The sequence below is a fragment of the Manihot esculenta genome, chromosome 18 (genome assembly GCF_001659605.2).
Source record: "Manihot esculenta cultivar AM560-2 chromosome 18, M.esculenta_v8, whole genome shotgun sequence".
NCBI classification, from domain to species: Eukaryota; Viridiplantae; Streptophyta; class Magnoliopsida; order Malpighiales; family Euphorbiaceae; genus Manihot; species Manihot esculenta.
Window position 1 is genome coordinate 22229183 of NC_035178.2, and position 72089 is coordinate 22301271.

Sequence of the window (72089 nt, forward strand, 5' to 3'; positions counted from 1 at the left end):
ATTTTCCCATTTCCACTCTGGAATCGGTAGTGGGTTGAGCATCCCAACTGGCTTCTGATGCTCTAGCTTCACCCTTTGGCAGATCTCACTAGCGGACACAAACTGTGCCACTTCCCTCTTCATAGCTGGCCACTAATAAACTCTCTTCAGATCCTGATACATTTTGGTGGCCCCAAGGTGAACACTGTACCTTGCATTATGAGCTTCTCTCATAATGTCTCCCTTCAAACTCACGTCATCTGGCACACATAACCTGTTCCCATAACGGAGGATCCCTTTGCCATCAAAACGAAACTCCTCATTCTTGCCTGACTGAACTGTCCTGGCAATTTTCACCAACTCAGGGTCCTCATGCTGTTTCTGCACCACTTGATCTAGAAACACGGGTGTCACTCTCATCTAAGCCACGAGTGCACCTGTACCAGACAACTCCAGCTGTAAACCTTCATTGATGAGCTTGTAAAATTCCTTCACCACCGGTCTTCTCTCTGCTGTAATATGGGATAAACTGCTAAGTGATTTCTGGTTAAGGCCATCCGCTACAACATTTGCCTTACCCGGATGATACTAGATCTTGCAATCATAGTCACTAAGCAGTTCTACCCATCTTCTCTGCCTCAGGTTCAATTCCTTTTGACTCAAGATGTACTGCAAACTTTTATGATCTGTAAAGATCTCACATTTTACCCCATATAGGTAATGCCTCCACATCTTGAGTGCAAAGATCACAGCTGCCATCTCTAGATCAAGTGTAGGGTAATTCAACTCGTGCTTCTTTAGCTGCCTAGAAGCATAAGCAATTACCCTTTCATTCTGCATCAACACACAACCTAGTCCCACTCAGGATGCATCACAAAACACCGTGAAGTCTTCATTACTCATTGGCAGAGTTAACACCGGTGCTGACATCAACCTTCTCTTTAGCTCTTCAAAGCTTTCTTCACACTGGTCCGACCAAACAAACTTCTAGTTCTTTTTGGTCAGCCTGGTCATAGGAGCAGCAATCCTGGAGAAGTTCTGCACGAACCTCCTGTAGTAACCTGCCAAACCCAAAAAGCTTTTAATCTCTGTCACTGTAGTGGGTCTAGGCCAGTTAGCTACAGTTTCTACTTTCTTGGGATCTACCTCAATTCCCTTTTTTGACACTACATGCCCTAAGAAAGAAATGCTCCTCAACCAAAATTCACACTTGGAAAACTTGGCATACAAGCCGTGTTCTCTCAGGGTCTGCAACACTGTCCTCAGATGATGGGCATGCTCCTCTGCATTCCTGGAATACACTAAGATATCGTCAATGAAGACAATAACAAAGTGATCCAGAAACTAACTAAAAACTCTGTTCATGATGTCCATAAATGCTGTAGGGGCATTGGTCAGCCCGAACGGCATCACTAGGAACTCATAGTGCCCATATCTGGTCCTGAAAGCTGTCTTTGGCACATCTTCTTCTCTGACCCTCAGCTGGTAGTACCGGATCTCAAATCTATTTTTGAGAAACAACTGGCTCCTGATAACTGGTCGAATAGATCATCAATCCTGGGTAACGGATATCTGTTCTTGGTAGTGACCTTGTTCAATTGTTTGTAGTCGATATAAAGTCTAAGGGATCCATCCTTCTTTTTCACAAACAGGACCGGAGCACCCCAAGGTGAGGTACTAGGTCGGATGAAACCCTTATCTACCAACTCTTACAACTGCTCTTTCAATTCCTTTAACTCTGCAGGTGCCATCCTGTAGGGAGGAATAGAGATGGGTCTGGTTCCTGGCATCACTTCAATTTCAAACTCTATCTCCCTAGCAGGTGGTAAACCTGGCAGCTCGTCTGGAAAAATATCTAGGAACTCTCTGACTATGGGAACTGAAGTTGGTTCCCTGACCTGACTATTAAGCTCTCTAACATGAGCAAGAAACCCCTGATAACCCCTCCTAAGCAACCTACGAGCCCGAAGGGCTGATATCAAACCTCTAGGCATCCCTACTCTGTCCCCTCTAAAGACTACCTCTGACCCATCCTGATCTCTGAACCTGACTACCTTGTCTCTGCAGTCCAAGGTAGCACCATGAGTAGAAAGTCAATCCATCCCTAGAATGACGTCAAAATCGGTCAAATCTAGAATCACAAGGTCAGCTGGAAGGCATCTACCCTCAACAAAAACTGGATTGAACCGGCAAACTGACTCTGCCACAGATGGATCACACTTGGGCCCACTGACCCATAGGGGACACTCTAGCCCAAAAGCTATCAAACCCACTCTGTCTACGGCTTTTGGAGCAACAAAAGAATGAGAAGCACTAGGGTCCATAAGAGCATACACATTAGAACATCCAATAGTGAGATTACCTGACACCACCGTGTTCGATGTGTTAGCCTCCTGCTGAGTCATGGTGAAGATCCGTGCTGGAGCTGATGGACCTTCCCCACGGGAACCTGCTGAAGAAGAGGCTAACCCTCTCCCTCTGCCTCGACCACTGCCCTGAGTCATGGCTGGAGCTGCTGGTTGAGCCACACTGCCTGAAGCCGTCTGCTGGGACTGTGCCAACAAGGTCGCAGTGGGACACTCACGTGCCATGTGCCCCTCCTGTCAGCATCTGAAGCAGGCTGTAGTCTCGAACCGACAAACTCCTTTGTGCGGCTTTCCATACCTCATGCATCCCGAACTGTTTGAACCAGAGCTTGAGCTACCACCTAATCCCAGATCAGACTTCAACCGGTTCCAAAAACTTGTTCTTCTTGGGCTTAGATCTGATCCAATTTTTGCTACCTAAGGCTGCTGCACTCAGAGAAGAGAGATCAAACTTTCCTGAACCTGGGGTCTTAGAACCCGAGGGCTGTGCCACCTGCTGTTTCACTGTTCCTTGGATGATGGCACTAGCCTCCATCTTCCTAGCTGCATCCACTATGGTGTGGAAGCTCTCTCTCTCTGCTGCTAGGATTAGGGAGGAATACCTAGAGTGAAGTCTCATGGTATACCTCCTGGCTTTCTTCTGATCAGTATCATATGCTTGCCCCACAAACTGTAGCAACTCCAGGAATTTATCTGTGTATTCATCTACACTCATGTCCTCCGTCTGCCTCAGCTGCTCAAACTCTATCACTTTAAGCTCCCTTGAACTGTCTAGAAAAGCCCATCCAGCAAACTCATTGGCAAACTCCTCCCAAGATAGGCTATCCAGCCTTGGGTCCACATAATTTTTAAACCACTCCTTTGCTTTCTTGCATTTTAATGTGAACCCCGCCATCTGAATGGCTCTACTATCACTTGCTCCCAGCTCATCCATTATCATCTTCACCGTCTTGAGATACTCAAACGGATCATCACCTGTTTTGTACGTGGGAGCATCCAACTTCAGATAATCAGTCATCTTCACTTTGCTCCCCACAGACGAGCTAGGTTTAGGTGTTTGGATTTCAAGAACAACTGGTTTTGTTGGGGGAGGAGGAGGTGCAGCATTCCCTGGGTTAGGGTTTGCTGTACTTTGGTAAAAAGGTGGGGGTGAAAACATAGGGTAGGGTGGATATGGTGGGTAGTAGGGAGGATAGGGCATGAAGGAAGGGTATGGGTTATAACTGGAGAAATCTGATGTACCTCCCATCGGATACCCTGGTCCCTGTGGATAAGATTGGTATTGGGGTGGATAAGCATAACCCGAGGCCTGAGCGCCTCCTTGTGACTCTCCCACACCCTCTTCAGACATACTCATACCTAGACTCCCATCCCTTCTATGGTCATCTTCCTCTGTTTTCCTCACATCCGCCTACATCCTTCCCGGATCGGTTCTCCTCCTGTTTACATCAAAAGACCTTCTAGGGTCCCTCGATGTTTTCCCTCTGCTAGTTCTACTAGACCTTGCTCTTGGAAGAGCAGGGGGTAGAGCATCCATGCCCTTATTCTCAGGTGGAACTCCAGTCAATCTCGCAGATCAATGAGTGCCTCCCATTCTGTTTTCTGAAAAATAACATACATCACATAAACATTAGCATCATATGGTTCATGTGGATACACATGAACCCACATCATACATACCATATCATTAATGCACATGCATAACATCATGGCATTACACATCATCATCAAGACAGGACTCTACATCTTATCCTAGTGGACATGATTTTTCCTACTGTGCTTGCCCTTCTATAACATCTATGAGCCCGACACTCTAGGTCCGACCATATGAACCTAGGTCTCTAATACCACTCTGTAACGATCCGAAAATCAGACCGCTACCGGCACTAAGATTCAGATCGACTTAAGGTCGCCGGAACCCGTAGCCAGCCTACTATACATTATGTGTACCTGATAAAATCCCATACATGAACATACATTTTCATAAAAATTTAAACTTTTCATAAAACAAGCTTGACCTAAGCATACATCTAGGGATGTCAGGCGGGCGGGTTTTTACGGGTACCCGATCCGTCCAAACCTTATTAGAACGGATTTGGGTTTTTACAAAATGGATTTGGGCGGATTCGGGTTTGAAAAATTTTATCCGTCTCGGATTCGGGTAGGGTTCGGAATTAGACTATCAGATACCCGTTACCCGAACCCGATTAGTATATAACAAAACTAACCCTAACCCTAACCCTGATCCATAATTCCTTTTTTTTCATTTTCACTACCCTCTCTTCTTCATCCGCCCGTCCGCCAGTCACCGTAGTAATGCAGGAGCTCACTGTTCTTCCCCGCCAGTCATTTGTTTATACTGCGGTATTAACGATTCTTCTCCTCCTATAAACAACTCAGCTCCTTTCCCTAACTCGGTGAATCGGAATCGAGTTTAATTTTCAGGTATTGGAATTCATTGGATTGGGATATTTTGTTCGTGTTAAGGTTTTGTGATCTTCTTCTCCCTCAGTCATCAATATCTCCTCTCTCCAGTCGGTAACATCTCCCACAGTCCCACTTTCCAGTCAATGCCTCTCTCCCCTATTTCACTGACGAGTGCCGGCAGTCCCACTTTCCAATTGACACCGGCGATGTCTCCTTTCTCTCCCCAGTCGACGATAAATCTTCTCTCTCCCGATATCTCCTTCTCTCTCTCCAGTGGCCACATCTCCCACTTCTCAGTTGGAGACAACTCTTCCCTCTCCCCGCCTCTCCACAATCGGCGTCGGCGACATCTACTTTGGCTGGAATAGGTTTGCAATCAAATTTTTTGATAATCAGATCTTTTATGTGCATATTGTTAAAGAATTTTTAATTGCTATTAAAGAATTTTAGAATTTATGAACTATTAATTTGATTATTTGGATATTTGCTATTTGATTATTGCTTTCCAATATTTCTACTGCTGGGTATGTCTCCAATATTTCTACTGGGTTGTGCATATCTTAGGAATAGTTTTAGTTGAATAGATAATTGAGGTTGATATTCAGGTTGTGCAAATTTTCTAATTCAGGTTGTGCAAATTTTTTAATTTAGGGTTTGATATTTGGGTTATAAGATCTAAATTTTTAAATTTTTTTCATTGAATTCAATTTAAAAAAATCGGGTTCGGTCAGATTTGGGTATTGCACGGGTATTGTAAAACGGATTTAGAACGGGTACAGATAGTAAAATTAAAATACTAAACGAATTTGGGACGAGTTCGGAAATTTTATATATAATCAGATTCGGGTTTGGGTACCCTCAATTTCACGAGTACCCTACCCGTTTACATCCCTACATACATCATAACCTATAAACATAAAACCCACGCTAGAGCCCTCATCAAATGCTCTAGCATGGTCAATATCATATACCTCAAGCTTGGATTAACATAACTCATTATTTAACTTTTACATAAAAACATGTTCACTGGGATTTACAAAACATAAACTAGGGCAAAGCACAAACTAAACCATTACATGATACATGTCCACTACTATTCTATTACATAACATATACCATCAACCTTGGTGACTTCCCCACTCTAACTCTGATTCTGCAAACCTGGGGGTTAGGGGAAAGGGGTAAGCTACAAGAGCCTAGTGAGCAGAACCATAAAAACAGTTTAAATAAACATATGCTCTCATGAAATGCATCACAACACAAACAATTCATATCAAGGATGGACTTGTCACTAGTAACCCTCTACATATCCAAATAATGCTCGGCCCTCGACGGAGCTCCTCAGGACTTCCTTTTAAATATAACATAACATGTCCAACTGTGCCAGGGGCATAGAATGGGCAATCCTGGTCTTTCCCTTACATCGTGCCAGGGGCGTAGAATGGGCAACTCTGCACTTCCATATCATATTATATCGTATCATGTCATATCGAGGGCTAATGGGTCATCCAATATCCATCCACATCAACAGTAAAATATTCAATGCATCATATTCGTGAATTCTAATGCAACAACTTAATATATAATCATGGCGTTTGTGATGCATGAGCATGCTTAAAAGTTTAGTTACTTTAAAACATAGTTCAGTTCTATTCACCTCTGGCTGACGCTTTACTACAACTGAAGCAGCTGACTCACTGCTGATCTCTACGGTCTCTCGGGTCTGATCCTACATAGGTGGACTCAAGTGAGGGACCAAACATAACTCTAGCAAGACTCTAAACATCTCCCCAAAACCCCCTTAAAACATCATAAAACATGCCTAAGAAACAAGCAAAGGAAGGCTGGGCAAGGGACTTTCGGCGGCAGGTTCGGCGACCGAAGGTCCCTACAGATCCGAAAGTCAGGCACTTTCGAGGGTAAGGTTCGGCGGCCGAAAGCCTTCACAGACCCGAAAGTCACTAACCATCGAGGGCAAGTTCGGCAGCTGAAACTCCCCTCCAGAGCCGAAAGTCCATTCTTTCGGGGGCGGGTTAGGCGGCCAAAGACTGCCTCCATAGGCAGGTTCAGCGGCCAAACCTGGGTTCTCCAGAATGGCAGAACCCGATTTGCCTCACACATCCAGCCACCCAAACCTCTCAAAACACACATCCAACTATTCTAAAACACGTATATACACTTAATCATACATAGGGGGCATAAAACTAGCCTAAACCCCAACAAACATCAACATAAACAACACGTAGGGCATACATTTTACATAAAGCTAACATAATCCCTAAAACATAGATCTACCCATTTAATGCATTAAAACTCTTAAAAACTTCATTAAAACATGAAAGAAGACAAGGATCTACACTTACCTCTTGAAGATCGAGAGTAGATGTGACCCAACGATGAGGAGGAAAACGGTCTCTGGAGGTCTCCAAGCTTTAAAACTTTGGATTCAAGCTTAAAACTTCAAAAACAAGCGAAAACTCATGAAAATCTTGAAGGATTTGAAGGAAAAACACAAAATCAACCATGGAAGGGCGAAAACTCACCTTTGCCCGAAAATGGAAAGAGAAAACTCGCCCATTTTCGGACAGGGGGCCTTTTATAGGTGGCTGGCCAGACCACCTTCAGGGGCCAAAAGAGCTTCCGCATCCGCACCATGTTCGGCGGCCGAACATAAGGTTCAGCGGCCGAACCTGGGCTTTTCCCTTCAAGGCATTTTCTTTCAAAACTCAATTCTTTCTTTCTTAAAAGCTCAAGAACATATAAAAATATTTTAGAAAACCTTTATTTTCACCCTTCTAAGGGATTTCGACCTCGAGATTCCGGATTTCAACGGAGATTCCATCGAAAAGTTAGAATTCTGATGTCGGATCTTAGCCGGGTGTTACATAGGGGATAGCCTGAGAGAAATGCTCTTCATGGTAAGTCGTCCGCTTTCCTTAAACGTGTTTCTATTTTTTAGTCTCTTCGTAACTTTGTTTGCTGCCTTTCCTTGACAGGCGTTGGGTGTGTTCATGGAGATCAACGCTCGGACCAATCCCTCTAGAGCTCAATGGACCAGCACATCGCCACAGTGCGCCATAAGGAGATTATTATGGCTACTAGTGAGGCCCGCGGACATATCATCGAGTTTCGAAACCAGATCGAGGACCTCACCAAACGGCTAAGAGATATGAGGGAAGAGGTTGGTAGGGCTTCTCAATGGGCTTCTGTGGCGAAGTCTCAGCGAGACGAAGCCTTGGCACAGTTGTTTGCTTTGAAGGAGTCCTACCGCCAGCGTGATAAGGCCAAGGCTCAACGCGACGAGGCTTTAGCTTATGTTGTTGTCCTTCACCAAGAGCTTAATAAACACGTTGAGAACCTAAAAGGCATGGCCTTGGCAGTAGAGTAGTATTGCCTTCAGCAATAACAACTCCGCCAAGAGGCCATTGCTCTAGAGGAGAGAAGTTCTACCTTATGGATGCCCGAGCCACAGAGGATAGGGTCCAGCGGGCCTCTGAGGAGCACCTACAGGAGTATAAAGACTCTACCGAGCTTAAAGATATAATTCATCGGGCTTGCGAGGCGCGACTGGAGGAGTATAAGGCCTTCGCAAAGATGAAGGAGGCTATATATAAGGAGGCCTTTCGAATGTTCGCCTCAAGCTATAACTAGGGCTTAAAGTCGGCTAGGGATGCCCCCTCCACTCCGTTGGCGCACCTACGAGCTCCAAAAGTGGATTCTGATGGCGAGGAGGTGTGCTACGGGGAGGACGATAACCCTTTACCCAAAAGTGCTCCTCGCTTGCCCCTTGGGCCCGAGGGGGAGGATACTGTGGACAAGCCTTTAAATGACTTAGTTAGTTCTGGTTCCCCTTCCCCTGCTACCTCTATAATCCATTCAAATAATCAATAAAGTTTATATTTTCTTTAATTTATTCGTGTCTATTTTATTCATCACTTTATATTTAAATTGCTTTGTATGCATCACTTGTGAATCTTGTTGGGCTGAGACCTCGTAAATCTTAACTTCAACATGTATTATGCTTACCTACTTAAACAATTATGTAGTTTTCGCATTTTTTCCGGGCTAGTGGCCTCTTTGATCTTGGATTATTTATGTTTATGCCCCTTTGGGATTTAAGCAATCTTCATCCTATGAGCTTAGCCGAGCCTCTTAGCTTGCTTAGTCTCATTTACTTAGGTTGTTTCTGCACGTACGGCTAGCGAGCCCTGCCAACTCGTTGGCTTACTCATTTTAATATACTTAGGATATTTTTATGTTTTTAGATTGTGAGCTTTACTTAGGTTGTGAGCTCATTTGCACTATACTTAGACTTTTTCGTATGTTTAGCCTGTGAGCTCGTTTGGGCTGTGAGCTCAGCTATATTATGTTTAGGCTATTTTTTGCACGTTCAGCCTGTGAGCTTGTTTGGGCTGTGAGCTTGGTTACATTATACTTAGGCTATTTTTCGTGTGTTCAACCTATGAGCTCGGTTACATTATACTTAGGTTGTTTTTCGCATGTTCAGTCTGTGAGCTTGTTCGATCTGGGTTTTTCTATTTTGCCCTGCATTTGCCCAACGCTTTTAAGTGGGCCAAGCTCGTTTCCTGATACTGAACCTCTTTTTCCTGTAGGTCTAGCCTTTTAATTGATTTGGATTTAAGTCTTTCTGATTTTATAGAGATTCGTATCCCTTCATAGGGTTGGATTTGAGCTTACGATGCGTGGTTCTATATTTCTATCCTTTAAGCGAGGTCAAAATCGAGTTTTTACCCGTTATTCCTGGGCGTTCTGAAATCTTTTCTTTGGATTTGGTTTTTTCTTTTTTGTTGTGTCGTACTTGAGTCGAAGTCCTGTTTTAGGTCGACTATTTATTGCTCAATTTTCCTGTGGGATGCTTGTGGCCTTTGTTTAATGTCATTTTTCTCATGCTGGTCTTCTTTTTCCCCAGCTGGTTTTGTGGTGCCGGCGGTCACGTTCCGAGACCGATCATCCACCTCACTGGGGTCTTCTTTCCCTTGGCCGATTTTTTGATGCCGGCGGTCATATTCCAAGACCGATCACCCATGTAATACCCGGCTAGACCCCGGTATCGGAATTCCTACGTTCCGGCGGATTTTCCGTTGGAAGTCGGGATTCGAGGATGTCGGAGCTTGCCCTAAGGGTATAAGAAAGGTTTTTAAGATGTTTTTTCAGTGTTTTTATCATGTTTGCATGTTTTGAGTTAAGAAAATGGAGTTATGAAAAGGCCAAGGGGACAAAAGCCAGGTTCGGCCGCCGAGACTGGTCACCCACCTCACTGGAATCTTCTTCCCCTCAGCCAGTTTTTTGGTGTCAGTGGTCATATTCTGAGACCGGTTACCCACCTCACTAGGGTGTTTTTTTCCTCAGCCAGTTTTTTGATGCCGGTGGTCATATTCGAAGACCGGTCACCCACCTCACTAAGGCCTTCTCTACCTGCTTTTAGGAATACTAAATAGAAAAGGAGAGACAACAACTTTTATTCATATTACAAAGGATAAGGTTTTACACTATGCTCTTTCTTATGCGAAGTACCTCTTTAAATGCTAGATATTCTACGTGTGAGGCTCCAGGTTCCCCTGCAGATCTTTAATTCGGTACACCCGGGCTTGACGACTTTAGTTATCCTTAAGGGGCCTTCCCAGATTGGCACCAATTTTCCCACAGCAGCTATCTTTCCCGTTGCTTCTAACCTCCTCAGGGCCAAGTTTTCGACCTTCAGGTTCCTCTCGTGAACCTTCTAAGATCCAGAAGAGGGTAGGATTTTGGTACGTGTAAGTGAGATTAGCTTAAATGGTTCATGCCTTCTTCCTTTATTCTCTTTTTCCTTTGTCCTCTAGTGATATATAACCGCTATCCTGCTACAGTGCTATCTGTCGCTATCATACAAAGTCGTACGTATGGACGTACTCCCCTCTCTCTCTCTATCGTCAGGCGGCTATTTAATTCCCTCCAGTGCTCGTGCTGACAGGGTCATGGGTGTAGATGGATCCATTCCCCCACTGACCCATCAAGTTAGGTGAGCTGGATCTCTTTTTGGTGAGCCCGGGCCCCAGTTTGCCCAGCTTAATCGAATGTAGTCTAGGTTATGTGCTAGTGGACAGGCTTGCGTAGTGGGTTCTAGTGGGTTTTAGGCCTGGCTTTCCTACAAGAGCTCGACTACGACCTACGTGCCAGAGGCCCAGCGGTCATCATCATGCTTAGTAGAAAATCCTAGTTATACTCTACTAGTGTATTAATCATGCAAGTACACATATCTTATTCAAACTCGATTATCTATACTTCAAGACAATCATCAAAGACTATTGCAAGCAATATGAAAACCAAAATAATCACCCACATAAATACTAACATATAATTTATGATTTAATGTAAATTTTCAAGAATCCAAAAGTGAGTGGAATAATCAAATTACAATACTTAGCCAAAATTTCTACCAAAATGCATAAAAAGAAAGTAAAAGAAAATGTATGAAAATTAAAAAAAAATTGCAAAATAAAACAAGAAAATACAACATATATAGTTTCCTCGCTCACACTTGACCAACACATTACCCTCAATGTGTGCAAAAATAAAAGGTTATACAAAGAGGATTATAACAATACTCACCTAGTCAAGTTGACATAGGCACGGTATAAGGCAAGACTCAAGTAACTGGTGGAGGGAAAAAAAATCCCAACATAATCAAGTAAATAGTGTAGCATGTCTTTTGTGTTGGTTATAAACCATTATATTGCCTTCTTGTACTTATGAAATAAAATGGTTAGTTTCTCCTCTTTTAAGTGATGTCTTTATCTACTGGGTATTAATATTTAAAGTAATTGAGTAGCAACTTTACCTTCAATTCAAGTGCCTTCATAACAGATGGATGTTGTTATGAGTTAGACTTGAACAAGTCCGTCAAGTGCCTTCATAACAGATGGATGTTGTTATGAGTTAGACTTGTACAAGTCTCTAGACAAGACTGTCTGGTCTAGAGGTTGTGCAAACTCTAACATAGTGTTTGGTTCAATTATATGATTAAAATTATATGGAATTCAATTGAATTTTAAATAGAATTCATTTAAAATGAATTTCATTGTGTGGTTTGATATAATTTAAAATGCATAATTCAATTGAATTTCATATAACTTTTGTTTGGTTTAATTTCAAAATTGAAAATCATTTGTTCCTAATTCGTAAATTACCCCTTAATAATATTATATATATATATATATATATATATATATATATATATATATATATATATATATATATATATATTTCAAAATTGAAAATCATTTGTTCCTAATTCCTAAATTACCCCTTAATAATATTTTATATATATAATAATTAATTAATAATAATAATAATCACAATTAATAAATTATTATTAATTAATTATTATATATATATATATATAATAATTAATTAATAATAATAATAATCACAATTAATAAAATATAAATCTACTAACAATATATTGATAAAATCAAAATAGATTAACATAAGAGTTGATATTAGCATATATTTTTGTGTAAGAAAGTTTCCATTCAACCAATTGAAGAAATTCTTAAAGTTTAAAAATAGACAGACGTTTCTTAGTAGTATTTATTACTTTTATTTAATATTTATAAAATAATATAAAATTAAAAAATATAATTATTTAACAAAATTTTTAATTATTTATTTTGAAATCTTTAATTTTTTTAATTATTTATTAATTTTTAGTTATTTATTTAATTAACTAGTACTGATAATTGAAAAAAAAAAAAAGTTTTGTTATGCGCATTTTAGTCTACAAAATATTATTAGGTAAGTTTTGTGAAATTTTTTCAAATTCCATCAAAACTTGAAGGAATTGGTCTTAGTTATAATAAATTCCATGGAATTCAATTTTTAGAATTGAATTTTAATTTTTTTTTTAAACCAAACACACAAAAACATAGAATTCAATTGAATTCTGCAAAATTTGAGGAATTGAAATTGAACCAAATATAATATAAAGAATTATCTATTTCTTTAATTTTAGCATCTGCCTTGAAATTCTAATCCTCCAAATTGTTCGCGTTTAGAATTCTATATAAAATAACATTTAGCTTGTCATTGTGACTCAACTAAAATGCATTTTGGTTCAAAGTATCAAAAACATTAATACTATCACCATGAATTACATCATTAGAAAATTTAAAGAATCATAAATATAAATTCAATCACTTCCCCATCAAATTTTATAGTGAGTGTATCATCATACACATTTATTTTAGTCCTAGTCGTGCTAAGAAAAGGTCTACCCAATAAAATATCAGATATCATATTAATTTTATCCTCTTTCATGTTAATGATATAAAAATCTGTAAAAACAACTAACCCAACAACTTGGACTATGATATCTTCCAAAGCACTCTCAAGTCAAACAATAGATTTATTAGCAAGTTGAATGATAACACTTATTTTCTTTAAGAGACCAACATTTAATGAATTATAAATAAATAAATGTATGACATTAATTGAAGCTCCAACATCACACAACCTCTTGAATCTCAACATTATTATCTGTGCAAGAAATAGCATACATCTATCATTGCACTTAGGAGGTAATTTTCTTTGAATAACTGTAGGAACATTTTCTCCTACACCTATCTTTTTATTCTCGATTAGCTTTTTCTTTTTGGTACAAAATTTTTTCAAAAATTTCGCATATTTAGACACTTACTTAATAACATCAAGTAAAGGAACGTTTATCTCAACCTTGCGAAAAGTCTCTAAAATTTGTTTTTCCTCTTTTTTTTCCTAAATTTAGAAAGTCATCTAAAAAAAGGTGATGAAATGATAAATTCCTCTTGCTGGTCTGTTTTTGCAACAGATTTTCTCTCCTTTTTCTACTGAATATTTGCAAATGTTGTCCAGTCACTGAGTCTTGCCTAAGTCTCTACTTACATGAAATTTTATGCATTGTCTGCTAAAATTCTGCAGGTGCATTCTGCAGATCTGAGCTTATTTTTGTGTGTTTTAAATGGGAGAATCTCGATTCTTCCTCGTCAGATATGTTGCTACTGCTGTTCGGAGACTTGTCCAGAGACTTGAATAAATCTTCAATCACGTCTGTTCAACCACTGCACATAATCAATTTCTTTTCTCTTTGATTTTAACTCATCTTTGCTATCATTTGTATCACTGTATAAAATCCATTAAAATTACCAAACTAAATAGCATTCATATCCCATTTGACTAAATATTTAATTAAAATATATGTTGAATACGTGCATCATCAAATTCCCCCACACTTAAATCATGATTACCCTCAAGCATTCAAATAATTTAAACCATCAACCTCACTCTCAAACTCATCACTTCCCACCACTATTTCGCCTAGACTTTTAGAATGAAACACAATAGTATATTAGCATGCATATAACTAATAATCTCAAGAGTCGCATTATAAACAATAATCCCAAAAAAATCATTTTTATAAATAGAAAAGCTCAAGCTATTCACACTCAATCACACAAATACTTAAGTAGCATTCATGTAGTAATCACTAGGCCTTACCTTAGTCAATTCTATTGTTGTTCAAAGCTAGTTCTAAATTCTAAAAACAAATCATCCAAGACTTTTTATTTATGAAAAGGTACATATTTGTGATACCCACCTCTAGTTACTCAATTGATCACAGTTTCAAATGGCTACTAACACTACTCATAGTTACTTAACCAGTAGAGTAGAGCACTTTTTTTTTTCTTTTTCTCTTTTTTTATTTTTTTAGTACCTTTAACACCTTATTTCTTTAACAAAAGTTCTAAAAAATGAAAAATTCATAGCTGTAGAAAATCCTAGTTATACTTTACTAGTGTCTTAATTATGTAAGTACACACATCGTATTCAAGCTCAACTATTTATATTTCAAGACTATTGCAAACAATGTAAAAACCGAGATTCACCCACATAAATACTAACATACTATTTATGATTTAATTTAAATTTTAAAAATTTAAAAGTAAGTGGAATAATCAAATTGCAATGTAGCCAAAATTCCTATCAAAATGCATAAAAAGAAAGTAAAAGAAAATGCATCAACATTAAAGAAAAAATTACAGAATAAAATAGGAAAATAAGAAAATGCAGCATATATAGTTTCCTCCCCCACACTTGACCAATACATTGCCCTCAATGTATGCAAAAAAAAAAAAAGTTATATAAAGAAGGTTAGAACAATACACCCCTAGTCAAGTTAATATGGGCAAGACATAAAGTAAGGCTCAAGTAATTGATAGAGGGAAAGGAATCCCAACATGATCAAGCAAGTAGCATAGCATGCCTTTTGTGTTGGTTATAATCCATCATATTGTTTTCTTGTACTCATGAATTAACATAGTTAGTTTCTCCTCCTTTAAGTAAAGTGTGTCTCCAGCCCCTAAGTATGAATATTTAAGGTAATTGGACAACTTTAACTCCAATTCAGGTGCCTTCATAATAAATGGTTGTAGCTATAAGTTAGACTTGGACAAGGCTGTCTGGTCCAAAGGTTGTGCAAAAAATAAACAAGTTGTTTCTTTGATTTCAACATCTGCATTGAAATTCTTATCCTTCAAACTACCTGCGTCTAGGTTTTACATAAAATAATATTTAGCTTATCATCATGACTCAACTAAAATGCATCTTGGCTCAAAGTATCAAAAATATCAACACGATCACCATGAGTTATATCACTAGAAAATTTCAAAAAATCATAAATATTAAATTTAATAACTTCCTTATCAAATTTCATAGTGAGTGTATCATCATACATATATATTTTAGTCCTATCTATGCTAAAAAAAGGTCTACCCAACAAAATATTATATGTCATTAATTTTATCCTCTTTTATGTCAATGATATAAGAATCTGCAGGAAAAACTAACTCATCAACTTAGACTAGGATATCTTTCAAAGCACCCTCAGGTTAAACAATAGATCTATTAGCAAGTTGAATATTAACACTTGTTTTCTTTAAGGGACCAACATTTAATGAATTATAAATTGATAAAGGCATGATATTAATTGAAACTCCAAGATCACATATAACCTTTTTAATCCCAACATTACCAATTGTGCAAGAAATAGTAAACATACATTTATCATTGCAATTAGGAGGTAATTTTCTTTCAATAACTGTAGAAATATTTTCTCCCACACTTATCTTTTCATTCTCAAGTAGCTTTTTTTTTGTACAAAATTCTTTCAAAAATTTTGCATATTTAGACACTTGTTTAATAACATCAAATAAAAGAATGTTTACCTCAACCTTGCGAAAAGTCTTTAGAATTTCTTTTTCCTCTTTTTCTTTTCTAAATTTAGCAAAGCTCTCAGGAAAAGGTGATAAAATGATAAATTTCTCTTGCTAGTTTGTTTTTGTAGCAGGTTTTCTGTTCTTTTTCTGTTGAATTTCTGTAGGTGTTGTCTATTGTTTAGTCACTAAGCCTTGCCCAAGTCTCTACTTGCGTGGAATTTTCTGCATTGTCTGGTGAAATTCTGTAGGTGCATCCTGCAGATCTGTCATTGAGCTTTATTCAAATCTCTACCCTCATGAAATTTCCTATAATCTTTTTCCACTCCTCAAAATTTACTTACATTTTGCTTTGGATTGACTACTATTTGAGATGGTAGCTTTCCTTGGGACTCTAATCTACTCATAGAGGTAAGCATTTGGCTCATCTGATTTTCCAAACTTTACACAGAATTACCAAGAGAATTTACAATATCTTCAAGAGGCATAACTTGCTTTTGAGGAGGTGCTTATTGATGATAATAGTACTGAAAATTCTGAAAATTGTTGGAATTCGCATAGCTAAAGTTAGGATGATCCATTCATCCTAGATTATACGTGTGAGAGTAAGGGTCATACTTCCTTTATCGTTGATATCCTTCAAAATCTCCTATGGCATTGACATGTTGTTGATCCTCTTGGAGTGTGGGACACATCTGTTTGATGTTCATAAGTTGCACAAATACCACATGCTCTTGATTGTTGCTTATTTCCTACAACAAGACTATGTATTGCATATGTTAACTCAGAAATTTTTTATTCAAGAGAAGACACATTTACGTCATTAACCCTTCTTGGGTACTCCTTTTGGTCTCTATATTATTTGGAAGCTACGGCCATGATAGAAATCAACTCTTTTATGGTTTGAGATGTCTTATCCTTAATAGATCCTCTACATGCTACATCAATGAGCCTCTTTTCTAAGAGTAAAAGACCTCCATAGAAGAATTGGACAAGAGATTGGTTGGAGATGTCATGTTGGAAGCAACTTGTGCATAATTTTTTGAACCTTTTCCAATATTCATACAATTCTTCGGATTCTTTTTAGTTGATCCCACTGATTTCCCTTCTTATCCCAATAGCTTTGTATGTTGGGAAATACTTATCCAATAAAGCTCTTACCATTTTGATCTATGTAGTGATTGAGCTAAGTGATAAGTAAAATAACCAATCCTTTGCAGCATTATCAAGTGAAAAAGGGAATGCACGCTATTTGATATGATCTTCATATATCCCTTGAGGCCTCATGTTTGAGCAAACTACATGGAACTCCTTAAAGTACTTGTGTGGGTCTTTATTCTCACACCTTCTAAACTTGGGAAACAAAGTGAATTAAACATGATTTTAGCTTAAAAGGTGCTCCTAAGGCTAGATATGTAATGCAAAGTAGTGTTTGATTGCCAACTAGGGCTGCGAGTTCGTGCAAAGTCCTTTCTTACACCATAGGTGCTCCTTCTTCAATTTCAACCTTTAATTCCAACGTTGCGGTAGCTTGTTCAAGAATTATTGATGATGTAATTGCTTCTTCAAAGGCTAGCTGAAGAATTTTTTTTTCAATAATTTCAGATTCTTAGATTGTTCCTTTAAAAGCGGTAGAAGTGGGCATTGATAAGGCTTGTTTCCTCAATTTGGCTTGTTTTTGTAAGCCTTTGGCAATTCTTTTAATTTTCTAATTGTAAAGCAAGTCTTTTTCACGATCAAACCTAGTCATGAAAAAAATAAATTAGTTTAAATCAACTTCCCAGCAACTTCGCCAATTTTTTATAGGTGTCAAAATCACAAAAAATAATCTAACCAAATTCAATAAAAAATAATTGTGTATGAGGTGAATAAGATCGTATCCATAGAAAATTGACACAAAAAAATTTCCAACCAATAACTAGGAAAACAAATAATAAAAATAAAAGATGGGAATTTTAATGAAGAATGAAACCAAAGTAAAAAAACAAGACAATTAAGATAAACAATAATTAAGAGAAAATCAAATAACTAACTTAAGAGAAAATGAATACAAATAAATTTCAGTTAAATAATAGAATCTGTTTCAGTTGTGAAAATTGATTATTAAAGCAAAAATATCTTTATTCATTCCAATAAATTAATTCTAATTATGGAAGACACTCATCACAGTCAATATCTCCCTAAGTGTAAATTAATTAGGAAACATTTGCTGATTAATCCTAGTCAACTAATAACTCAAATAACGCCTATTGAATTTAATTTATCAACCACATATGATTAAAGATATCCAATTCTAACCAACAAACCATACAGCATGGTGAATTTAAATTAGATCATGCAATTCGTTAGTGGGTTACACTAATTGTTATCCATTATTGAAAAACTCAAGCAATTATGAACTAAAACATTCAAACTAACAATTACTTTACAAATATGAACGACGAGTCTTATTAATCAATCGACAAAGTAGTAATAATAACTGAAATAACATAAATATTAGAAGAATAAAAATAGAATAATAAAGTTTAGATATCACAATCCATAAAAAAAAACTTCCATCTATCTTCAACCAAAACTAGAGAAATTAACCGCACATGACTACAAAGAAATACAAAAAGAAGAAAAAAAATTCGGCCAAGAAGAGAGAATGCGCTATTAACCCTTTTGATTTATTTTTTAAAGAGGACAGAGGTTTTCTTATTTTTTTAAAAAAAAACTCACGAAATCTAGGTTGATTTACGTATTTTAAATGGGAGAATCTTGATTTTTCCATGTCAAATATGCTCTTGCCGAAGACTTGAGCAAGTTTTTAGTCAAGTCTGTTCACCCATTACACAATTCATTTCTTTTCTCTTTTATTTTAACTCATTTTTGCTATCATTTGCATCATTGTATAAAATCTATTAAAATTGTCAAAATAAATAGCATTAATATCTTATATGACTAAATATTTAATTAAAATATATATTAAATATGTGCATTATCAATTATATATATATATATATACATAATAAATATTGAAATCTTAAAGTATTTTAAATAATTAATATATTTACTTGATATAACACCTTTTTATATTAAATATTATTTAAAAATAAAATATAAAATCTCAATTAAATATTTTGTAGATATGCAGTAACAAAGAATTAAAATAACATAAAATTTAAAATTTAAAGAAAAAAATTTTAAAAATAGTAAAAAGAAAAAGAAAAATAACACTGGTAAGTTTCGAACTCGTGAAGTAAAATAAAGATTAATACAATCAAAGCCATTAGACAAACAAGGTAACATGTTCAAAATTAAGGGTTTTATCTATATAGCAAGAGCAAATTGTGTGCTAAGCTAGCCCCTGCTTATATCACATCAGAAATTTTATGGATTAAGAGAGTTAACTTATCCATAAATGGAGAACCTCATTCTTAATTTTTCTATCTAGCATAGAAGTGCAAATTTAGTCTTATTAAGACTCTAAGCACTTTAAAACTTAAATATGATCATTGGACTCTAGTCTAATGACTTAAGTTAGAGCTTGACTTATCAAGTTCGAGCTTTCGAGTTTACAATTGAGTTCAATGCGAGTTAAGCTTAAATTAAGCTTGAGTTTCATAAATATTCCATGAATTGAACTCGAGCTTAAATAATGTGCTTGAGTTTGAACTCAAACTTTTAAATTTTTTAATAAATAAACTTAAATATTTTAAAATTTAGTTCGATTATACCTTTATACAAAATAAAAGAAATATAGTAAAGTACCAAACTCGTCTAATTATAGTCTACTTACCTTTTCTTTTCTTTTTAAGATGTTGAAAGTAATTTATATACTTTCGATGTAGATCAGGCAAGGCTATGACATAAAAAAAAATTTATGATACTAGTAACGTCTACTATAGGTATGCAATATAAGTTTATATTTTGTTATGCATGTCAATGTCATTATATTATTGGTATGATATATTTTTTGACGCAAATGCTTACCCAATTGGATGATTTTACTTTTCAAACAATTGAAAAAAGGAACGGTAAAACTCAAAGAGCTCGCAGAGTTATAAGAAGTGGAAGGGAGTGATAATGTTAGATCAATACAACTTGAAGATGTGGCAACAAATCAACCAATAATATATAGTCAAAGCTCTATTGTAATTCAAAATGCAACCCAACCTATTGAATATAATGAAGATTGATGCATTTTTAAATACTTGCACATGCTACTTTTTCTTTTTTTTTTGGACATTTGTAGTGGATATTGTAATGGTTGGTTACGAAATTTTAGGATATTATAAGAGTAATTTTCACTTATCATCCCTCAATTTTGGGGATATTTTCAAAGTTGTTACAGAATTTTAATTCTTTTTCTTAAAATTTCCTAAACTTTAATTTTTTTTTATAAAAAAAACTCTTTTTATTTGTATTATGTTAAAATATTCATGTACATAGTGATGTGGTTATTCCATTTGGATTTTTAAAATTTAAAAAAAAAAATTATTCTTTTACATATGGAGTTAAAAATTGACAGAATCTCTCTCCATGCAAAAAGGATAAAGATAAGCCTGTTATTCATTCCTCTCAAAATTTCTCTACAGCTATTCAAAATGCAACACAACTTGTTTGATATAATGAAGGTTGATGCAGTTTTAGATAGTTAGCACATGCTTTTCTTTTTTTTTTTTTTTTTTTTTTTTTGGCACATTTGGAATGGTTGGTTATGAAATTTTGTAAGAGTAATTTTTATTTATCATCTCTCAACTTATGGGATATTTTTAAAGTAATTATTGAACTTTTTTTTTTCTTAAAACTCTATAAACTTTAATTTTTACATAAAAAAAAAAAACTCTTTATTTGTATTATGTCAAAAGGTCCATCTGCATAATGATGTGGTTATTCCATTTTGATTTTTAAAACTAAAAAAAAAAATTATTCTCCCACATGTGGAGTTAAAAATTGACAGAATCTCTCTCCTCCAAGCGAAATGGCTAAAGATAACCTTTTTATTACTAAATCTGTCAAAATATGGTACAAAACCACATTAGAATGCCTATTTAAAATCTCCAAATAGTAAATCCCATTAAATCACCAAATCCATTAGTTAGACGCGTGCAGTGAAATCATTACCCAATTCCTAGAATTGTAACTTGAAATCAACATAAAACACCTTAATTTAGGAAAATTTGCACAATTTTTATGCTTTAGAAAATATTATTGAAGATAATTGCCTACAATGAGAATTGAAAATTAATTTTTAACTTATAGATGATTCGAAAAATGAATAAAAATTGCAACCCTTTAGTGAGCAATAGGGAGAGTAAAGATTGTAATTTTAGACATAACCCATGAATAGGATATGTACATGACAAGAAAAATTAATCTATTTAACTTGTTATGATCCACTAAAAACCATGTATATCTAAATATATAACTTTTCACAAGGTTGCAGTCTTACTTTTTCCCTAAAAATTGTTGCTCCCATTTACAAGCGATGACTCCACCTTCTTCTTTTACTCTCTTCGAATTTGCAACCACTTACCATTTACTTTTGGGTCTTCAAGGTTCAAGTTTAGGTCCTATCTTGATTTGTTGCCCTGGTCTTCAACATCAACGTTTTCAAGAATCAAGGCTGGGTGGGTTTTTTTTTTTTTTTTTTCTCTTGTTTAATTTGTTATCTTTTTCTTACTTTGATTTTTTTTTCCTTCCTTTTGATACTCAAATCAAATCTTATGGTTTGAAATAATCCTTACTTTTCCAATTTTTTGTTTTATGGATTCAAAAATCATTCTTGTCAAATAGTCAAGTGGATAGCAAAAATGGAAATTATATGCTTTGTGATGTTGAATTTCTTATTAAATTTCTTATTTGATTAAATGTGTATTCTGAGTCATAAATTTCTAATTTGATTAATGTGCTAAATTTGGCAATTAAAAAAAGGTTGGTGGATGTAATTCAATGCTTATGGTTACTTTTTTAAGTAAATTATTTATTTAAACATTAAATAATTGCTTACCGGTGAGAATACTAAATGTTGAAATAGGATCAAAGTGCCAACTGGAGGATGATGTGGTTAAGTTAACAAGTAATGTGGAAGCTAAGAAGATAACAACTAAACATAAAAGAAAACTTAGGTCATTAGTATGGACATTCTTTGAGATGTTGTCTATTGGTGAAGATAAAAAAAAATATATAAGTGTAAGAAATATGGATTGGTTTATCTTGCTGAAAGTAAATATGAAACTGGTAATTTGAAGCGACTTATGAACACATGCATGAGAAGGGACATATGCGATATAGGTCAGTTACTCATAGCACAAGATAGTGGATCAATGTCTTTATCTGCTTCTAAATTAAATCACGAAAAGTTTAGGAAGTTGTTGATTGCAGCAATTATCATATATTATCTTTCTTTTCACTTTGTTGAATAGGTAGGTGTAACATCAGCTTTTCAATATCTTCAAAAAGATTTGAATTTAGTGAGTAAGAATACTTGTAAGGCTAGCTGTTTCAAATTATATAAGAGGGAGAGGGAAAGTGTTAGGGTCCCGAACCTGAGATCGAGTTAGGGGTCTTTCGTGGAGGGAAGTGGAAGGTGTTCGTGAGGGTGAGGACATGGTGTTCTTTTTGCGACCTATCTTGAGAAATTAGAAGACTCAATTAGAGGGAATCTCAAACCTCTGAGTTAAAGTACTCAAAACTGTAATGATTTCCAAGTTGATCTCTTCATTGATAATTATTGAATATTTATACAGGATGTAAACCACCCTTTTCTACATCAATGGAATCATGACTTGATCATGGAGTCACAACCTCCTAAGATAATGGGAGTAACTACCTCCTAAGATAATGGAAATAACTACCTCATAAGATAATGGTAATAACTACCTCCTAAGATAATGGAAATAACTACCTCCTAAGATAATGGAAATGACTGAAAGTGGAGATACCCTCCTTACATTGTGGAAACACTAACAAATGCCATACTAAAAATAGAAACTAAACTGGTCAACCTTCAATCCTTACTGCTTCCCCATCTTCAGTAGGCTGTACACGTGGCTGTTTCTTCTGACTGTGAGTGTAACGTGTATACACTTGTAATGGCTTTGTATCAATACTTTCTGTCCCCTTAGGAAGCTTGTCCTCAAGCTTAAAATGCGGATAACGATCCTGTATATCTTGAACATTTTCCCAAGAGACATCAGCTGGGGAAGATTGGCTCCAGTGCACCAAAACTTTCAATTTCCAGCGGTATATGGATGGGAGATTGCAACAAAGTGCCCATATTTAGAGATTGACCTAACCGGTCAATGACGACCAAAATAACATTCTTGCCTCTGGAATTGGGAAGCCCTTCAATAAAATCAAGAGACACATCGGCCCAAATTTGTTGTGGAATGGGCAAGAGTTGTAATAACCCGGCAGGTTGCAAAGATTCTGTTTTGTGGCGTTGACACACATCACAAGCACGGGTGAAATCTTGCACCATTTTTTTCATTCCCCGCCAAAAGAAATCACAAGTAATCCGATATAGTGTCTTTTGGTAGCCTTCATGGCCTTGAGTGTGAATGGCAGTAATCACCAAAGGTATTGATGGAGACCCAGTGGGAATGTAAACCCGGTCTTTAAAGAAAAGAAGACCTTGTTTAAAATTCCAATTGGCTGCAGCAGTGCCATTATTTACTGCCGAAATGAGCTGCTGAACTTCAAGAGATTGTTGTTGCTCCTGTCGGATTTCATCAAACAAATCCAGATGAGGCATGGAAAGGGCAAAGAGACAGTTCTGGTCTGCATCACGGCGTGAGAGAGCATCTGCCACTGTATTGGATTTACCTGTCTTGTACTCCACAGTAAAATCGAAGGGCATCAGTTTACTCACCCAGTGTTGTTGAGGGAAGGAAAGTGAGCGTTGCTCTAGTAAAAATTTCAAGGTGTAGTGGTCAGTTCGCACCAGAAAATTTTTGCCCCAAAGATATGATTGCCAGTGTTTAATTGCTTTGATCAAGCCAATCAGCTCTCTTTCATATGCAGGAAGACTAACATGTCGGCCCGCCATTGCTCGGCTAAAGAAGGCCATTGGTTTATTTTCTTGTAGTAGCACAGCTCCAATACCTGTGTCAGATGCATCACACTCAAGAACAAACAGTAGCTCGAAATTCGGAAGAACTAATATGGGTGTGGTAGTCAAGGCCGTCTTCAAAGTTTCAAATGCCTGAATTGCTTCGTCAGTCCATTGAAAAGAGTTTTTTCGTAACAAGGCAGTGAGAGGAGCAGCTATAGTACCATAGTTGAATACAAACTTCCGGTAATAGCCAGTAAGTCCAAGGAAACCCCGCAACCCCCGGAGAGTAACAGGTCTAGGCCATTCTGTGATAGCTGCGATTTTGGAATTATCCACCTGCACCCCCTTCTGTGAGATTACATGACCCAAGTATGAAACCTGAGTTTGGGCAAAGGTGCACTTGGAGCGTTTCAGGAACAATTTATTTTTTTTCAAGATGTGGAATACTTGACGAAGGTGCTGCATATGTTCTTTCCAAGATTTACTGAAAACAAGGATGTCGTAAAAAAAAAACCAATACGAATTTACGGAGGTGTTCCTGGAATACCTCATTCATTAAAGCTTGAAAAGTGGATGGTGCGTTGGACAATCCAAACGGCATGACCAGAAATTCGAAATGACCGTGGTGAGTTCGAAAGGCTGTTTTTTCAATGTCTGGTGGATACATGCCGACCTGAAAATATCCAGAAAGCAAGTCTAATTTGGTGAAGAACTTTGCCCCTCCCAATTCGTCCAGAAACTCATCAATAACAGGAATTGAGAATTTATCTTTAATGGTTTTGGCATTGAGTTCCCTGTAATCCACACACAAGCGCCATGATTTATCAGCTTTGGGAACCAGAATTACCGGAGATGAAAAAGGAGATCTGCTCGGGCGGATGATTCCTTGTTTGAGCATAGCAGTACACTGGCGTTCAATTTCATCTTTTTGCCCATGGGGATATCTATAGGGGTGTACCACCACTGGTTTAGTGTTTGGTTCCAAAGGAATACGGTGGTCACAGGAACGGATGGGAGGAGAATGAAGATTAGGCTGCGTCCCTGATCTGGAATTTATGCCGTAGAGTTCCACCTGTTTTCCTTGGACGAAGAAAGACATCCACATAATATTAAAGTCCCATAGGATGGGGCCCAGCATTGTCAACCAATTAACGCCAAGGACAATGTCAAAGCCAGTCAATTGCAAGACAAATAATTCCACCGTAAAAGTGGTAAATCCCAATTCGATCGGTGCCCCCTTGCAAATTCCAGGACTGCGGAGCTGTTCGCCATTGGTGACATTAACACGTAACCCATCTTTCTCATCCACTTCTGCCTGTAATTCATCAACTTTGGAAACAGAGACAAAGCTGTGAGTGCTTCCTGAATCAACAAGGATTAATACCTGGGTTCCTTTCCAACGCCCCAGCAAACGCATGGACTGTGGATTGTGTGTTCCAGTAATTGCGTGGAGAGAAATTTCAGGTGGTAGATCTGAGTCGGCGTCTTCCTCTGAATTTGTTCCGTCTTCTAAATCAATCCAAAACAACCGTTTACATTGATGGCCATGCACAAACGGTTCATCACAATTAAAACACAACCCCTTTTTTCTCCTTTCATCTATTTCGTCTCTAGTGAGCCTTTTAATTATGCGGTTGTTGCGTGAATCCGGAAGTGGAGAATTGCGTTTGATATCTCGAGTGGTGGAGCTCCTGGTGTAAAGCTTCCGTTCATACAAGCGAGACATGCTCATTGTTGTGACAAGATCCTGTGGTTGGTGGAGCTCGACTTCAACAGATATGGATTCCTGCAAGCCACTGAGATACAACTGAACCTTTTGGTTCTGAGTTAAGGTGCCAGCTCTGGAAACCAAAACTTCAAATTTGTTTTGATACTCCTCCACTGTGCCCGTTTGTTTTAATTTGGCAAGTTCTCCCAGTTTGTTGCTTCGGATAGGGGGTCCAAACCGCAAATTGCATTGGTTGACAAATTCAGACCATGTAGGATTGGGAATATCTTGAATCATCTGTAAGTACCATAGTTGTGCAATTCCCTCTAGGTGGTAAGAAGCTAAACTCACCTTTTCCTCTTCAGGAGTGGATTGGTGCCGAAAAAAGTGTTGACAACGGCTAATCCATCCCAAAGGATCTTCCTGGCCATTAAAGCCAGGGAAGTCAAGTTTCGTGAATTTGGGCACAATGACGTTGCCTCTCGAAGCTTAAGAGACTGTTGCTCCAATAGGTCCTTTTTCACGCCGTGTTTGAGCTTGACTTTCTGCACCTGGAGAAGAAGATAGTCCCTTTCCGGCAGATTCCAATTCGAGAGACATAGCCTCCATTTTGGCGTGAAGCTGCTCAACCTTTTCATGGCAGGCCTGATTAGCTTGTTGTTCAGAAAGGACAAGGTTGAAAAGTTTTGTAAGTTGATCTTGAACGGATTCCCCCATAACTGTTGGCTCTGATACCAAAATGTTACGGTCCCGAACCTGAGATCGAGTTAGGGGTCTTTCGTGGAGGGAAGTGGAAGGTGTTAGTGAGGGTGAGGACGTGTTCTTTTTGCGACCTATCTTGAGAAATTAGAAGACTCAATTAGAGGGAATCTCAAACCTCTGAGTTAAAGTACTCAAAACTGTAATGATTTTCAAGTTGATCTCTTCATTGATAATTATTGAATATTTATACAGGATGTAAATCACCCTTTTCTACATCAATGGAATCATGACTTGATCATGGAGTCACAACCTCCTAAGATAATGGGAGTAACTACCTCCTAAGATAATGGAAATAACTACCTCCTAAGATAATGGTAATAACTACCTCCTAAGATAATGGAAATGACTGAAAGTGGAGATACCCTCCTTACATTGTCGAAACACTAACAAATGCCATACTAAAAATAGAAACTAAACTGGTCAACCTTCAATCCTTACTGCTTCCCCATCTTCAGTAGGCTGTACACGTGGCTGTTTCTTCTGACTGTGAGTGTAACGTGTATACACTTGTAATGGCTTTGTATCAGAAAGATTCATGTTATGTTATAGAGTTCACCTTGTAGGATTAGTTTAACCACAAATTGTTGGTCTTTCTTTACCATAGATGGATACATATGCTTGACTCTCCATTTCATTTATAAAGATTGACATATTCAAAAGAGAATTTTAAATTTTAGATTTATGCCACCTCCTCATAATAGTATATTATTGTTTGAAAAATTACATATATTATTGACTAAATGGGGTATTGAGAAGAAGATTTTTTTTTCATTGATTTGTTAATAAGTCAATTGACTTTTAGAGGACTTCTATATGATGGTGAATGTTTTCATCTTCGATGTTGTGCTCGTATCCTTAATTTGATGGTTTAAAATGGGCTTAAGGATATATAAGAGGCAATTCAAAAAATTCGAGAAAACATATAATATGTTAAAGATCACAAACTGAAAAGTAAAAATTTTTAGAGTATCACTCATTGCCCTCTTGATTCAAAAAGATGTTTGAGACAAGATGTTCCAAGTAGATGGAATGCAACATTCATTATGCTTGATTATGCCTTCCATTATTATCGTGCCTTTTGCACCTTTAATTGAGTGGCTCAATGAAATATGACTGATTAGACTCCATAAGGAATTTTAACTAATAATGTTTGATTAAGATAAAATTTAGAAGATAAAATGTTAGAAACCGAAATTTCTTATTAAATTCTTAAAACTGAAAAGTCATGATGGAATTTTTTCCTCAAACTTTGTGACTAGGCCTATGGCTCTTGTAACGACCCGAAAACCGGACCGCTACCAGCACTAGAATTCAGATCGACTTAAGGTTGCCGGAACCCGTAGCAAGCCTACTATGCATCATGTGTACCTGATAAAATCTCATACATGATCATATATTTTCATTAAAAAAATTTAAACTTTTCATATACCAAGCTCAACATGTGCATGCACCATAAACTGTATACATAAAACCCACACTATAGCCCTCATCAAATGCTCTAGTATGGTAAACATCACATGCCTCAAGTTTGATTCATCATAACTTATCATTAAAACTTTTACATAAAGATCATGATAAACAGGGATAAACAAAACATAAACTAGGGCAAAACACAAATCTAATCCATTACATAGTACATATCCACCACTATTCTATTACATAAGCTTATACCAACCTCTAACCGACTTTTCGAGCTATTCTTGACCCTGCAACTTGGGGTTAGGGGAAAGGGATAAGCTACAAGGGTCTAGTGAGCAGAACATAAAAACAATTTAATAAATATATGCTCTCATGAAATGCATCACAATACAAACAATACATATCAATGATGGACTTGTCACCAGTAACCCTCTATATATCCAAATAATGTCCAGCCCTCGACGGAGCTCCTCAGAACCTCCTCTTAAACATAACATAACATATCCAACTGTGCCAGGGGCGTAGAATGGGCAGCCCTGATCTTCCGTATCCGTATCATATCATAACCTGCTCGAAGGCTAGTGGTGTAATACCCGACTAGACTCCGGTATCGGAATCCCTACCGTCCGGTGGGATCTCGGATGTCGGAAGCCTCTAGAAGGGTAAAACCATGTTTTTATAAAATGTTTTAATGTATTTTATGATTTTAAGTAAAAAGGAAGTTGAATTTTAAATGAAGATAGCCTTGGAGGAAGACCCAGGTTCGGCCGCCGAATCCCAAGTTCGGCCGCCGAACATGCTTGCACTTCAGGAATGCTTTAGGCCCCCGAAAGCATAAGTGAGGGAAGTCCAGGTTCGGCCGCCGAACATGGCATGCATGCGGAGGCACGTTCGGCTCCCGAATGTGGCCTGGCCAGCCACCTATAAATGGGTTCCTTAGCCGAAATGGGCGAGTTTTCTCCCCATTTTTGGCCAAGGTGAGCTCTCCGCCGTCCCTCACCGATTTTGAGTTTCTTCCTTCAGATCTTTCAAGATTTTCACAAGTTTTCACTTTGTTTTGAAGATTTTGAGCATTTGAGCAAGTTTTGAAGCTTGGAAGGCACAGGAGCTCCTTTCCTTTGGTTTCCAAGTTTAGGTCGTCTTTCTCTCGATCTTCAAGAGGTAAGAGTCGATCTTGAGCTCATTGCATGTTTTAAGTAAGTTTTAAGTAGATCTATGGGATAGAAATGCATGTTTAGGTTATTGTTAGGTTTATGGGTTTATGTATGTTTATGAACAATGTGAGTTGTTTGATGTGTTGTAGTTGGGGTTTTTGATGGTTCGAAGCCCCTAGCAGCTTGTATGCTTGGTTTTGTATGATTGGGAGTGTTGTAGAATAGGTTTATGCATGTTGAAAGGTTTGGGAGGCGTTTGTGCATGTTGGAGCTGAGTTTCTGCCACTTTGGAGAAACTCAGGTTCAGCCGCCGAATGCACTTTCGGTCGCCGAAGGCACTTTCGGCCGCCGAACCCGCTTGTGGAGGCAGCCTTCTGCTGCCGAAGCCTGCCTCCGAAAGAGGACTTTCGTATCTGGAGGGCAGTTTCGGCCGCCGAAAGTGCCGCCGAAAATGCATGAGTTTCGTCTCTGTCTGGGAGTTTCGGCCGCCGAAGGTGCCGCCGAACCTGCCTGACTTTCGGCTCTGGAGGGACTTTCGGCCGCCGAACCTGCCGCCGAAAGTGCCCTGTTCAGCCTTCCTTTGCATGTTTTCCATGGATGTTTTGAGGTGTTTTATAGGGGGTTTTGGGGAGTATTTTTAGAGTCATGTTCATATATGTTTGGTCCCTCATTTGAGTCCACCTGTGTAGGTTCGGACCCGAGGAACCGAGGACCCCAGCAGTGAGTTCGGCTGCTTCTGTGTCTATCAGAACTAGCTAGAGGTGAGTGAATAACTCTCTATGTTTTAAAGTAAATAAGTCAGTTTTAGCATGAATCACGCATCATGAATGCCATGTGATATTCTAGGTTGTTTGCATTAGAATTCATGAATATGTTGCATTGCATAATATGTTGATAATGTGGATGAATGTTGGATGATCCTTTAATCCTCGTATGATACGATATGATGATGATACGGTACGAAAGACCAGTAAGGCCCATTCTACGCCCCTGGCACAGTTAGACTGTTATGTTATGATATGTTATGTAAGAGAAAGACCAGTGAGGCCCATTCTACGCCCCTGGCACAGTTGGACCATGTAGAGGACTATCGGTGACAAATTCATCCTTGATGTGATATGACTGTGATGTGATGCATTTCATGTTATCATATGTTTTAAATATTTTATTATTCTGCTCACTGAGCTTCATAGCTCACCCCTCTCCCTTAACCCCCAGGTTTACAGGTACAGGGTAGACCAGGAGGTCAGCAAGAGTTTCATAGCTCACCCCTCTCCCTTAACCCCCAGGTTTACAGGTACAGGGTAGACCAGGAGGTCAGCAAGAGCTTCATAGCTCACCCCTCTCCCTTAACCCCCAGGTTTACAGGTACAGGGTAGACCAGGAGGTCAGCAAGAGTAATGAAGTCTTGGTTATGTAATAGATAGTGTGGACATGAATAATGTTGAGATGTTATGTTTAGTACAGTCATGTATAAGTACAGTATAGATATGTAATGATATTTATGGATATTAGAGGTGTGCTTGACCATAGAATGTTGTTATCCCTTTTGATACATGATCTTAGATATTTTATGATGTTTATGCAAACCAACTCAACACATGTTAACACATGTTATGTTACCCATTGGGGCACTGATGAGATCCCACAGAGGGGTCAATACTTATGATTATGTTATGTATAGTGCATGCACAGGTTGAGTTTTGTGAATAAATGAAAGGAAAAGTTTTAAATTTTTATGTATATTGTTGATCATGTATGGGATTAAACAGGTTCACAGGATATATGTTAGGCTTGCTACGGGTCCCGGCGGTCTTAAACCGATCTGGATCCTAGCGCCGGTAGCGGTCCGATTTTCGGGTCGTTACAAGTGGGTCATCTAACATCCATCCACAATAACAGTAAATTATGCAATGCATCATATTCGTAAATTCTAATGCAAACCTATTACATAACATGGCATTCGTGATGCATGAACATGCTCAAAAAGTTTGATTACTTTAAAACAAGAGATTAGTTCAGTTCTACTCACCTCTGGCTGATGCCTGACTAACAAAGACGCAGCTGGCTCAATGAAGGCCTCTACGGTCTCCCTGGTCCGATCCTACACAGGTGGACTCAAATGAGGGACCAACACAACTATTCATGACTCTAAATAACTCCCCAAAAAGCCCCTAAAACATCACAAAACATGCATGTAAAACAAGCAAAGGAAGGCTGAGTAGAGAACTTTCGGCGGCAGGTTCGGCGGCCGAAGATCCTCTACAGATCCGAAAGTCGGGGTCCTTCGGGGGCAGGTCCAACGGCCGAAAGTCCTCCACAGATCCGAAAGTCAGGGACTTTCGGGGGCAGGTTCGGCGGCCGAAACTCCCTTACAGATCCAAAAGTCACTAACCTTCGAGGGCAGGTTCGGCGGCCTAACCCCCTCATAGACCCGAAAGTCCATCCTTTCGGGAGCAGGTTAGGCGGCCAAAGGCTGCCTCCACAGGTAGGTTCGGCAGCCGAACCTTGTTTCGGCGGTCGAACCTAGGTTCTCCAGAATGGCAGAACCCGATTCTGCAATATGTACTCAACCACCAAAACTCTCCAAATCCTCACACCCAACTTCCCACAACATGCATACTCACTCCAACATGCATAAGGGGTATAAAAACTAGTCTAAACCCCAACAAACAACAACAAAACACAAGAGAGGGCATACATTCATCAAAACCCAACTCAAGGCCTATAACCTTAGATCTAGCCATATCATGCATTTTTAACCCTTAACCCTTTTTAAAATTTACTTAAAACATATAAAAAGGCAAGGATCTACACTTACCTCTTGAAGATCTAAGGTAGATGCAACCCAAACTTGGAGTTTAAGAGAAATGATCTCCCAAACTTTAAAATCTTATATCCAAGCTTAAAACTTCAAAAACAAGCGAAAATTCATGAAAATTTGAAGGAAAAATATAAAATCAACAAAGGAAGGGCAAGAACTCACCTTTGCCCGAAAATGGAGAGAGAAACTCCCCCATTTTCAGACTGGATGCCTCTTATAGATGGTTGGCCAGACCACCTTCGAAGGCCGAAAGGAGAGCTCCCGCGGTAGCACTATGTTCGGCGGCCGAACCTGGACTTGTCCCTCAAAAACATTTTTCTTTCATTTTAAAACTTTAACTCAAAACCAAATAATAATATCATGAAAAAAATATTTTGTAAAAACATATGTTACCCTTCTAAGAGGTTCCAACATCCGAGATTCCGAATTCCAACGGGATTCCGTCGAAAAGTTGGGATTCTGACACCGGAGTCTAGCCGGGTATTACAGCCCTTATCAGACTTTTAAAAGTCATGCATTTCAAAATTTTCTTTTTGAAAAGTTATCATGGGCCTCCAACGGACGTCAGTAGTAAAAGTTAAGCTCGATTCAAGTCTACCATAAAATTCAAAGCTAATTGCTCTGCATCATTCTCTTCCACTTGTAAACAAATCAACCTCAAGTTGTCATCAGTAGAGTAATACTGAAATAGATCTGTCACGTTAAACATCTTGAAAATTTGCATATAATCTAGGAAGTCAAGAAAATATGCATTGTCATTAATTTTCTGAATGATTCGGAATGGACTATTCTTTTTTGGGTTAAGCTTTTTCTATCCTCCACTACGTTCCTTGCGCAAATACATCATAACTTGATCACCGATATTGAAGGTCTTGAAATGCTTATGTTTATCAACTGCAGCTTTATACTTGTCATTGGCTTCCATAAGGCATTGTTGTACATGTTTGAAAACGTCCACATACTGATTTGCCAAGTTAGTTGCTACAATACTATTATGAAAACATGTATGAAGGGCAATAAGTTCAATTGTATGCGCAGGAATTTTTTGGTACACAACTACAAAGAGTGACATTTGTGTAGAGCTGTGGACAGAACTGTTGTAAACAAATTATGTTTGGGCAAAAGCAAGATCCCAAGCAGTTTTCTTATCACTGCAGATGCAACGCAAAAGATTGCCAAGAGTGCAGTTCACAACTTCAGTTTGGTTACTAGTTTGGGAATGGGCAACATTACTGTATCAAAGTTCAGTTTCAAAACGCTTCCATAAAGTCACCCAAAAATAAGTTTGAAACTTCACATCTCTATCAGAAGTAATGGTCTTAGGAATGTCATGTAAACGAATAATCTCCTGAAAAAACAGTTTTGCAATATGATAAATATCATTAGTTTTCTTGTGAGGAATGAAATGCGCTATTTTGGAGAACCTATCAACAACAAAAACAGGATCAGATTCACGTTGAGTATGTTAAAGGCCAAGAACAAAATCCATAGACAAGTCCTCCTAAGGATATTCTAGAATAGGCAATAAAGTGTATAAGCTCGTATTCTATGAATAACCTTTCTAAATTTAATAAACTGGACACTTCCAAACCATTCGACCTCTATTATTTTTCAATTGTGGCAATAAAAATGCTCCTTTAAACTAGCAATAGTCTTATCACACCCTAATAACCACTCAAACCTCCTTCATAGACCTCTTAAATCAATTTTTTCCTCAAAAAAGAGCGAGGAATGCATAACTTGTTCTCCTTAAAAAGAAATTCATCATGTATCAAAAACTCATTAGCAGGTTAATGAGCTTGGACCTTTGCCCATATATCAGCAAAATCATCATTTGCAGCATACAAATCCTTTAGAAATTCAAAATCCACAACCTCCTAACTAACAGTTATCAACAAAGCAGGAAGCAGTTATCAACAAAGCAACCTTCCTGCTCAAAGTGTTTACTACCTTATTACTATAGCCAGCCTTATATTTTATGACATAATGAAAAGCTCTAAAATAAGCTGCCCATCGAACATGTATCTTATTCACATATTGTTTATTCTTAAATGAATCAAAGATTGATGATCTGTATGAATAAACTCTCACCTCATCAAATATTGTTTTCAAGTTTTGAAGGCCTGAAACACTACGTATAATTTCTGCTCATAAGTAGACCACTTCTTCCTAGCATCATTCAATTTCTCACTAAAGAAGGCAATAGATCTATTAGACTACGATAACACACTGTCAATCCCAACTCCACAAGCATCACATTCAACCTCAAACAGTTTATTAAAATCAAGTAGGGCAAAAATAGGAGGCAAAAGTAAGATTATTTTTAATCTCCTCAAAACTCTTGTTGACAATATCGGTCTAAATAAATTTTTGCACTCTCTTTCTTCAAACAATCTGTGATAGGGGCAACAATGCTACTGAAATTTCTGATAAACCGCCGATAGAAAGTAGTAAGTCCGTGAAAAGCTGTGAACTTCTGAAATACTTTTGGGAATGAGCCAGTTCCATATTGCTTTTACCTTCTTCTCATCAACATGTATTCCTTCTACACTAACAACAAATCCAAGAAATAAAATGTGTTCTGTCATATAGACACAAAATTTGGTTCATAAGTCGCATGAACATGCTAGATGCATTCATCAAACCAAACGGCATAATCAACCACTCGTACAAATCTTCCTCAGTTTTAAAGGTTGTCTTCCATTCATCTCCCTCCTTAATCCGAACTTGGTGGTAGCCACTTTTAAGGTCGATCTTAGAAAAGACTTTAGATCCTGATAACTAATCCAGCATGTCATCCAGTTGAGGAATAGGAAATCGATTTTGAACCATAATCTTATTGATGGCTCTGCTATCCACGCACATTCTCCAAATTCCATCTTTCTTTAAAACCCATAAGGCAGAGACTCCGCAAGGGCTAATGCTCTCCTGAATGTGCCGCTTCTTCAATAAATTTTCAACCTATTCTTGAAGGATTTCACTCTCCTTTAGGCTCATTTGTAATGAGACAGATTCGATAATTTGAATCTAAGAATAAAATCAATCTGATGTTGAATATCCCGCAAAGGTAGAAGTTTTATAGGTTCCTAAACTACCCTAAGAAACTCCTTCAACAACTCTTTGATGGGTGGTAATAAAGATGGTTCATCCTCCACTTCACCTTTTGCTCTCACCAATAAAATCAGTGTGCCTTTAGATTTCTCAACTGTGCCTGATATCGTTTGCACTCTTGTAGAAATAGTAACAGCAGTTTTCCCTTCCACTTTAAAATGTTTCGCAGAACCATAAGACAAAATAGTAATCTGCTTTCGATGCCATGTAAACATGTATGAATTTTCCTTTCCCTTATGCAAAGCATCAACATCAAACTGCTAAAGACGATCTAACAAAATTCTACAGCAATCCATATCCACAATATCATAATTAACAGATCCAGTGTAAGATTTACCGATCGAAATAGGCACGCTACAAATTCTATTGACTGCAATTATTGGACCTTCCTTAATCCACCCAACTTTGTAAAAGTTGGCGAAAGGTGAGGCTGTATAGGCAACTACAATTTCTTCACGAATTGCTTAGCTATCAAATTCTCACAACTGCAATTATCTATAATTAGCTTACAAATCGCTTCTCTCACATGACACTTATCCTGGAAAATCTTTCTCCTTTGCGTCTCATCCTCCTATTTCGTCAAGCATAAAATTTTCTTCACCACATAGGTGACCTCCCTATCTTCAGAACCAACAATAGACCCATCATATTCGTCCACTTCCTTCTCAATTTCAACCACCTCCTCAATCACATTAACCGGTCGATAATCATTATTAACTCCTCTGCATTTTTTATAATTATTCGATCGATGTTCAGATTACCTGCAATGATAACATATGTCTCCAGTTGGTCTCTGATAAGGATTGGTCATGCCTCTTTTGTATATTGTATTGATGATTGTCTTTCCCTTATTGTCTCTCCTTTTTTTCATAATATTCTGATGATTACCAAAATTTACCACCCTAGAAGACTGTCCGATGTAATTACGTCTATACTGCTGAGTTCCTATTGAACCAAAACTTCTGTAATTAAAATTTAATTTAGATTGTTGTAAAGACTGTCATTCAACACGTTCTTCCACTCTTTTTGCCATCTCAGTGGCATCTACCAAAGTGAAAATTCCAGCTACTTCCATCATACAGTGAATTTCATGATTCAGTCCCCTCTGATAATGAGAAACTTGCTGGCCTTTATTCTCACAGTTACCGCACCTTACCTTCAACCTTAAAAACTCCTCTGTGTATTCATCTATCCTTCGACTCCCTTGAATACAGTCATGATACCGATTATACAAAATCTGGGCGTGATCACTAGGAAAATCGTACTTCATCAACAGCCAGTTTCGTATAGGTTCTAGCCTCATGTGATAGTGTTCGTTTTAAACAGAATTCCACCATACTACTGCACCACCCTTTAATTTGTGAGCCACAATCGGAATATTTCGATTCTCTTTAACGTTCATAACTTCAAAAAATTGATCAACCTCCACTAACCAGTCAATAATAGATTCTACATCTAATGAACTACAAAATTTTTGAAGGTCTATTTTTATCTTGTAACCTTTGTAATGATTTTGTTGGGGATTTGAGACCAAAGGATTTGCGACGGGCTGTGGGCATTCGGCTACAGTGAGTTGGTTATTACCCCGTTGTAGAGCTAACTGTCCGATCATCTCTCTCAATTCTGCCAAGGATGCCTCAATTGCAGCTAGTCACGCCTCTTGGTTGTCGGTCATAGATGAATTTCGCTCTGATACCAACTGAAATAGGGCTGATTAGACTCTTTTAGGAGTTTTAACTACTAACGTTTAATTAAGATGAAATTTAGAAAATAAAATGTTAGAAGCCGAAATTTTTTATTAAATTTTCAAAAATTAAAAAGTGTCTCAACAGTCAAGAAAATGGCTATTTATAATAGCAAAAACCCTAATATGAAAAAATTCAAAAAAAATAATTAAAACGTAAAATTGATTCCCTAAACGATGAAATTTCGGTCTCGAACTTTGTGACAGACCTATTGCCATTGTCACACTTTTGAAAGTCATGCGTCTGAAAATTTCATTTTCGAAAAGCTATCGTAGACCTCCAACGAATGTTGGCAGCAAAAATTAAGGCCAATCCAAGTCTACTGTAAAATCCAAGACTAATTGTTACGCATCACTCAAATTTTAAGTATGTACTTTCTAGGAGTAAATGGAATAAAATAGAAAAGATAAACAAGTTCCTACCGATTCTCTATGGTATCACTTGTATCTTTTCGAATACTAAATATCTAATTGTAAACTTATATTTTATAGGAGTATTTACTACATGTCATTTTGATAAAAGAAATGGATAATAATGATGAATACATGAATGAAAATGGCTAGTCAAATATTCATTAAAATTCAAAAATATTCGGATGATTTTTGTGTCATTTTAGTTATTATAGTTATTTTGGATCCTTGATAGGAGCTTTATTTTGTGGAATGGTGCTTTGCTAGAGTTTATGGAGATAAAGAGCTTTTTGAAGCTACTGTGTAAAAGAAATTTATTCTTACTTTTTTAATGCATATGCTAATGCTTCTACATGTCAATCATCAAATTCATCAGAATGAAATATCCTTCAACACAAGGCTCTCAAAACACATTACATGTAGATGAAAGCTTCTTTTCTCTAGAAAGTTTGAATGAGCTAAGGGTACGTGGGAGTTCATATTTATTTTCAATTTTATGCTTTATATTGTCTTTTTTATATATTAGTTATTCTTTAAAAAACAATGACGAAAAATGTTCATTGGTAACAATTTACAACATTTTTTAAATTATAATTTTAACGATGATTTTTCATAGTCGGTAAAGTTATAATATTTTTTAAAAAATTTAAATGCAAATATTTCAAATTTTTAATCTATACCAACAAATATTCATATGAAATTTAATTATATTAAGCCATCAAATATTCAATAATAGAAACTGTTAATATAAAATATAGTTAAATTTAGTGTGCTACAATAAATTTAACGAAACAATAGTAATAAGATCTCTAAGAGCGATCATAAAGTATATAACAAATCAACTATGTCTAATGGCCTTTTGTCATCGTCATCAAATTGGATGAATATGCTTAGCCAAAGTTAGAGAAATTTTATTCTCTCTTTGCATTTTCAGTATCATCTATTCAATGAAATTCAAATTGAAATAAGAGGCTGAGTTGATAAATCTGAATTAATAAGTAGAACATAAGACAATAATGAAATAGCAAAAGAAATTTCATGTGTTACAAAAGCAAATGCCATGCAAAAAAAGATTTCCTACCCAAGCACCAATGGAGAGATATCAAATAAAGGAAAAATAGTCAGCAAGCCTAAAAATTTTTTATGTACTTAAGGTAATTAACAATTGGAGAAAGTTACCTCATTATACATGCCTCTAGGACACCTAATATTATTATGCGTAATGCTTAAAAAGGCAATAAGAAAAAAAAAAAAAAAAAACACTGCAATAATAATTTTGTTTAAATTTATTTGAGTTCAAACCAATACCGATAATTGTGGAAGCCCCAAAAACCTAGCCCCTTCAGCAACCTAATTCTCATAAAAGAAACAAAATATGATTATTATCCTAACCATGGAATAAGGAGAACAAGTTTTAATCAAACTAAATATAAGAGAAAGATGGGGGATTTTCACATTAAGGCTTATAACAAAGCCTTGATCCCTTTGGAGGTTTAGCAACATTAACAATAGCATCAATTCCATAAAACAAAAACCCAAATTTTAATTCAATAGAAACAAGAGATGCACTTTGGTTTATTAGTTTACAAGGTCTTAACTTATATACTATGCAAAAAAACACAACTAAGAACGAAGGTTGTGTCAAGAGGAGCCAAAGGAATGATCTTGGCTAGACAGCTAGAACGAACCACAATGAAATTCTCAGAGAATCACACTTGTAGAAACTTCAAGTTATTCAACTTATTTTTTTATATTTCATTTAATTCATGAAATGCACACAGAAGACACTTGCTCAAATTAATTAATCTCATTCCAAAATATAACAAATTAATTTGGCTTTTTTCTTCTTGTGATGGTTTAGACTAAATTGCAATGCTAATGGTGTAGGGGGTGGGCACGTGATTAGAGAACCCAACATATTTATTCATTTGATGGTTGTTACATTCAATCAACTCATAAAATTAATATTTTTAAAAAATAAATGATATAATTTTTTGAGCCTACTCACATCTCCAAGTTCAATTATTACTATATATCTCCATTATATATATAATTTCTCTTGGTTGATTCATGCTCTTCTAAATCCATGCAGGCTGCTGTTAGAATTGAGAGTTGGCTCGGAAAATTATATTCAATTGTTCCCTTTTTTTCCTTTTTTTATCATGTTGCAGATTTATTCATATAGTTCATGATATTTCTGATACAATTAACGGAGATTAATTTTAGGGATGATTTTGGTCTAGCTCTTGCTTATTAAAATTTCTAATTAGGAAATTTGAATTTAGTACTAAGACATCAAGCTTTGTGCCTAAGAATTCTATGGGACCTGTTTATCCTATTCCTAATGAGGTATCTTCAATTTCAAATATAAATGAAAATACGAAAGTTAGTTTACCTGACCTCATGAGGTTCCTAGAAAATCTAGCACAAATGGAACATCTTCAGCAGCGTTGTTATCACAGGGGCAAATCCACCCACACTTACTATTGTTTCAGCAATGTTGTTCTCAAGTTCATTGGCTATTAGGAAGCCACCTACAAGTGGCATGGAATCTCTTCCTAGGCTTGCTAGTATACCTAATATTGAAGTAGTTAAACGTGCTCAAGATACCACTTAACAAAAAGATACCATTTATTGACTGAATAAATAAATAAAAATTAAGTCACTATACCTAGCTAACTAGTAGCAAAAGGATACCACTTCACCTGCTAAAACCAATATAAACTGTTTTGTTTTTGTAGGTTTTCACTAGCCAACTATTTGCTACCCATCAACAACACTTGGGGATATTCAAAAGAACGTAATAAGTTAATGTCAGTTATATATCAAGGCAGTTAACTTGGGGATATTTATCATACATATAATTCATATCGTTATGAAAATTAGACATTTCAGAGAAGAAAACTAGGCAAAATAATTTTATTCCTTATTGCTTAACAATAAGTTAGCAGCAGCTATTGACATTGGTATTATTGATTCAAACCCAATAATAATCTCCAATTGCTGGAAATTTAACTCTGCAAAATATTATATATTATTAAATCAAACTCAATAAATGACAAATATCAGACCAACCTAATATCTATTATTCTAATCCCTAAATTAGAACTCATAAACCATATAAACCATAGATGAGAAATGGAATTAAGGAGATAAAAAAGAATCAAAAGTAAACTTAGATTAGACAAGACATCAAAGCGAAACAGAGAATGGTGGAGAAAACATTGGCCCTATACTCACAGTGCTGCTACTCTTATGAATAAATTCCAATCCCTTGCATTCATTGAAGGGAGGCGTGCAGCGTTAGAAATGCAATTTGCTCAAGGCATACGATGAGAGGGAGTGGCAGGAGTCTTTAAATGCATGCAACAAAAGCACCGGTGAAGCTGAAGATGGAGAACAGAGAATGAGGAGTGTGGATTGGGAATAGGTGAGAATAGATCGCGCTTTAAGACAAACCAAATTTTGTGAAAACTACGTTGTTTTTGTTAAAACTCTGTAGTTTTGCTTTATGAGTTTCAAATATATTTTTTATAATTGTATTATTTAATTGAAATTCAAACCACATAGTTTTAATTAAATTTATTTAATTTTTATTTTAAATTGTTAATTTAATTTACCCACAAAATGATTTTGTAGATAATTTTTAATTTATTTTTAAAGTTTAATCATAATAAACATTAAAATAATCGAAAAACTATTTTATCCGTATATTTTATCATCCCATTTATTTTACTTTAAATTATTTGTTTAATATATCAACGACATATAATTGTTAATAATATATTTTAGTCTAAAATTACAATAAATTTTAAATATTATCGATGGAAGGTGGTTGTGATCATTTTTATTTTTAACATTTTTTAATTTTTATTTTAAATTATTAATTTATTTCATCGATGACAAAATATCGTTGGTAAATTTTTGTATATAGTTAAAATATAAATTTAATAGGCTTTAAAAAGTACGGATGAATTTATAATTTTTTATTTTTATTTTAAATTAATTTTTTATTTTACCGATGACTAATTATTGTTAGTAATATATTTAAAAGTAAAAAATAAATGAGCCATTAAATAGTACCAACAATAAGCAATTGTCGGTATATATTGTTAAAATAATTTAGTTTTTATTTAAAATATTAATTTAATTAACTTATTATTTATTTTTAAACTATTATTAAAATAAACTTTAAATATTATCTAAAACTCTAGTTGTTGATAATGTTTATGAGTTTATCATTATTTTTACTGTTAATATTTATCGGCTAATTTATCAATAAAATTTTATTATCGTTAAAAATAGTATTAATAAAACATCGGTAAATTGTCACAATATTTTTAATTAAATATTTTTTTACTTTTATTATCGTTAAAAATAGTATTAATAAAACATCGGTAAATTGTCACAATATTTTTAATTAAATATTTTTTTACTTTATCAAAAAAATTAATAAATCATTAGAAATTACTAATAAATTTAATATTATCGACATTGTTTTATCGGACTCTCATTAATTATTTTAATAAAAACATTAATTTTGAAAGATATTTTGTAATGTTATAAAAAAAATAGAATTTAATTAGTAAAAAAAACAAAGATAGATTCTAATTATAAAAATTTTAAAAGGATGAATTTTTTGTGATTAACTCTAACTTAAATTTTGAAACAATTAAAATTTAATGATTACGTGCATATGTTATAAAATAATACTGGCATACAACTATAGTGATGTTCAAATTTCCGTTTTAGCTTAATAATTTTTCTAATTAAATTGAATTACATGCATTATATTTTAACAATTATGCATTATTTGAGTAAAAAAATATTATTAATAATATTAACTTTCTTTTTAATTTTTTAATCATATAATAATATATAATATTAAATGAGTATAATAACGTGAATCATCTGTTAATGAAAAACTAATTTTTATTAAAAGATAATTATAAAAAATACTGCGGTTTTAATATATTTTTAAATATGATCATATACTTTAATTTATAATAAAAATCTCTTTTTTTGAAAGCAAAATTACTCGTTGTATTAATAAAATTCCATCAAATAAAGAGAAATATCATTTTAAACAGAGAGACGATCATGCCTAATAGATTCTCTAGTCAAAGTATGAGCAGTTAGAGTGGCATGACGAACCTATCTAACAGAAATATCAATTCTAAATTCTAACAAATATTTACAATCATTCAAAATCAAATTCAGTTCAGAAATGTCTAAATATGGAGACTGAAGAGCTTGAATCACCTGTAAACAGTCCATAAGAATGCAACCATTAAAAGATAAAAATTTCGTCGCAAAGAGTAAACAGTGACAGATCGCTAAAGTTTCAACAATTATCGGCATACCATTACCTTCCAAGAAACTAGAAACACCACGTTGAAATATACCTTCAGAGTTTTTCACAACAAAACCGTAGCCAATAAAATCTTGAGCTTGAAACAAAGTCCCGTCAACTTGACAAAATCAACTAAAATTGTCCAACATTGAAGATGGCGCACGAATTTGGAGAGGAATGGCTTCAAGATCACGAGCAGAGTTGGGGGAATAAAACAAGTTCCTGTCTTGATATAAAGTAGCAATGGTATTTCCATGCAAAGCACCAGCATGTTGAGCAGCTTTCCAATCCCAGATATGATGCATGACGTCTTCCACAAGGTGAGCTGCTGAATTTTGCAGCTGGTTCTATAATAATTAGTTCATTGCTGACCATAATTTTCATGCACAGACCATTACAAAGGTTTTTCGAACCTTGTCTTGAGATTTCAAAATCTACAGTAAAAAATTAAAAAAATTATTATTAGGTTGCAAATCTCCCACTCCCCCTAACCTCCAAACTTCCTTAGACAAAGGATAATGCAACAAAATATGATTGACACTTTTATCTTTATGGCACCAAGGACATTTAGCATCCACATCCACACCCTTTTGACTTAAGTTATCCTTTGTAGACAATATATTTCTACAAGCTCTCTAACAGAAATCCTTCACTTTTGGAGGGACCGAAACATTCCACAAACTAGTCCACAACTCACCCCACACATTAAAAGATGATCTTCCTAGCAAGTCCATATATACAAAGTATGCAGGTTTCACCGTATACATACCTCTTTTATCAAAGTGTCACAAGAAGGAATCTTCCTTATTGGTAATACTAATATGAATACTAATAATAGCCTTGATATCTCTTGAAAAAAAAAAAAAAAGCTCCATTAAAAGAGCAATGTTCCAAACCCTCCCATTACCTTCAAAAAGTTCACAAATACACAAATGTGGTTCAATAAAATCGGAGTCATCATTCGCAAAAAAAGTATCCTTCTTAGGAATCCAGAGAACTGAAGCCGTTAAAATCTTTTCTCCATTATCCACCCTCCACCTTATACCCCTTCGGATCAACTCCCTTGATGCCATCACACTTTTCCAAACAAAGCTAGCACCATTACTTACATTGGCAAATTTGTTAAGAACCTCCACAATCATGCCATCATACTTTTTAAATTTGCTTTAAACACTCCATAACAAAGAGTATTAGGATTTGTTAAGAACCTCCACAGTTGTTTGCCAAGTAAAGACAAATTAAAATTCCTAAAGTCCCGAAATCTCATACCCCCCTCCTTCTTTCTACTACACATCTTCTTCCACAATAGTCAATTAATACCCCTCCGCCCTTCTCTTTTACCCCCCCACCAAAAGCCATTGACCATTCTATGCAATTCATTCAAAATAGTAATGAGAATAAAAAAAAAATTAGGAATCTGCTACTCCATGAATTAATCTTCTTCCACATTCCTTCTTTTAGAAAACTAAAAATTGCTTTTTTGTTCCTCCTAATAAGAGAAGGTAACCCCAGATAGGCACTATGACTCAATGGTGAATGAACATCCAGGATATTACTAATATTGGACCTTACAGAGGAGACCACATTGGGACTGAAGAAAATGCCAGATTTGTTGAAGTTCATCACTTGTTCAAAAGCAGTTGCATAGGTATTGAGAATAGATTTAATACTATATGCTTCCTCCAGTCTAGCATTAAAAAATAGCAGAGAATCATCTGCAAAAAATAAATGTGAGATTTTTGGGCATATAGCACCTGCCCTACAGCCCTGCAACTAGCCCTTAAATTCAGCATCTTTAAGTAGTAACGATAAGCCTTCCGCACACACCAAATAGAGATACGGAGAAATAGGATCCCCCTATCGAAGACCTCTACCAGGCACAATAGAACCAATCCAATCACCATTAAAATTGATATTGTAAGAAATTTCCGAAAAGCACATAGTCAACCACCTAATCCATTGAGTAGAAAAACTAAATCGTTCCGGCATGCCTTTTAGAAACTCCTACTCTATCATATCATAAACCTTAGAAATATCAATTTTAAGTGCACAATTATCATCATTTCTGCCCTTATTAATTTTCATATTGTGAATCACTTTAAACGCAACCATAACATTATCGGTAATCAATCGATGAGGTATAAAGGCAGACTGATTCTCAGAGATAATCATAGGAATGACCTTTTTAAATCTGTTTGCCAAAACTTTAGCCACAATCTTATATAACACATTACATAACATAATTGGAATAAAGTCTTTAACTGTTTCAATGCTATCCACTTTAGGGATCAAAACAATCAATGTTTCAGTAAGAGAAAAAGGAAAGGTACCTTGTTAAAGACATAGGCGACAACCATCGGAAACATCATTGCCAATCAAGTGCCAAAATCTATGGTAAAATGCAGGATTTAACCCATCCGGCTCAAGTGCCTTGTCTGGATGCATCTGAAAAAGAGCAGCTCTAAATTCCTCATTCGAAAAGGGAGCACAAAGATCAGCATTATCGGCATCACTAATCAAGGGTGGCACCAACTCAAAAACTCGTTCACAATCCATAGAACCGCCATAAAAAATAGACTGGAAATAATGTAGAACATGATTTTTAATTTCTTACTCATCCTCAATCCAGGTACCCGACGACTCCTTTAATTTAGTAATACAGTTCATTCTTCGTCTTCCATTAATTTGTGCATGAAAAAATTTTGTATTTCAATCCCCATTTTTAAGCCAAAAGCACTTTGTCTGCTATTTAAGTCTTGCTTCTTCCTGCTCAAGGAGACGATTCCAATATTCCTTTAAAGAGGCATGAGAAACAGTACTGGGCACATTATCAAATAATCTCTGTATAGTCTTCTTCTTTTGCCAAAACTCTCTATTTCTACTCCTACGAAAGAGCAGAAACTAAATCATCACGTTTCATCAAAAGGTTGCGTGGTATAGAATTAACCCAAGCTTCTTTAACAACCTCAGCTAGACCCTCATCACATAACCATGCATTATCAAATCAAAATCTCCTTCTATCTCCCCTATTATCCTTAGGAGCTGTATTAATCACCAACGGTTTATGATTCGATCTAGGAATATGAACAACCGAGCAAACAGCATTAGTGAATTTACGAGCCCAGTCCTCAGTAGCAAGGGCTCTATTAAGCTTCTCTCTAACCAAATTATTCGACTCCCTGCCCTTATCCCATGTGAAGAAAGAGCTAACAATGGGTATTTGAATAAGATTATTGTCCTTAAGTACCTGTCTAAACCCCTGCATAAGATAATTTGGCAAAGTTGCTCCTCCTTCTTTCTCATCTCTCCAGCATGAATCATTAAAGTCTCCTGAACAAAGCCACAGAAGAGAGCTTCTACGAGATAAAGCTCGAATAAGGTTCCAAGACTGATGTCGCCGTTGCGTTTCCAAAAACCTATAATAACCAGTAAACCCCCATTGAATATTACCTTTTGAAACAATCGAATCAATAAAATTTGAAGAAAAGTCAACCACAGAAACCAACACATGACTATTTCACATTAATGAAAAGCCTCCTCCCAATTCTTGTCTATTGACTGAGAAGCAACCATCAAAATGTAAAAAACTACGAAAAAATTTCATATGAGAACTAAGAGCTTTTGTTTCCATAAAAAATAAAATGTCTGGCTTGTAACTAGTAACCAAATCCTTCAATGCATTAACTATCCAAGGATTGGCGAGTCCTCGATAGTTCCAACAAAGGACGATCATTGCTTTCGGCTATCCTGACCTTTGACGAGATGAGCCGCTTTGATAATCAATTAACGCAGATTGTCTTCCATGGGGAAGGGAAAAGAAGAAGTTAGGTTTAAGAAAGAGGAAAAGGCGAGAGCATCGAGTCACAGAGGGATCACAGAGGAAACTTAAAAACCTCTTATCTTTTTATGTTGTTAGTAAAATAAAATTTTCTTCTAACATTGTTAAACGTTATGCAATTTACTTATCAAAATTTAGCGAAATTATATTTTATTCTATGTATTAGCAACTTTCTTCCTTCAAGTTTTTTATTAATAAAATAGTCTCTTAACTTAAATTTTATATTTTTAATTAAAATTAAAATTCTTATATTTTTATAAATTAATTTTTAAATTTTGTAATTATAAATAAATTTTTATATTTATAAATTAATTTATCTATTTATTAAATTTAGTATTTTACATGTGAAAAAATAAAATAAAAAAATTGATTTTTTTTATTAAATCAAAAAATAAATTATTGAGAAAGGGAAAATTAGACAAAAAATAAGTTTTTTTTAGCTTAAACTTAAATACATATTATGTGATATGGTTATAATGGAGTTGAGATGTGACAGGTTAATTTGCAAAAAAAAAAAGTGAGGTGATTGGCGCCTCTAGACAGCTACTCCAACACTCAAGTCAGTAAATTGGTAGAATGAGTGAGTGTAATAAATTATTTAGAACTCATAATTATTGTGTAAGAATATGTACCTTGATTTCTGTGCACATTAGCTTTTATATTGTAAGAAGGTGGAGTTGGTTATTAAATCTTCTAGAAATTCAACTGGTACAAGCTAGTAGATAAGGGCTCTAGCGATTATAGGTATAATGGGGATTTGTTGGATTGTATTCGCTAACAGTAACTTTTTGAGAAGTCTTGTCCTGCTTAAGAGAGGGCAAGTCCTAGTGAAGAACTTAGCATTACTGTGTGTCCGAGTCTTCCTTTCGATGAGTGGGACCGCAGATCAGGTTATCAGACTCTCGCCATGAAACACTGTATTATGGTGACAGCTCATGCTTTCTTTGGGTGATTATTGTATTGCATCAGAGATCCCTTCACTAGTCTTCAATGCTTCAAATTCGAAGGTTACAGTTGTCTTCATGATTTTGGGCATATGGCATGTCTGGATTGGCTTTTCATGCTCGTGTCCCTTTGTCTGTTCCTAGTCATAAATGATGATTACCTTCTTTCTCGAGCGGTATTTATATCAGCCACCAGCATAATCTATATATAAACTCTTCTCCTCCAATTCCCATTTTTGCTCATAATTAATCTCTACATTTTAAAAAAGACTCGACCACTCCGATTTCTCATTCCCACATTTCTTTACTCAAGGTAATTTGTACTTTCTTTCATAAAAATGAATAGGAAATCTTCTTCCTCTTCCTCTGGTAGAATTCCAACCTCAAGCTCCTCATCCGTTGTCCCGTTGAGGGCGATCCATAATAACGAAAGTGTTTTGATAAATGAAATCCCTTATATGCTGACTTAGAAGGATGTAGACCACCTTCATGATCACTATCAAATCTCTCAAGAGATCTTCTAGGTTATGCTCCCACCCCACATGTTCGCGTGGATGACTGAATTCTTGCGGAAGACACAATCATTATTTACGAAGAGCAACTGAAGGCGGGTCTTCAATTTTCAATGGATCCATTCTTCGTTGAAGTCCTCCGTTTTCACAAGCTTATAGTCACCCAACTACATCCCAACAATTGGAGGATTCTAGTGGCTTTTTGCTTCCTCTACTTAAACAACGACATCGAGCCGAGTGTTGCATTACTCTCCCAGCTATACCACCTAAGTACTCGGAAGAATGAAAATTATGGTTCTTCAACGAGAGAAAGCGTCAAACCATCTTTGACCAAATATCCTCTTCCTTCAGGCATTGAAAGAATAAATTTTTCATCCTGCGTCACAGGGTATCTAGGTTTTGGGCACCTCTAGACTGGCTAGAATGCATATGTGGAGTTTTGGAAAGATAGGGTCCAGCCACGACGGGATGAGGAAGAGTCTTTGGACCTCCTCTAGAAGATGGCCTCCACTCAGAGAATTAATATCACATTGGTGGTGAGGAACGCCATTTTATCTTGGTAAAGCCATTTCCAAGCGGACCAGGCTTGAGCTCCTCATCCGTCCAGTCTTCTAAACCCTCAGGAAAGCATTTCTCATGCTAGCGAGCATGGTATTTCTCTTTTCAACTTTTCATGTTTTTAGAGCTGCCTCACTTGCTTATGTTTCATTATGTGTGGATATGGCCAGAAAGAAGAACAAGTTCGCTAAGGCGGCTTGCGCTGCTCGCAAGGGCAAAGCTACCGCTGGAATGATCGATCCTCCTCCTAAATGGGCTTACTAGGCAGAGGAAATCATCATACTTCCTCCTCCTCCTCCTCCTCCTCCCCCATCTACAATGAGAGAACAACCTCTACTCAGACTGAGCCTTCTTTTAGGGGCACTCATGTTGTAGTCCCTATTCAAACCAATGCTTCATAAGAAGAAGCTAATGTTAGAGCATTGTGGCCTCGGGACATCTAAACAATTAGCATTAGCTCTGACCCATACAACCTCTCTTCTTAAGGAGCCCTGCCTATCTGTGTTAATCGTAAAAAATGCTCTGAGGCCTAGGGACTGCCACTAATTGAATGAGGTCGAGACTGACGACCTCTATGACAACATTATCCACTCCACGATGGAGAGTGCCCTTTGTGCTTATATGGCCAAAGAGCAAAACAAGGCTTTGAGGTGAGAGTTCGAGGCACAGAAGATGGACAGGCTAAAGGCTTGGGTTGAAGAAGTGGAGAATACCGTGAAGGAGACGTTGGAGTCTGTGGAAGTTTCGGGAGGACCTGGACGAGGCCAACACTTTGAAGCTTGCCCTTGAGAATTAGGCTAAAAATGTCGAGGATTAAGTGGTTATCCTCTAGCGGCAAGTCTAGAAGCTGCAGTCTTAGGCTGAGGAGAATTGGGTTGCCTCCACTAGAATTGCTAAACTGGAGGCCGAACTTCAAGAAACAGTGGCCCTAGAGGGAGAGATGTTCATTGAAGGACAAGACTCATTCAAGAAGGAGCTAGTTAAGAACTTTCTTGCTGAAGACTTTGCTTGGATTGATGACATCTTCCCAAAGGAGGAGGACGATGAGGACGAGGACGGGCAGGACGAGGAGAGGCCAACCGAAGACAATCCCTCTGACCCAGCTTCTAATGTAATAACTATAGATGAAAATGTAACAGAAGTTTGGGAGGAGGCAACTGATGACGTCCCTCCTGCCTTGTAACATTTCTTTCAGAAAATACTTTTCTTTACAACTTGTCTTAATTTTTGCTAAGTGTTTGTACGACCGGTACTCGACCATAACCCTCGTCCAATCATTGTTGAATAAGACTTAAACAATTTCTAAAAAATTGTTAAGTGGAGTTAACACCCAATCAAATACCTAGCAGTATTTACTTTTTACCATAAAATAACTTAAATAAAATTTGTTAACGGGATTTAACACCCAATCATCGGCCTGGCGAATACTAGCCTTGTGACCTTTGCACAAAATACCTTAATAAATTTTATTAATGGGACTTAACACCCGGTCATTGGACTAGTGGATACTCACCTTGTGGCCTTGGCACAAAATACCTTAATAAATATTTTCAACCGGACTTAACACTCGGTCACTATAATGCTTTAAAAATTTTATTAATTAGAACCAATACTCGATCATGAGCCTAGCGAATATCTGCCTCGTGGCCTTGGTATAAAATACCTTAGAAATTTTTATTAATTGGGATTGACACCCGGTCGTGAGCCTGACGAATACCCGCTTTATGGATTTGACATAAAAATGCTTTAGAAATTTTTATTAATTGGAATTGATACCCGGTCGTAAGCCTGCCGGATACCCGCCTTGTGGCCTAGGTATAAAATGCCTTAAAAATTTTTATTAATTGGAATTAACACTCAATCGTGAGCCTGGCAGATACCTGCCTTGTGGCCTTAGTATAAAAATGCCTTAAAAATTATTATTAATCGGGACTAACACCCGGTAGTGGGCCTGGCGGATACCCTCCTTGTGGCCTTTTTGCAATCATTAACTTTTGGAGAAGGCAACCCACCATTCCTCATAACTAAATAACACAACATATGAAAAATAACTTGTTAAGTGTTATTGATAAAATTTTTTTAGATTACAAATATTCCAAGTATGGAGATGTTAGGAAACTCAGAGATTACTGCAACCCAAAACATGCAGCGGAAAATAAAAATCTTTGTTTCCCTACTAGGATCCGAGTGTTTCGTTTATTTTGAAGAGAAGGATACGAAACTAACCTGTTAGACTCGACGAGAAGATACGGTTCCAGACTGATGGTACTGCTTTTGAAACGAACACCCTCAATGGTATCCACATGAACCTTTTTTATCCTTCTAGAGTGCTAGCTCTCTCAAGATGGATAAACTATATGCTCCACAATCTGCAACTTAAAACGATTTCTCTAAAAATATTACCCCCACAATTCGCATAAGGAGTTTTTATACATTTTAAGTCTTTTTGTTTTCCCACACTTCTTTTCATAAAAGAACTGTGTGCATAACCAACTATCACAATCTCATAGATACTCAAATATCTTACGTGATAGTTTGTTTTGATAAGAAAAACCGAAGAATCTTTTATCTGTAACAGTTACAGATAGATTGCAGATTTTTTTAAATATTATTATCTTATAATAATAATTAATATTAATAATAATAACACCTTTATTATTATTAATTATACTAATGGGCTTTTAGCCCATTAATATGACATAGCACATCAATAACGTTCTTTTGTGTATTACCCAATAGGCTCATATTAATTAGCAATAGGTCCAGTCCCACAAGGCCCATAAATCATAAGCGGCCTCTAGCAAGACATTATGACTACCCAACTAATATGAGGATTGATAGTCCAATAAAGTCTAATAAATAGAACATGTATTAATCCCTTTGTCACACGATATCTAGTTTGAACATAAGTCATGGTCAATGTCAAACTTATAATGTTCAAACTTGTGATTACTCGATCTCTAAGTAGACTGATAAAATCAAATGATATTGATCACACTATCAATTCATTTGAACATGGTCATGCATTTCTCAGTCTCATTTATTGTGGGGCCTAAAAGATATATCTCTCAAAGAGAGGGACAAATTCTATCTTGATTGTTCAATATCCTCCACATAATTTCTATCATACTCAATTATAACCTTTATGATTGTCCGATTAAAGACAATGTTTGGTTATGTCAAAACATAACAGTCCTTATGTTTTCCAACTATGACAATCTCAAGTCAAAGGATTAAAACATAACTACTTTAAGATTCACTTATGACAATAACTCATGTAGTGATCTCAATGCGGGTCCATCCAATACTTTATTCTCTAACAAGTATTTATGATTATTGAATTATATCAACATATACACAATCATCTCATGATTATCAATCAATAATCATACTAGTTATATTTTATTATTATCAACATAATAATAAGTATCCAGGGATGTTAATCATTATTATGTAACATGCAAACAAATAATAATGATAATAAAACATCTTTTAATTAATAACCAAAATGACATACAAAAAGGTCCAAGATAATAGCCTAGGGCAAATACACTAATATGAGAATGATCCGGCCATCTAATTTGGCCACTTATAAGACCCTAGACGAATAACCTTCGAGACCCTAAATGGTCCCTTTTAGTTTTAATCCAGTTTACCAGACACGATTGTTACATCAGTTTTTTTAAGGACTAAATCCCCTACATTAAAAGTACGTGGTTTGACTCTATTGTTGAACATTCTGGACATCTTGTTCCTATAGGCCGCCATTCTAATTGCAGCTTGTTCTTATAAAAATTCAGCTTGATCCAGGTTGAACTGCATTTCTTCAAGATCTCCTAAAATCTCATAGTGTTGTATCCTAAAACTGCTTACTTGGACTTTGTAATACCCGGCTAGACCCCGGTATCGGAATTCCTACGTTCCGGCGGCTTTTCCGTTGGAAGTCGGGATTCGAGGATGTCGGAGCTTGCCCTAAGGGTATAAGAAAGGTTTTTAAGATGTTTTTAAGTGTTTTTATCATGTTTGCATGTTTTGAGTTAAGAAAATTGAGTTTTGAAATGAAAAGGCCAAGGGGACAAAAGCCAGGTTCGGCCGCCGAAGGTGAAGTTCGGCCGCCGAAAGTTGCATGGTTTTGCATGCACGTTAGGCCGCCGAAGGAAGAGTCGGTTGGCCACTACAAAAGCCCCTTTGCCCGAGACTGGAGTGTTAAACACTCTGTTTAACGGGTCAAAGGTAGGTTCAAGCTCTCCTTGGTGTGATTTCTCATGTTTTCCTCAAATCTTGCATGTTTTAACTTGATTTGAGCTTTGTTTTAGAGATTTGAGCAAAAGGAAGCAAAGTTGAGCACTTGGAGATTTTGATTGAGTTTTTCCCCATCTCCAAGCTTGGATCATCAATCCTCTAGGTCTTCAAGAGGTAAGCATGGATCCTCACCTCCCCTTATGTTTAAAGCAAGTTTTAGAAGTTTTAAGAGAGTTTTATGGCATGTTTTGGGGTATAAGCATGAGTTTGAGCATATGTTGATCATATGCGTTTTGTTGTTGTTTTTGGGGCTTGAACTAGTTTTTAGGCCTCTATATGCATGAGTTATGTTATATGTTAGTTGAGAAGTGTTGGTATGCATGTTATGGGTGTTTGATAGGATTTGGAGGCTGAGAGCATGAGTTGTGCTCGGATTCTGCCTTTCTGGAGAATCCAGGTTCGGCCGCCGAAGTAAGGTTCGGCCGCCGAACCCCTTGTGGAGGCAGTTTCGGCTGCCAAACTTTGCCCCCGAAAGCTTGGCTTTTGGGTGAGAAAGGGGCTTTCGGCCGCCGAAAGAGGGAGTTCGGCCGCCGAAAGTGCATGAGTTTCGTCTCTGGACGAGACTTTCGGCCGCCGAAGGTGCCGCCGAACATGCCTGAGTTTCGTCTCTGGAGAGGGGTTTCGGCCGCCGAAAGTGCCGCCGAAAGTGCCCAGTCCAGCCTTCTTTTGCCCATTTTTCCATGCATGCCTATGATGTTTTAGAGGGGTTTTGGGGAGATAGTAGGAGTTATGTTTAAGTACGTTTGGTCCTCATTTGAGTCCACCTGTGTAGGTACGGACCCGAGAGACCAAGGAGGCCCACAGAGTTAGAGTTACACAGAGACTGCTCAGCAGTTGACAGAGGTGAGTGGAACAGAACTTTATTTTAAACGTTAAGAACTGTTTTAGCATGATTCATGCATCATTAATGCCATGTTTATGTAGGATGCTTTGCATTAGTATTCACCAAGTTAATGCATTGCATTATTACTTGTATATGTGGATTGGACCGAGGCGATCTCAATAGCCCATAAGTCTGTCATTATTGTATGTCCTGTGTGAGCTCCTTTGGGGCCGGGCATTTACCTTGGATGAGTCCTGTGAGAGCCCTTATAGGGTCGGGCACCATGAGTAGTTAGTGAAAGACCTGTGTGAGCTCCTTTGGGGGCCGGGCACTGACAGAGGGAGTTTTGGGATCATGTCCAATCCGAGATGTGAAATGTTTGTGCAGTGATGCATCATATGATAGCATGTTTTAAATGTGATTTTTATAGATTCCGCTCACTGGGCTTTAGCAGCTCATCCCTCTCCCTAACCCCATTTTTCAGGGCCTCAGAGAAGAGAAAGAGAAAGAGAAAGCAAGGGTAAAGGCATATGTAATAGTATAGAATAGTGGACATGATAATGATGTACAGTACAGAGTTTATGTAATGTATAGAAATGATGTAATAGCAAGTTATGTATTGAGTTATAGAATTGTGCTTGGCCCTAGTGTATGTTTATCCCTTTGCACATGATCATTTTATGATTGAGATAATGTTGTTATGATGCGCTAGGCTTGGTGCATGGTAGTCTTTCTATCTCTGTAGTTACTGTATGGTACCATAGCAGGTATCACTCTTCGAGTGCATACAGACAGAGCATGCATAGTCCAGGCTTAGGTGATGAGAAAAGTTTCAAGAAAAGAAAAGATAGGCAAGCAAAGAAAAAAAAAAAAAAAGAGAGAAGAGTAAGTAACAGTTTTAAGCTTAAGTATGATCATGTATGGGTTTTATCAGGTACACAGAGTTGACAGTAGGCTTACTACGGGTCCCGGCGGCCTTAAGCCGATCTGGATCCTAGTGCCGGTGATGGTCCGGTAAGCGGGCTGTTACAGACTTCCACAGGGATTACTGTCTCAGCCCTATACATCAGGGAGAATGGGGTTTCCCCTATGGCTATTCTCATAGTTATTCTGTATGCTCAAAATATGTGAGGTAATTCCTCGAGCCAGTTACCCTTGGCCTTATTAAGTATTTTCTTTAACCCTTGTAAGATCATCCTATTTGTCACCTCAATCATTCCATTGGTTTGAGGATGGTATGTTGAGCTAAATCAATCTCTCATTTCTTGCAGAAATTTTTAAACTTGAAACTCGTGAATTAAGTTCTATTGTTAGTGATTAGTACCTTTGGGATTCCAAACGAGGTAATTCTTGCTGACAAAAGAGATCACCTATTGTGATGTAATGGATTAAACTACTTCAGCCTCAGTCCATTTGTTGAAATGATCTATCACTACTATCATGAACTTTCTTGACTCAGTTGCCTTTGGAAAAGGGTCAAAGATGTTTAGCCTCCACTGATAGAAAGGTCAGGGGCTTCCAATCACTGCTTGCATCTCTTTGAGGGTCCTTGGAATGCTCTCATGCACTTGATATCGATAACACTTTTGGATGAGTTCTTTTACATCTTACATTATCATTGGCCAATAGTATCCTTGCCTAAATGCTTTCCAGGCGATCATCTGAGACCCTTCATGGCTTCCACAATCTCCTTCATGGATATCTTTAAGGATATCTAAGCCTTTATCCTCCGTTACGCATCGTAGCCACAGTTGAGTTGATGATCTCCTGTACAACCAACCATTATTTAGTGCATATTTAGAGGACCTTCTTATTACTTGTTTAGCCAATAATTCCCCAATTGATAGTTCGTCCTCTATTAGAAATTTATACACCGGTGTCATCCATGTTTCACCTTTTTCGATAGGAAAAGACTTCTCCTTGTCAGTTGCAAGAGTATGTAGCTCTTTGAATTGGAATGACCGAATCAAGTGTTGTTCACCTGTCGCCACCATTTTGGCCAAATAATCAGCTTCCTCGTTATCACTTCTGGTCACCTAGTGAACTTCACAATTGCCCTGCTTATCCTTGATCTTCGCCATTAGGCTCTCAGACTTTAAACTTCCCCTGGCACTGATTAACAACTAATTGCAAGTCATTAAAAATAATAGACTTTTGTATACCTATTTTTGTGATAATTTTCAATGCGATAATTGCAGCCTCGTACTCAGTTATGTTGTTGGTAGCATTGAAGGCGAGTTTTGCCGTGTCGTGCAACTTTATCCCAATTTGACTCTGTAGGAGGATTCCAATTCCAGAACCCCTTGCTCCATAAGCATAGTCTGCCCAAATTTTCCATTCCTCCAGGGGAGGTTCTAAAGTCTCTAAAGGTGGAGTCATCTCTGCAATGAAATTAGTTATTGCCTGGGTTTTCATCGCACTTCTTGGGACATATTTGATGTTGAAGGTTGACAATATTACTGCCCTGACAGTTTTGGCCTATGGAGTACCTTTCATAAGGGATAATTTGTTTTGACCTCTATGGTGTGCAAGTTAAAATAAGGATGCAATTTTGTAGCAGACATTAGGATTGCGAATGCCAATTTCTCGAAAGGGGGATAATTCAACTCCGCCCCCTTCGAGACTTGGCTAGCTTAGTAGACTGGGCTTTGCTCCCATTTGTCTTCTCGAATGAGCATAGAGCTTACAGTTTCCTGCATCACAGACAAATGCAAAAACAAGACCTCGCCTTCAACGGGCGAGCTTAGCAAAGTGGGGAGATGATAAAAAAGGTTTTAAATTTTCAAATGCCTCTACACACTCTTCCCCCAATATAAATTTATATTTTCCCTTTAAGGTTTTAAAGAATTGAAGACATTGTTTGGCCGAGCATGATATAAATCGGCTAAGAGCTTTGATCTGCCCCCTTCAATTTCTATACATCATTTATGGTTCTAGGTACCTCCATATTTTGGATGGCTTTAATTTTTTCTGAGTTTGCTCCTATATCTCTTTTTGAGACTATGTACCCTAAAAATTTTCCAGTCTTTACCTTAAAGGTGCATTTTTCAGGATTAAGCTTCATACCTGCCTTATCCAGTATGTCAAAGATCTTTTGGATATTGTCTGAATGATCTTTACTACTATATCATCCACGTATAGCTTGACCATTGACCCCACAATATCTTTAAAGATGCATGACACTAGCCTTTGGTAGGTTGCCCCTACATTATTTAGTCCAAACGACATCACCTTTGTAATACCCGGCTAGACTCCGGTATCGGAATTTCTACCGTCCGGTGGAATCTCGGATGTCGAAAACCTCTAGAAGGGTAAAATCACATTTTTATAAAATGTTTTAATGCATTTTATGATTTTAAGCAAAAAGGAAATTGAGTTTTGTATGAAAAAGACCAATGAGGCATTTCCAGGTTCGGCCGCCGAACCTTAAGTTCGGCCGCCGAATGTGGGATGGTTTAGGGGGGCATGTTAGACTTCCGAAAGTCTCAAAGGTTCGGCCGCCGAACTTGCATGAGATGTGGGGGCACGTTCGGCTGCCAAAAGGTGGTCTGCCAGCCCTAAATAAGAGCTCCATGGCCGAAACGGGTGAGTTTTCTCTCCATTTTCGGCCACGGTGAGTTCATGCTCTCCTTTGGTTCGTTTTTTGATGCTTTTCCTCCGATCTTTCATGTTTTAACAAGCTTTATATTGATTTGAAGAGATTTAAGCAAAAAGAGCAAGTTTTGGAAACCTGGAGACCAAAGAGCGGATCTCTCCCATCTCCGAGTCGGATCGTCTCTCCTCTCGTTCTTCAAGAGGTAAGAGTAGATCCATAGTTCCTTTCATGTTTTAAGTAAGTTTTATGAAGTTTCTTGGGGTAGAAATGCATGTGTAGGTTTATGTTGAGTTTTTGGTTAAATGTGTGTTTATGAGCAATGTATGTTGGTTATATATGTTTGAGGTGTTGTAGATGGGGTTTAGGATAGTTTGAAGCCTCTAGGAGCTTGTATGCTTGAATATGCATGTTGTAGAATAGGAAAATGCATGATTGAATGAGTTGGGAGGCGTTTATGCATGTTGAGCCGAGTTTCTGCCCTTTTGGGAGAAACCAGGTTCGACAGCCGAAGGTTCTTTCGGCCGCCGAACCTGCCTGTGGTAGCATGAATCGGCTGCTGAACCCTGCCCCCGAAAGATGACTTTCGACTCTGGAAGGGACTTTCGGCCGCCGAAGGTGCCGCCGAACATGCATGAGTTTCGTCTCTGGAGGGAACCTTCGGCCGCCGAAAGTGCAGCCGAAGGTGCATGACTTTCGGCTCTGGAAGGCCTTTCGGCCGCCTAACCTGCCGCTGAAAGTGCCCTGTTCAGCCCTCCTTTGCATGTTTTCTATGGATGTTTTAAGGTGTTTTAGGGGGTTTTTGGGGAGTATTTTTAGAGTCATGTTCATAGATGTTGGTCTCTCATTTGAGTCCACCTGTGTAGGTTCGGACCCGAGGAACCGAGGACCCCAGCAGTGAGTCAGCTGCCCCAGTGTCAAGTCTGAGCTAACCAGAGGTGAGTGGAATAACTCTTTATGTTTTAAAGTAAATAATAAATGTTTCAGCATGATTCATGCATCACGAATGCCATGAGATATAATAGGTTGTTGCATTATAATCCACGAATATATTGCACTGCATTCTTGGTTGTAGATGTGGGTGAATGCTGTATGATCCAATTAGTCCCTGAGGAAAGACCAGGACCCCATTCTACGACCTGACACGGTATGGAATGCGAAGACCAGGTGCCAGATGAGGCCCTGAGGCAATGTTAAGTAATGTTATGATATGACAGGAAGACCAGGACCCCATTCTACGGCCTGGCACAGATATGATGCTGGGACTATTTGGTGACAGGTTCACCCTTGATGTGAATTGTCTGTGATGTGACGCATTTCATGAAAGCATGAACGTTAATATATGTTTTCACTTTCTGCTCACTGGGCTCTAGTAGCTCACCCCTCTCCCTTAACCCCCAGGTTTGCAGGTACAGGGTAGACCAGGAGGTCAGCAAGAGTAGAGTTGTAATACCCGGCTAGACTCCGGTATTGGAACTCCTACCGTCCGGTGGAATCTCGGATGTCGGAAGCCTCTAGTAGGGTAGAAACATGTTTTCTTAAAATGTTTTAATGTATTTCATGATTTTAAATGAAAAGGAAATGAGTTTTTGCATGAAAACAACCTTGGAGGAAAACTCAGGTTCGGCCGCCGAAACTCAAAGTTCGGCCACCGAACATGCATGCATTTCGGGTGTGCCTTAGGCCCTCGAAGGCATAAGTGAGGGAAGTCCAGGTTCGGCCGCCGAACATGGCATGCATGCGGAGGCACGTTCGGCCCCCGAACGTGGCCTGGCCAGCCACTATAAAAGGGTCCCTTAGCCGAAAACGGGCGAGCTTTTCTCCCCATTGTCGGCCAAGGTGAGTTCTTCGCCGTCCCTCACCAATCTTGAGTCCTTTCCTTCAGATCTTTCAAGATTTTCACAAGTTTTTGCTTTGTTTTGAAGATTTTCAAGTTTTGAGCAAATTTTGGAGCTTTGAAGTTCAAGAACTCAAATCTCTCCCATCTCCGAGTTTAGGTCGCCTCTCTCTCGATCTTCAAGAGGTAAGAGCCGATCTTAAGCTCATTGCATGTTTTAAGTAAGTTTTATGTAAGATCTATGAGGTAGAATGCATGTTTAGCTTATAGTTAAGTTTATGAGCTTATGTTGTGATTTTGAGCAATGTGTTGTTGTTGTGTGTTGTAGTTGGGGTTTAAGATAGTTTGAAGCCCCTAGGAGCCAATGTATGTTTATTTGCATTATTTGAATGAGTTATATGCATGTTGGAATGAGAAGGAGAGGTTTTTGTGCAAAGGGAACCAAGTTTCTGCCCTTTGGCAGAAACTAGGTTCGGCAGCCAAAGGACTTTCGGCTGCCGAACCTGCCTGGGAGGCAGGCCTTTCGGCTGCCGAAGTTGCCCCCGAAAAGAGACTTTCGTCTCTGTCTGGGACTTTCGGCCGCCAAAGGTGCCGCCGAACCTGCCTGGGTTTCGGCTTTGGAGGGACTTTCGGCCGCCGAAGGTGCCGCCGAACCTGCCCTGTTCAGCCTTCCTTTGTATGTTTTGCATGATTGTTTTAAGGTGTTTTAGGGGGTTTTTGGGGGATGTTTTTAGAGTTATGTTCTAGTTGTTTGGTCCCTCATTTGAGTCCACCTGTGTAGGTTCGGACCCGAGGAACCGAGGACCTCAGCAGTGAGTCAGCTGCTTCAGTCAGTGTCAGAGCTAGCCAGAGGTGAGTAGAATAACTCATTATGTTTCAAGTAAATAAACCAGTTTTGAGCATGTTCATGCATCACGGATGCCATGTGATATTTTAGGTTGTTTGCATTAGAAATCACGAATATGTTGTATTGCATAATATGTTGTTGATGTGGATGAATGTTGAATGATCTATTAGCCCTCATATGTTATGACATGATGATATGATATGGAAGTCCAGGTGTGGCCTGCACTACGCCCCTGGCACTATGTAAGAGAAAGACCGGACGTGGCCTGCACTACGCCCCCGGCACCATGGATTATGTATGTTATGTTATGTATAAGAGAAAGACCAAGTGTGGCCTGCACTACGCCCCTGGCATGATTGGATTATGTAGAGGGCTAAATGGTGACAAGTTCATCCTTGATATGATTAGTTGTGATGTGATGCATTTCATGATAGCATGTGTTTTAAATGCTTTATTATTTTGCTCACTGGGCTCTAGTAGCTCACCCCTTTCCCAAATTCCCCAGGTTTGTAGGTACAGGGTAGACCAGGAGGTCAGCAAGAGTATTGAAGTCAATTGTATGTAATAGATAGAATGTGGACATGATAAAATGTAAAGTTATGAATAGTTATGTTATGTATAATGATATTGAGGTTTAGAAGTGTGCTTGACCATAGTTTATTGTAATTCCTTGTTGATACATGATCTTAATGTTTATTGATGATTATGTTTAACCAACTCAACACATGTTATGCCACCCATTGGGGGCATTGATGAGGTCCCACAGAGGGATAAATGTTTATAGTTATGTCTATGTTCAGTGCATGCACAGATTGAGTTGGTGTATGAAAGAATGAATGAAAGAAAAGTTTTAATTTTTATGTATGATTGTTGATCATGTATGGGATTAAACAGGTTTACAAGTTACATGTCAGGCTTGCTACGGGTCCCGGCGGCCTTAAGTCGACCTGGATCCTAGCGCCGGTAGCGGTCCGATTTTCGGGTCGTTACAGAATGGTATCAGAGCCCTAGGTTCATATGGTCGGACCTAGAGTGTCGGGCTCATAGTTGTTTTAGAAGGTCAAGCACAATAGGAAGATCATGTCCACTAGGATAGGATGTGGAGTCCTGTCTTACATGATGATGTGAAATGCCATGATTATATGCATGTGCATCAATGATATGCTATGATGTGTGATGCGGGTTCATGTGTGCCCACATGAACCATATAATGCTAATGTTTATGTGATGTGTACTATTTTTCAGAAAACAGGATGAGAGGAACTCGTCGATCAGCGAGATTGACTGGAGTACCACCTGAGGATGAGGGCACGAGCGCCCGTCCTCCAGCATTGCCTAGGGCAATGTCAAGCAGGTCTAGTAGGGAAAGAGCAGTAAGGGACCCTAGAAGGTCTCTGGATCTAGGTAGAAGCAGATCAGTGAGGGGAACAGTTCAGGGAGGAATGTCAGAAGACATGGGGGATGATATGGATGTAGAGCAGAGGAGGGATGACAGTCTGGGAGTGTAACACCCCGGAAACCGGTACCTCTCTGTAACGGCCCAAAGTGTTCGGCACTAGGATCCAGATCGGCTTAAGGCCGCCTAGACCCGTAGTAAGCCTGCGATGAGCTCTGTATACCTGTTGAAATCCCATACATGATCCGACTAGACTACTAACTTTTCTTTCTTACTCTATAAAAACTACCAGACTTAACCTTTAAAACAACAGACATCTCAATCTGAATAACCCTCAGGGCTATACCAGTGATACGCTACCAAGTAACCTCCATGCCCTATCCGCTGTGTCATAAGACCGCTATAATAGGTCAGCATATCATAAGTTAACTTGGCTACCATAGAGTCACAGGAATCAAACCTGGTCTTCTCTATTGGCCTCTCTATGGATCACAGGAATCAAACCTGGTCTTTCCTCCGCACTGGTCTCGGGTCAAAGGAAGTAATCCCTGTCTTCCCTCACAGTTATATTTCACTGGGTTTTCGAAACACAACATGTATTAAGCCTGGTTTGACTCATCGCTCATCATGAAACTGAAAACAGGATACATGCATAGACAAGGGATCAACATACTATAGGCAAAGCACATACTAATCCATAAGCACCTTAACTGACCATCTATACATCTGTAATAAATATCTCTTTAGTTTACATCATGTCCATTACTCTATTACACAAGCAATACTGTAGCCAATACCCTGCTGCTTCTAACCTTCCCAGCTAACCTTGTACCTGCAAAAACTGGGATTAAGGGAAAGGGATGAGCTATAAAGCCCAGTGAGTAGAAATACTGAAAACAGTCCATTCATACGCATTTTGAATGATAATGCATCACAACTCAAACATTCCACATCATAGATCAGACATGACCCCAGAACTCCCTCGACGGGCTATTGGTGTCGCCTTGGTCCAATCCTCATAAACAATGAAAATGCAATGCACCATATTCGTGATTCTAATGCAATCACCCTAAGACATATCATGGCATCCATGATGCATGAACTATGCCAACAAGCATCCTGTTACTTTACTATAAAATATTAAGTTTAGTTCTACTCACCTCTGCTCCTCTGGCAGAAACTGTACTGCCTCTGCAACTGCTAATCCTGACGACCTCCCTGAACTGTCGGGTCCAATCCTACACAAATGGACTCGAATGAGGTGTCAAACATACTCTTATCAACTCTTAAACAATCCCCCATAACCCCTTCTGAACCTCTAAAAACAATCACACAAAGCATGCAAAAGAAGGCTGGACAGAACACATTCGGCGGCAGGTTCGGCGGCCGAATGTCCTGAAACAGAGCCGAAACTTAAGTATCTTCGGCGGCCGAATATCCTCTTTCGGCGGCCGAACCCTTTCGGGGGCTACTTTCGGAGGCCGAATCCCCTAAACAGAGCCGAACCTCAAAGCACTCAAGGGCAAGCTGTGGCAGTCTAAGCCACCATGCAAGGGGTTTGGCGGCCGAATCCTTCTTCGGCTGCCGAACCTGAGTTCTTCAAGAACTCAGCTTCACCCGCAACCTAGCTCCTCTATCTTTTTCTCCTCTCTAAACATGCATAACTCCAAACCTCAACTTACATATACTCAAGTATATGCTCCAAGGGGTCCAAAACTACCTATCAACCCCAACAATCAACACACATAACACATAATCATGCATAAACCATTAAAACATCACAACTAAACCTATAAACATAACTCTACCCTTAACCTCTTAAAAAGCTATTAGAAATCATTAAAACAAGTATAAAGACTTCCCTTACCTCCTGAAATCAGAAGCTGGACAACCTGAACACCAAGCTATGCACCAACACCTCTTTTCCTTCACCAAAACACCAAAACTCTCTTCTTTTATTTCAACACGTTCTAAACACTTTACCACCCTCAAACCTGTGCATGAGTAAGTAAAAGCTTATAGATGAGTCATGGGAGACGTGGCATAACCTCTGGGAAGCTTAGGAGGTAACATCTGTCCCAAAACAATGACTAAGGAGTGCCCACACATTGGCTGGCCAACTCAGCTTCGGCTGCCGAATCGCATGCAAAACCATGCAACTTTCGGGGGCCGAACTTAACATTCGGGGGCCGAACATTGGGCACTTTCGGCGGCCGAACTTCACATTCGGGGGCCGAACATGACAGAAACTCCTTTGGCCATTTCTCCCTAAAACTCAGCTAGTTCCTAATCAAACCGTTAAAATACTTTAAAACATTTTAGAAAACCTTCACTCTCTCCTCAGGAAACCTCTGACATCCTTGAATCCCACCGGACGGTAAGAATTCCAATGCCGGGTTTAGCCGGGTATTACAATCTACCCCCCTTACAAAAACATTCGTCCTCGAATGTTAAAAACAACAAAGAATTCATCAAGACCTCAACCTATTCCTGAATTCCACAGCTTTTGCTGCACTATTCTGATCCTTACTCCTCTTTCTCTTTATCTTTTTCTAACTTTCACTTTCTAATCCATTCAACTTTAATTAGAACAACTAGTAGATCATTCAATCCTATCTAGGAACACCTGTAACTGCTTAGTAGTGATCTTGTTAACTGCAAACAGTTATAACAAAATCTCAAGAGTCTATCCTTCGTTTTCCACAACAACACTGGAATATTCCAGGGTGAGGTACTAAGTCAGATACACCCTTTATCTACTAAGCTCTCTAATACTTTTCTGACTCTTCTGAACTCTTTCTTTCTCTGCAGGTGCCATCCTGTAGGGTAGAAGGAAAGAAATGATTCTGCGGCCAGATATCATTCTCATTCCAAACTTTAATTCCCTAACAGATGGTAAACCTGACAGCTATTCTGGGAAACATCTAGAACTCTCTTCTAGTAAAGGGCACTGAGGCTGATTCCCTGTCCTGACAAACTTGCTCACAACCCTCTGATAACCTTTCCTGAATAACCATGAGCCTGATGGACTGACATCAACTTCTAGGCACCACTAGACACTGTCCCACTAAAGGACTGCCTAATCCATCCAATTCCCCTACCTTGTCTCTATGGACACAGGTAGTACCATGAGTAATGCATCAATCCGCCCTAGAATGACATCATACAGTCACTTCTAGAACCATAAGGTCAGCTGGATTGCATCTACTCACCATAACCTCTGAACTGAACTGACTGACTTGACCTCAGATGGATCACACTCCGGTCCACTGACCCAAAGAAAACACGCTAAGCCCAGAAGTCATCAAACCCATCCTATCAACAGCTCACAACAACAGGAAAAGCGAAACACTAGGGTCCAACACAAACAGCATACACATCCGAATACTCACAAGCAAACGTACCTAACGTCGCCGTATTCGATATGTTAGCCTCCTATTACGTCAGGGTAAAGATCCAGGCTAAAGCTAATGGAACTTTTCTCGGGAATCTACTGAAGAAAAGGCTCACCCTTTTCCTTGCCTCACTACCACCCAATCCCAGACTAATTCTAATCTCTTTCTAAGATCACTGTTACTTTTTCTTTTCCTTTTTTTTTTCTTTTTCTGATCTATCTCTCTCAATCCCACTAGGATTCACAAAAGAACCATACACATCAAAACTCTCAAAATGAGCATACCTGGCACCACTGAATCTGATGGGACTATCCCCTGCTGAACATCTCTACCTGAAAATGTCTGCCGGGACTGAATCATCCAAGGCATCGTACGACACTCACGAATCACATGTCCCTCCTGACCACATCTATAACATCCTGTCATGCCAACAAGACAAACTCCCTTATGCAACCTTCCACACCTCAGACATTTTGGTCCACCTATACCAGAACTCGAATCAACACCACCACCAGAACTAAGTTCTTTCCTATTCCAATATTCTCTTTTCTTTTTCCCTTTAAGACCCCTAACCTTTTTCTTTTTAACTTTCCCCCACTTTGCTCCTTTCCAGGTAGCTGTACTCCAAGTGGAAGGATCATGTTCTCCTATACCGGACATTTTGGTATCCTTGGTCTGAGCATCATCTAAAGACTCGTCATCCATATTCACCTGTAATCCTACATCCTTTCTTTGCACATCTATTCCCATCTCTCTCCTATTTCCTAAATCCATGCCTCCTCTATTTTCATCAAAAGATGCTTCAGACGGATCTGAATCAATCTGCGGACTAACACCACTCATCTTAACTATCCTGAAGAACAACACAAGAAACAAACATTAGCACACATAGAGTTCATATGAAACACATGAACATAAAACATATACATGCATACATAGCATCACATTAATGCACATGCATATACTCATGGCATTTCATATCTGCATGCAAAACAAAATTCAACATCCTTATCTTAGTGGACATGATTTTCCTTAATGTGCTTGCCTTACTATGACTCTAAACCAACCTCTTTCCGATGTGGGATATCTCTAATCCTTGAACAAAAATGCTCAACACACCGTACTTAAGAGGCCCTATGCTCTGATACCATCTGTAACACCCCGGAAACCGGTACCTCTCTGTAACGGCCCAAAGTGTTCGGCACTAGGATCCAGATCGGCTTAAGGCCGCCTAGACCCGTAGTAAGCCTGCGATGAGCTCTGTATACCTGTTGAAATCCCATACATGATCCGACTAGACTACTAACTTTTCTTTCTTACTCTATAAAAACTACCAGACTTAACCTTTAAAACAACAGACATCTCAGTCTGAATAACCCTCAGGGCTATACCAGTGATACGCTACCAAGTAACCTCCATGCCCTATCCGCTGTGTCATAAGACCGCTATAATAGGTCAGCATATCATAAGTTAACTTGGCTACCATAGAGTCACAGGAATCAAACCTGGTCTTCTCTATTGGCCTCTCTATGGATCACAGGAATCAAACCTGGTCTTTCCTCCGCACTGGTCTCGGGTCAAAGGAAGTAATCCCTGTCTTCCCTCACAGTTATATTTCACTGGGTTTTCGAAACACAACATGTATTAAGCCTGGTTTGACTCATCGCTCATCATGAAACTGAAAACAGGATACATGCATAGACAAGGGATCAACATACTATAGGCAAAGCACATACTAATCCATAAGCACCTTAACTGACCATCTATACATCTGTAATAAATATCTCTTTAGTTTACATCATGTCCATTACTCTATTACACAAGCAATACTGTAGCCAATACCCTGCTGCTTCTAACCTTCCCAGCTAACCTTGTACCTACAAAAACTGGGATTAAGGGAAAGGGATGAGCTATAAAGCCCAGTGAGTAGAAATACTGAAAACAGTCCATTCATACGCATTTTGAATGATAATGCATCACAACTCAAACATTCCACATCATAGATCAGACATGACCCCAGAACTCCCTCGACGGGCTATTGGTGTCGCCTTGGTCCAATCCTCATAAACAATGAAAATGCAATGCACCATATTCGTGATTCTAATGCAATCACCCTAAGACATATCATGGCATCCATGATGCATGAACTATGCCAACAAGCATCCTGTTACTTTACTATAAAATATTAAGTTTAGTTCTACTCACCTCTGCTCCTCTGGCAGAAACTGTACTGCCTCTGCAACTGCTAATCCTGACGACCTCCCTGAACTGTCGGGTCCAATCCTACACAAATGGACTCGAATGAGGTGTCAAACATACTCTTATCAACTCTTAAACAATCCCCCATAACCCCTTCTGAACCTCTAAAAACAATCACACAAAGCATGCAAAAGAAGGCTGGACAGAACACATTCGGCGGCAGGTTCGGCGGCCGAATGTCCTGAAACAGAGCCGAAACTTAAGTATCTTCGGCGGCCGAATATCCTCTTTCGGCGGCCGAACCCTTTCGGGGGCTACTTTCGGAGGCCGAATCCCCTAAACAGAGCCGAACCTCAAAGCACTCAAGGGCAAGCTGTGGCAGTCTAAGCCACCATGCAAGGGGTTCGGCGGCCGAATCCTTCTTCGGCTGCCGAACCTGAGTTCTTCAAGAACTCAGCTTCACCCGCAACCTAGCTCCTCTATCTTTTCCTCCTCTCTAAACATGCATAACTCCAAACCTCAACTTACATATACTCAAGTATATGCTCCAAGGGGTCCAAAACTACCTATCAACCCCAACAATCAACACACATAACACATAATCATGCATAAACCATTAAAACATCACAACTAAACCTATAAACATAACTCTACCCTTAACCTCTTAAAAAGCTATTAGAAATCATTAAAACAAGTATAAAGACTTCCCTTACCTCCTGAAATCAGAAGCTGGACAACCTGAACACCAAGCTATGCACCAACACCTCTTTTCCTTCACCAAAACACCAAAACTCTCTTCTTTTATTTCAACACGTTCTAAACACTTTACCACCCTCAAACCTGTGCATGAGTAAGTAAAAGCTTATAGATGAGTCATGGGAGACGTGGCATAACCTCTGGGAAGCTTAGGAGGTAACATCTGTCCCAAAACAATGACTAAGGAGTGCCCACACATTGGCTGGCCAACTCAGCTTCGGCTGCCGAATCGCATGCAAAACCATGCAACTTTCGGGGGCCGAACTTAACATTCGGGGGCCGAACATTGGGCACTTTCGGCGGCCGAACTTCACATTCGGGGGCCGAACATGACAGAAACTCCTTTGGCCATTTCTCCCTAAAACTCAGCTAGTTCCTAATCAAACCGTTAAAATACTTTAAAACATTTTAGAAAACCTTCACTCTCTCCTCAGGAAACCTCTGACATCCTTGAATCCCACCGGACGGTAAGAATTCCAATGCCGGGTTTAGCCGGGTATTACAATCTACCCCCCTTACAAAAACATTCGTCCTCGAATGTTAAAAACAACAAAGAATTCATCAAGACCTCAACCTATTCCTGAATTCCACAGCTTTTGCTGCACTATTCTGATCCTTACTCCTCTTTCTCTTTATCTTTTTCTAACTTTCACTTTCTAATCCATTCAACTTTAATTAGAACAACTAGTAGATCATTCAATCCTATCTAGGAACACCTGTAACTGCTTAGTAGTGATCTTGTTAACTGCAAACAGTTATAACAAAATCTCAAGAGTCTATCCTTCGTTTTCCACAACAACACTGGAATATTCCAGGGTGAGGTACTAAGTCAGATACACCCTTTATCTACTAAGCTCTCTAATACTTTTCTGACTCTTCTGAACTCTTTCTTTCTCTGCAGGTGCCATCCTGTAGGGTAGAAGGAAAGAAATGATTCTGCGGCCAGATATCATTCTCATTCCAAACTTTAATTCCCTAACAGATGGTAAACCTGACAGCTATTCTGGGAAACATCTAGAACTCTCTTCTAGTAAAGGGCACTGAGGCTGATTCCCTGTCCTGACAAACTTGCTCACAACCCTCTGATAACCTTTCCTGAATAACCATGAGCCTGATGGACTGACATCAACTTCTAGGCACCACTAGACACTGTCCCACTAAAGGACTGCCTAATCCATCCAATTCCCCTACCTTGTCTCTATGGACACAGGTAGTACCATGAGTAATGCATCAATCCGCCCTAGAATGACATCATACAGTCACTTCTAGAACCATAAGGTCAGCTGGATTGCATCTACTCACCATAACCTCTGAACTGAACTGACTGACTTGACCTCAGATGGATCACACTCCGGTCCACTGACCCAAAGAAAACACGCTAAGCCCAGAAGTCATCAAACCCATCCTATCAACAGCTCACAACAACAGGAAAAGCAAAACACTAGGGTCCAACACAAACAGCATACACATCCGAATACTCACAAGCAAACGTACCTAACGTCGCCGTATTCGATATGTTAGCCTCCTATTACGTCAGGGTAAAGATCCAGGCTAAAGCTAATGGAACTTTTCTCGGGAATCTACTGAAGAAAAGGCTCACCCTTTTCCTTGCCTCACTACCACCCAATCCCAGACTAATTCTAATCTCTTTCTAAGATCACTGTTACTTTTTCTTTTCCTTTTTTTTTTCTTTTTCTGATCTATCTCTCTCAATCCCACTAGGATTCACAAAAGAACCATACACATCAAAACTCTCAAAATGAGCATACCTGGCACCACTGAATCTGATGGGACTATCCCCTGCTGAACATCTCTACCTGAAAATGTCTGCCGGGACTGAATCATCCAAGGCATCGTACGACACTCACGAATCACATGTCCCTCCTGACCACATCTATAACATCCTGTCATGCCAACAAGACAAACTCCCTTATGCAACCTTCCACACCTCAGACATTTTGGTCCACCTATACCAGAACTCGAATCAACACCACCACCAGAACTAAGTTCTTTCCTATTCCAATATTCTCTTTTCTTTTTCCCTTTAAGACCCCTAACCTTTTTCTTTTTAACTTTCCCCCACTTTGCTCCTTTCCAGGTAGCTGTACTCCAAGTGGAAGGATCATGTTCTCCTATACCGGACATTTTGGTATCCTTGGTCTGAGCATCATCTAAAGACTCGTCATCCATATTCACCTGTAATCCTACATCCTTTCTTTGCACATCTATTCCCATCTCTCTCCTATTTCCTAAATCCATGCCTCCTCTATTTTCATCAAAAGATGCTTCAGACGGATCTGAATCAATCTGCGGACTAACACCACTCATCTTAACTATCCTGAAGAACAACACAAGAAACAAACATTAGCACACATAGAGTTCATATGAAACACATGAACATAAAACATATACATGCATACATAGCATCACATTAATGCACATGCATATACTCATGGCATTTCATATCTGCATGCAAAACAAAATTCAACATCCTTATCTTAGTGGACATGATTTTCCTTAATGTGCTTGCCTTACTATGACTCTAAACCAACCTCTTTCCGATGTGGGATATCTCTAATCCTTGAACAAAAATGCTCAACACACCGTACTTAAGAGGCCCTATGCTCTGATACCATCTGTAACACCCCGGAAACCGGTACCTCTCTGTAACGGCCCAAAGTGTTCGGCACTAGGATCCAGATCGGCTTAAGGCCGCCTAGACCCGTAGTAAGCCTGCGATGAGCTCTGTATACCTGTTGAAATCCCATACATGATCCGACTAGACTACTAACTTTTCTTTCTTACTCTATAAAAACTACCAGACTTAACCTTTAAAACAACAGACATCTCAGTCTGAATAACCCTCAGGGCTATACCAGTGATACGCTACCAAGTAACCTCCATGCCCTATCCGCTGTGTCATAAGACCGCTATAATAGGTCAGCATATCATAAGTTAACTTGGCTACCATAGAGTCACAGGAATCAAACCTGGTCTTCTCTATTGGCCTCTCTATGGATCACAGGAATCAAACCTGGTCTTTCCTCCGCACTGGTCTCGGGTCAAAGGAAGTAATCCCTGTCTTCCCTCACAGTTATATTTCACTGGGTTTTCGAAACACAACATGTATTAAGCCTGGTTTGACTCATCGCTCATCATGAAACTGAAAACAGGATACATGCATAGACAAGGGATCAACATACTATAGGCAAAGCACATACTAATCCATAAGCACCTTAACTGACCATCTATACATCTGTAATAAATATCTCTTTAGTTTACATCATGTCCATTACTCTATTACACAAGCAATACTGTAGCCAATACCCTGCTGCTTCTAACCTTCCCAGCTAACCTTGTACCTGCAAAAACTGGGATTAAGGGAAAGGGATGAGCTATAAAGCCCAGTGAGTAGAAATACTGAAAACAGTCCATTCATACGCATTTTGAATGATAATGCATCACAACTCAAACATTCCACATCATAGATCAGACATGACCCCAGAACTCCCTCGACGGGCTATTGGTGTCGCCTTGGTCCAATCCTCATAAACAATGAAAATGCAATGCACCATATTCGTGATTCTAATGCAATCACCCTAAGACATATCATGGCATCCATGATGCATGAACTATGCCAACAAGCATCCTGTTACTTTACTATAAAATATTAAGTTTAGTTCTACTCACCTCTGCTCCTCTGGCAGAAACTGTACTGCCTCTGCAACTGCTAATCCTGACGACCTCCCTGAACTGTCGGGTCCAATCCTACACAAATGGACTCGAATGAGGTGTCAAACATACTCTTATCAACTCTTAAACAATCCCCCATAACCCCTTCTGAACCTCTAAAAACAATCACACAAAGCATGCAAAAGAAGGCTGGACAGAACACATTCGGCGGCAGGTTCGGCGGCCGAATGTCCTGAAACAGAGCCGAAACTTAAGTATCTTCGGCGGCCGAATATCCTCTTTCGGCGGCCGAACCCTTTCGGGGGCTACTTTCGGAGGCCGAATCCCCTAAACAGAGCCGAACCTCAAAGCACTCAAGGGCAAGCTGTGGCAGTCTAAGCCACCATGCAAGGGGTTCGGCGGCCGAATCCTTCTTCGGCTGCCGAACCTGAGTTCTTCAAGAACTCAGCTTCACCCGCAACCTAGCTCCTCTATCTTTTCCTCCTCTCTAAACATGCATAACTCCAAACCTCAACTTACATATACTCAAGTATATGCTCCAAGGGGTCCAAAACTACCTATCAACCCCAACAATCAACACACATAACACATAATCATGCATAAACCATTAAAACATCACAACTAAACCTATAAACATAACTCTACCCTTAACCTCTTAAAAAGCTATTAGAAATCATTAAAACAAGTATAAAGACTTCCCTTACCTCCTGAAATCAGAAGCTGGACAACCTGAACACCAAGCTATGCACCAACACCTCTTTTCCTTCACCAAAACACCAAAACTCTCTTCTTTTATTTCAACACGTTCTAAACACTTTACCACCCTCAAACCTGTGCATGAGTGAGTAAAAG

At 38.1% G+C, this 72089-nt stretch overlaps 1 long non-coding RNA gene across 2 annotated transcripts; it reads right to left on the reverse strand.

Annotated features, from left to right (window-relative positions):
* Positions 1-31165: 31165 nt before the first annotated feature.
* LOC110606460 lies at positions 31166-40654 on the reverse strand. 2 transcript variants are annotated; one of them, XR_002486514.2, is made up of 3 exons: positions 40433-40654; positions 38501-38542; positions 31166-31206 (listed from the first exon to the last, which is right to left on the reverse strand). It is a non-coding gene; the product is annotated as an uncharacterized LOC110606460 (long non-coding RNA). The 2 variants fall into 2 exon arrangements; XR_002486513.2 differs by lacking the exon at positions 31166-31206 and having other exon boundaries at positions 38435-38542.
* Between the last annotated feature and the right edge of the window lie 31435 nt (positions 40655-72089).